The sequence below is a fragment of the Gossypium raimondii genome, chromosome 13 (assembly GCF_025698545.1).
Source record: "Gossypium raimondii isolate GPD5lz chromosome 13, ASM2569854v1, whole genome shotgun sequence".
Taxonomy (NCBI): Eukaryota; Viridiplantae; Streptophyta; class Magnoliopsida; order Malvales; family Malvaceae; genus Gossypium; species Gossypium raimondii.
In genome coordinates this window covers 50,585,755-50,647,154 of record NC_068577.1, presented here as the reverse complement: position 1 = coordinate 50,647,154, position 61,400 = coordinate 50,585,755, and the positions used below count along the sequence as shown (strand labels likewise).

Sequence of the window (61,400 nt, the reverse complement as noted above, 5' to 3'; positions counted from 1 at the left end):
TTATTATATATTATTCGTTTAATTGTAAATATTACATAGATTTATTGCTTTTGGTTGGTTTCGATTTGGTTTCTTCTAATTTGTTTTTACAGGAAGGCTAACAATATAAAAAATTTTCTTTTACAAATCTGCCAAAATTAGTGGCATTTTTCTAAAGGGAAAAGCGTCGCTAAAGGTCTTGGTCTTTAGCGGTGTTTGTGGGAAAAGCGCCGCTAAAGGTCTTGGTCTTTAGCGGCGTTTGTGGGGAAAGCGCCGCTAAAGGTCTTGGTCTTTAGCGGCGTTTGTGGGAAAAGCGCCGCTAAAAGGTCTTGGTCTTTAGCGGTGTTTGTGGGAAAGCGCCACTAAAAGTCTTGGTCTTTAGTGGCGTTTGTGGGAAAAGCGCCGCTAAAGGTCTTGGTCTTTAGCGGTGTTTGTGGGAAAGTGCCGCTAAAGGTCTTGGTCTTTAGCGGCGTTTGCGGGGAAAGCGCCGCTAAAGGTCTTGGTCTTTAGCAGCGTTTTTTTCCATAAACACCGCTAAAGTTAGCGACGCGGTCTTTAGCGGCGTTTTTTTCGACGCTTCTCAAAGCGCCGCAAATACTTTTAGCGGCACTTAAAGGCCTAAAAAAACGCTGCTAAAAGCCTGTTTTGGTGTAGTGAAGGAACAAGGAGAGGGAATATTAACCAATATGAATCACATGTGATAAAATTCTAAGAATTAATCACATGCGATAAAATGCTAAGAATTTCGTAAATTATTAGGTTGTCAATAATAAAATAGCGGTTTTAGGAGTTTAGCTCAATTCAACTTCATTAGTCAATTTGTTATGGGTGAGCGTTCGATTGAATCGAGTGAAAAAATTTCGAGTTCATGAGTCTTATATTATCATCCTAACTCAATTTGAATTTCGAATCGAGTCGAGTGAAATGAAATTCGAGTCGAGTCAAGTTGAATCAAGTGAACAAGCAAATGCCTCTAAATAGTAATAAAATTAACAATAAAACAAGTTTTATACAATATCCAAATAATAATAACAAAATAGTAGCAATATAATTGTGAAATGGTAGCAAAATAGTGAAAAAAAAACAAGAAAATAGCAAAATAATAATAATAATAAAACAACAAAAAAAGAAAAAAATTACAGTTTTTTTATTTTGCATATTCGGAGTAGGTAGGCCTCGGGCAAAAAAAGCCTTACCCAAGGCCCGACCCATTTTCAAAATGGGTTTTTTTTGCACAAACCCATTTTTCTGGCTTATATTTTTACTTAAACCCTCTCACTTTTCGAACGGACCTCAACTCAAACATGAACAAGCCTACACAAAATGCTTAATGCATTCAATAAAAAAAAAATTCTCAAATTTATTCAATGATTAAAAGGGGTGGCCTAAGATAGGCCTAGTTACAAGAAAACCTTCGAATTATGTAAATAAAACTCCTATAAACCAATGATGTATTACAACCAACAAGAATTGAGGATTGCTGTAAATAATGATCGTACTCAGATTCCAGTCAAATGTATTATGAATAGTTCTTACCATGAACCCTCCAAGTGCATATAGCACCAAATTTAGACCGGGTTAAGAAATTTTCAATAATCTTCAATGGAAGGCCAATTCAAGAAACAAATTTCATGATAGAGTTATATATATATATATATATATATATATATATATATATATATATATATATATATATATATAGCTTCTAAACATGAGAATTCAAAGTTTTTAACAGTGAAACCATTGGATTTCCCATCAAGGTACGTTTGGTTCACTGTAATGGAATAAAGCTATAATCAGCAATTCAATTGTTTGGTAGAATGGAATGGAATAGAACTGTAATAGTATTCTTGTGTTTGGTTGAATGGAATGATGCTGTAATAGCATAAGGAAAAAAACTAAAATGACTAGAATACCCTTAGCGAATTTTTGTAGGTAAATAATTATTGTTATTGTTATTAAATTTTAATAGGATTTAAAATAATAACTAATTTAATCATTTTTAAATATAATTATTATTAAAATATGAATTAATACATATTATAACCCTTAAACTAGATAAATATTATTTATTTTATTAATACATATTTTGTATATCCAAATTAATTAGATTTAATAATAAAATAAGAATATTATGATAAAATTAATATCAAGAGATTTTTATAAATTATACTTCAAAGATTAATTTGTTCAAAATTTCTTTTGGATATTTTGTATATATGTACTATATAAAAATGCATGTATTTATATTTTAAAAAATTGTTTTTAAAATTGATTTAACACCCACCTAATTATAGAAAATTTAATATTATTTTTAGTGTTTTTATTTCTCTTCTTTTTTTATCGTGCCTCTCTCTAAACTTCATCATCACTCTTAACCATCCACGTGTGATTTTGAAGCAAGCAAAACAATGCCGGAAATCACCAAAATTATATTGAGCACATCTGTTGAAATGAAAGCCGAAGAAGTTGGGAAGATAACAATACAAGGCATTAAATTAGGAAATTTTAACATCCCCTGCAAGCTTGATGGGCGAGCAATGGCAATAGCTATAGCTGGTTTATCCCCTCAGAGATGTTTCATCAGGGCGTCCCTTGAAGTAGCTTTTGCCGGTCTGTTTCGGTTTGTAGCTCTGCTTTTGCAATGGAACTAGTATGGGATTATAGAAAAAAAAATAAATTCACAGAAAAAAAAAGTAACGGCAAGTTTGGTTCACTGAAATAAAATAGAATTGTTATGTAATAGTAATATAATAGAATATAACTATAATGAAATAAAGTTGTAATCAATAATCAATTGCTTGGTTGAATAGAATAGAATAGTAATCTAAAAAATAATATTTTAGGTATATAATTATTGTTATTTTTATTAAATTTTAATAGAATTATTTTTATATTAAAAAAATATAAAATATATTTTTTAAATTTTATATTAAAATATTTAAAATATTATATTTAAAGATTTAATATATTAAAATATTAATAATTCAATTCTAAAAATTATAATAGATAAATTTTTTTACTTATGATCTCCCATTTATTCCTCCATTATCATTTTCGAATGCTCTCCCCCCGCTCCCCTCATTTAATCCTCCATTATCTTTTTTCAATGCTCTCCTCCCTGACCAATTCCCTTTCATCTTTCTCATCTCTTTGGTTCTTTTTCTCAATCATCAAATTTTATTAATGGAGTAGAGTCATTCAAAGGTTCTAGAAAAGCACGTTCTCACTTGTTCTGATCTTCCATTTTTTTTACATTTCTATTCTCTCTAGCTTGTTCCTATTCTCGTTCCCTCTCCATCTTCCTAATATTTCTATTATTCTTTATTCAAGAACCCAAAAAAGCCAATTTTGAGAACTACAGCATGCACCGCCGATCGTCGCTACATGCACCGGTCATCGCTTCATCAGTTCATCTCTGACTTCATATTATTATTATTATTTTAAAAACTTATGATTTATTCATTTTAGATTTGTAAGCTCAACGTCTACTTCCTATATTCCCTTGAAGCTCAGAGAATTTTTTTTTGTTTGTTTTTTGGTCTAATTTAAAGTAAAAAAGTAAAAATTGTTAATTTGACTTTGATTTGTGATTCACTGATTTGAGATAGAAATAACAGTTTTTGTATAAAAGCAATTTTTTTTATTTTGCACAGTGGGAGTTTGAATATCTATTCAGAGCTCTCACCACTGAATTCCTATTATAAGAGTTGAGGGAATAAAGGTGCAATAGAATTCTACAGAATCACTTAAACAGTGAACAAAATGAGTAAATTACTGTAGCGCACGAAATAGTGACGGAATGGAATAGCAATTCCATCGAACCAAACATGCTTTAAACTTTTTTTTAAAAAAAACTTATAGGATAAGCTTTATCCTATTCAATAGATTACAAATTATATACCAACTTATTTTTAAGGAATATCAAAATTTCTAAGAACAAACTCATAAATATTTTAATAAAGCCTACACCAAAATTTCTAATGCCAACTCTTTAAAAATTTTGGTATAACCATATTTTGATTCTTCTAACCAATTTTCATTATTTAGTTAATTTGTGCAATCGTATAAGGATATTTGATTTCCTTGTATCACAAATATTCATGGCATTAAGATGGATCAAGGACTCTAATAGATAATTTCTTCCAAAAATCTCAGATAATTATAAACTTAAACTATATAACACTTTGACATTATAGATTTATTTATAAGTCGATAATAATGTAGATATAAAGAAGATAGAAATTCTTGAATAAATCACATCATAGAACATTTAAATATATAAACTTTGACATAGAAACAACAAATGTAACCTCTTTGTTAGAGATTATGTGACCCAATTTTTGTCACTTATTGAAGAAATAAATACAGTGGCAAAATAAGGGGTGCAGGGGTGGAGTCCCCGTGGTACAGACCATACAACACAAGTTGAATCCATATAGAACTAATCTTCTTCTATTTGGCTTTAATTAAAATAGGGTTTTTCAACCCTTAAATAGATGTAGTCAAAACTCCTATTATATCATTCGTTTTTCAACATTAGTGAATTTTTTCTCCTCTACCCATGGGTTTTTTCCCGAAAGGGTTTCCACGCAAAATTTGTGTATTCTTATTTTTCTTTTCTTATTGCTTTACGATTGTTCTATCATCATTATCGGCGTTTATTATAATACTTCTCAACCCGACCTAAATGTTAGACCCAAATTTGGGAAATTACATTAGCCACCAAGATGGCCCAGTAAACTATTGAGGTTTATAAAACAGACATTTTAGAGCACTTGTTTATTTTTAGTGAAAAAAAACTTAGTCTATTTTTGAAAAACTTACGAGTTAAAAGAAAACCATTTAAAGTCACAAACTTATGGATAAGTTTACCTTTGAAAATCTCGTCTACTATCAATTTATTTATTACTCAAGATTTTAATTGTAATTTAGCAGAGTAAAAGTGATAATTGACTTTAGTTTTAGTTAAGTGAAATCAGAATAAGTTTAACCTAAATTAATTCTTAACCCATGTTTCATTGTCCTAAGTTCACATTAAATATCATGCATGCTTAACTAAACCCAAAATAAAAGTCTCATGCCACGATTCAAATAAAGCGATACAATTCTCCAAATAATTGAAATTTCAAATAGAAAATCTTAAAATACTTCTTAAAAGAAATTGATTCGAGCCTAGCCCTCCGTATGCCTAATCCTCGTCCTAACCTGTTATCTGTAAAGATGGAAAATAAAAAGGGAGTGAGCTATGAACCTCAGTGTAAGTTCAGTAACAAGAAAACCAGTGCAGTAGATCAATCAAGTAGAATCATCAATTCATAGAATAAATCATAATTAATTAGCAATATATAATATCGGTAATTCACATCAACTAATCAACATAACATCTTATTATTCATAGTCATGTGTATGTCTTATGAATACAATGCAATTTCAATTTATTAGAAAAAGTTCCTACCCCGCCGCTACACACCATAATAGGAGTTCCCTAAAACTTCGCTTCCTTTACACCACAGTGTGGATGAACCACTAAACGTTGTAGATAAACTGCTAATACAATATGGATAAACCACTATTCGGTGCAAATAAAAGTTGTTAATGCATTGTGGATGAACCACTTATAATAAAAGGGTGGCTGAACCACCGAAGTTTTTGATATAGAGTTTTCATAGACAAGTTGCTAGTAGGTTGTGGGTGCACAACACATTTGTAGATTAAAACTGTTATTACGATTTGGATAAACCACTAATCGATGCGAACAAGCCGCTAACACTTCGTCCGTTCATATCGTCCTACCCCATGTAATGCAATATGGCATGCTTAAAGCAGATTATTACAGTAGCATTTTAGTTATGATTTTAATAGAACAATACACTAGCAATCAATATGTTTATGTCAGTTCAATATAGTAGACAATAATATGCTTGTAACAAAGCAAATCAATAGAAAAAGTCATGCTTTAAATCAGTAACATAAGGCATGTTGTATGTACAATCACAAATACATATACAATAGGTATACATTTTGTTCAGATATCATGCATAATTATGTGGTAACAATAATTCAATCAAACAAATCATGGGTTTTAACATTAATTATATTATTAAGGACTCAATTGAATAAAATAAGATACTAAAAACTATTCGAGAACCATTCAGGGGCTAATATGCACAAAAACATAAAATTTTGAGCAAAAACTATAAAATCTGTAAACATAGGACACATGGCCCTATGATCAAACCGTGTGGGAAACCTTGGACCGTGTGAAGGTGTTGCATGTCCGTGTGGTTAGGCCATATAATAGACAAGGTTGTTTGGAAATTGCAAAATCAAGGTGCAAGGGAGACACAACCGTGTGGCAGGCCATGTGAAGGATCCTAGGCCGTGTGAAAATCGAAAAACCTATGGTTTCAAGAGGATATGGCCATGTGAGGGGTCGTGTGGTCCACATGGGTGGTATACACGCTAGTATGGCCCTATCTCAAGGTAGTACTTGTCCCGATTCGCTTGTAAAAAAACACAAACTTTCATCGAGATTTCGAACGATGTCCCTCATGTTCAAATATGGTCCAATGCACCTGTAATGGGTTATTCAAATGATATTTGTACACGGTTTAGGGTTTGTTTTCTAAAATTTATCAAGATTCAATTATATTAACGAAAGATTCGTCAAGAACTGTGAAAGATCGACTAATTGATTTGAAAGATCAATATCAGATAGAAATTTTACAAAATTCTGGGTCCTAAACTTTAGATCTAGATGCACTTACTGAACTTGATGGAATTACGAAGGCTATCAACGATGAATTCAACAATTAGTAGAGAACCGATTTATCGTAGATTGATTTGATATTGAGAGCAGAAATAATTTTAGCAATGGAATGACCAATTTGATGAAAAGAAAAATGGGAGAAAAGAATAAAAGAATTTAAAGGGAAAAGATAGAGAATTCAAGTTGAAATAGGAAAGAAATCAAAATCTTAGGGTAATTTGGAAAACAAGGACTAAAATACTTAGGGTTTTCAAAATTTAAGGGGTTGCATGGTAAATTACCCAATTTTGGTCGAAATTTAAAATGGAAATAGGGAAGTGTGGCATGATTCAAACCTAGTATGTAAAGGGAGAGTGGATGCTTAACCAATTGGGCTATTGCCAATTCTTGTTATATTTTCACTCTAAATATTATTTATTCGAATGTAATTTTCATCCTAGGTTGTTGAAAACAAAAAGAGAAAAAATAGGAGAACTGTGATTTGAATTTAGGACTTCTAAGGGATGTACAAGCTAACTAACTATCAAGCCTAAGGCTTATTTCTTACTTATTCATTGCAACTAACCCCCTATATTTTTAGGTGTGACAAGAACATACACGAAACCTCTAGGTAGCACATTATGGAGGAATATTTGCTAGGGAGAATAAATGTTGCAAACAAGTGGATGGAATGTACTAGGAGAAAGTGGAAGGTAAGACTAGAGTATTCCAGTTAACCTTGATTGTATCAGTAGGTGATGGTTTGTAAGGTGGAGAAAAAGTAAGTGTAACTAAGAATAACGTTGAGCAAAGGAATAAGTTGAGAGAACTTTAAAAAGGGTTTGCAAGACTTGAAATGCCAAAAGTGCCTAAAAGTCCCTTCACAAGTTGTGATAGGGTCCTATTCATATATTTCAAAAATAGAAGTTACAAAGCCAAGTATTTAGTAGGAGTAATAATTTTAACTTTTTCCTGTTACAAAAATATTAAATGTTTTATTAATAAAGAGTTTAAGGTATTGGTGTTGGTGATAGTCATGAACAATATAGTTCACTATGTTTCTAAAAGAAGAAAGGAGAAGCACTCAATGTTACATGAAAGTTTAAGAGGAAATCTTTTAACCATCTCCTTATGTGATCCACTAAGCCAAGTTCTTCAGAACATTCAGTGAAGAAAACCCAAGAACTCTATCATAATCCAGGATTATTTTCACTTCTTTTACGTTGGTGAAGTGGTAGTGAAACATCTTCTATGGAACACTTCTTGAAACACAAGCTATTCTTAAAAAATAATTGTTCTTGAACATTTTTCCTGAATAAAGGTTATTCTGACCTATTTCAAATATCAGTTATTCTCAACATAGTTGTTCCCAACATATTTTCCCTAACAAAAATTATTTTGTGGTGATTTTTTTTTTTGAAAAGAACTTGTTCTAAATAATTACTATTCTTGAAATGCAATTATTCTAACCATAGTATGTTTTAAATGATAGTTGCTTTGAATATAATTATTCTTGTAATGAAAATATTTGAAACAAGAGTTGTTTCTAGACGAAGTTACTTTCAATAGTAGTCCTTCTCAAAAGAAAACTAGACTAGATGGCAATTATTCTAAAATAAAGCTCTATTATGAGCATAGATGTTCCAAACATAGCCATTCTCAAACAATGATTGTTCGAACAAAAATATTCTCATTAGTTGTTCTTTGGGAAGAGATATTAAATGAAGCAACACTAATTATTGTCTTGAGTTAACTTTGTTATTATCTATAGAAATGCAATTTCTTGAAATTTCTTGAAATATAATCTTATTTATATCTAAGAAGAGATGAAATATTGATAGCCAAAATTAAGTATCTACACACATGTTAAGGAAATCACAATTCTTACCTTGATATGATGAAATAAAACGTAAAGGTTTCACTACATCGTCAAAGACTTGATCGTGTTGATAACATGTTGTAAATAAAAGAAAATAATAGAGAAAGATCATATAAATGATATTCTTGGTAATTCTAGTTCCTTACGAATTAGTTGCTATTAGTCTTTTCTTATTCCTTTTCTTGATTGAAACATGTCTTTTATAGGACTTTGGGTTATAAATACATAGAGAATGGTACATTACACAATTTGTGTACCATAATACATACATGAATTACATAAAGGCATAATGACATTTTTAACCCTCAAACTACATTCAAATTCTTTCAATTGAGTCTCTCTTTTTTTTTTTCCTCATTTAGCCCTCATACCTTTAGTTTTTGTTAAATAAATCAGAATTGGAAGGAAACGTTAACATCATTGTTAACTTATTGGTGTGGCATTCAAGCGCTGCTATGGCATCTTGCATGGTAGTCCACATGTGTTTGTTACTAACACGGTACTATTTTTGTCCCATATGCCACGTCGTCAAATAAATAATTTTTTTAAAATCCCTAAAAATCTAAAAATTTCAATATATATAATTAAAATTTTGAAAAAAATTAATATTGAAAAATAAACTAAAAAAATTCTAATGTCATTAAAATTTATTAAAAGAATTCTTTGTTTTCCTTTTATTGTATTTTATCATAAATGAAATAAAAATGATGAGTCTTAGGATCTAATATTTTTTTAAATTATAATATTTATTTTTTAATTTTATATTTATTTTTTAAATTTCCAAAATTTTGTTATTTTTAATAATTTTAAAAAATAAATTTTAGGGATTGTTTGAATTGTTTAATTATTTGTTGACTTGACATATGAGACTAAATGGTGCCACGTCAATAATAAAATGTTAGGGACAGTGGCCCCTACCTGCCCCCTCTTGTATCCGCCAATGATTATAGACATATTAATCTGTGTAATGTTGGGTATAAAACTATTACCAACCTCATGGTTAACAAAATGAATAAGAGTACGAAGAATCTTGTATCTCCATACCAAATAGACTTTGTCAAAAGAAGGCAAATAGGTAAGAATGTGTTGGCAAGGACAAGCTAGATGAGGAGAACCATAAAAAATTCAGTACAATATTGAGGGAGTGAGAGAGAATGATAAAGTTTGAACTTATATTTTCAAAATATTAAATAAATTTTTATTTGAAGTTTGTAGTTGATCCTCATAATAATGTCATCTCCAATGTTTGAATTTACGTCTCTTTTAAATATTATTAATTTTAGTGGAGGTTGATATCATTACAAATATAATATAAAAAAAGGGGAAAAATGATTGGTGAGACGTGGACCTCACGGTGTGGTTACTAATATCATCCATGCCCATTTAATGGTAGAGCAAAGTTAGAATGGGGTACACGGGAAGGGGAAACTGATGAAAAAAAAAGGAAGCCAATGACACAAAGCGGGGCGAGAAGAGAGCATTGAGATGAAAAGGGGGCTTTCAAGAAAGAGAAGAAAGCTACACGATACAAAGAAGAAAGACTAAGAGAGGATGAATATGACATGACTATTGGTTGTTAGCTCATTTACCCGACATTGAAAGGGATAAAATGGTTGCCGCCTCAACCATTATATAAAAAGGATGGTAGCCTTTGCTTTCAATATCATCCCAACATTTGTTCTCTCCCATTTGGATTTTTATTAATTTGTAAACCTTTTAGTATTAGTGAAGTTGTCATTTGGTGTTGTTTAAATTATAGTAGAAGAAATTGCGACAAGTAACTTAATATCTCACATGGATTAGCTGATTGGTTATAAAGAGTTAAAAATGAGCCTTTTTTAAACAAATAAATATATTTTAATTTTTATGATAAATTTTATAAATGTTGAGGATCAAATTTATTAATTTTTTAGAATTAGAACTAAAATGAAAAATTTTGTAAGCATCAAAGGCTAAATTTGTTGAATTTTTATATTTAGGATCAAATTGATAGAATATGTAAACATTAGAGGGCTAATTTTGATATTAAACTAATAAAAAACCCACATCAATTTGAAGTGAATAAAATATTTAATTTTAAAATTTTGTGACTTAATAAACAATAATATTTGGGATATCAAAATAGAACGAAGGCATAGTTTAATAGTAATTTTAATAGTTTACCCATAAAAATAATTTTTAAACATGAATTTTAACCTTCCACGTCATTATTTAATAGATAAAATTTAATAAGAAGACTGATTTATACGTTTTAAAATATATAAAAATTAATTTATCTATTTAAAAAAAAATCGAAATATAATATGCACTAAATACTGGGACTTCCCTAATCCTTCAACCTCACGACGGCTTTGACTTTTAAAAAATGTTGGCTGGTTCCACTGCATCTTTTTCTAGGTGGTTTCCTCATTTGACTTTTTAATTGCCATATTGCGGCAAGTATTTAATTTATATTTTCAATTTATTGATATTTATTCTTAAAATTCTTTTAATAAGATAATCTTGTCTGATTTGCTACAAATTGTAACTAAATGTAAAATATATATAATACGTATTAAATTATAAATCATCTACTATATGAGTGAAAGTTTAAATAATATATTACATATATGATTAATTTTCCATAATTATTCTTTAAATAAATTGGAACTTTTAGTAATTAACTAAAATTTAATGTTTTAATAAATTTTAAATATAAAATTATATTTAAAATTTTAGTAATTTTCATAATTCCTTTAATAATTATTTAAAGAGTCGGTGACTCACATCTAAAATAAATTTAGATATTATCCATGTGCATTTGAAACTGGATACTAACTTGTTCACATTTATTCCGATGTGATTTTATAATAAATTTTAAATACTTTGACTAATTTTTAATACTTTTAATAATTTCTTATAACTATTAATAATTTTCATACTTTCTCTTAAGTTTTTAGTAATTATTTTAACAACCGAGTTTAAGATAAACTTGGACAACTAATTGTCCAAGTTCATTTTAAATATATTGTTTTAAATATTTTAAAATATATATTTAATTTTAAAATATTTATTAAATGTTACCACATGACTTGTCACTATTTATTTGAATCATTAATCACATTAATGATCAAAGGTAACCAATGACCTCGGTGATTATTATTTTTCAGTTACAAGGGTTCAATTTGATACAAAATTTTCATAAAAACTTGATTATTATTATTATTATTATTATTTTTGTTGAGGGCCTCTTTTACTATTAAGCATTATTTTTATTTTAAAAAGTTTAGGGCTTCTTCAACATTTAAATCATAAATAAAATGTCAATTTTTAATAAAGAATAACGATACAGGTTTTCCAAAATTGATATCAACATAATATTTAAACATAATTTTTTTTGTCTAACTAGAATAAAATTGGGTAAAGTACAATAATAATCATCCAATTATTTATTTTTTCTATTTTGATCACCTAACTATTATTTTTTTTCTTTTTAGTCACTCAACTTTTTGAAATTAAATATTTTAGTCACTCTTGTTGTTAAAATAAAGGAAGTCTAACATAGAGGTGCTCATGGGCCGGGCCGGGCTGGGCCCATAAAAAATTTCGGCCCGGGCCCGGCCCGAAATATGGGCCTAGAATTTTGCCCAGGCCCGGCCCAAGAAAAAATTCATAAGCCCGGGCCCGGCCCGGCCCGACCCGTTTTTAAATAAATACCAAAATTTTATTTTAAAAATTAAAACAAAAATTAAAAAAAGTATTTTAAAAAAATTAAAAAAAAAAGTATTTTAAAAAAATTTTAAAATTTAAAAAATTTAAAAAAAGTATTTTAAAATTAAAAAAATTAAAAAATTAAAAATATTTATTATATTCGGGCCGGGCCGGGCCGTGCCCGGGCCAAAAAAGTTGTGCCCGAGGCCCGGCCTGTTTTTTAATCGGGCCTCGTTTTTTTGCCCAAGCCCATATTTCGGGCCTATATTTTTACCCAAACCCTCCCATATTTCGGGCGGGCCGTCGGGCCGGGCCGGGCCGCCCGGCCCATGAACACCTCTAGTCTAACATGAGACTCTTTTTATTGGCCTAATAACAAATTTAGCTCTCTAATATTTTTAAAAATTTTCATTTTAGTTTTAATTCTAAAAAATTATAAAATATATTTAAAAATCTTAAAAATTTTTGTACATTTACTCTTTTTTAAAAATTTATATTTATTTTTTCTTATCAACCATGCTTATTTTCTACTCAACCAAACATACGAAAAACCTATAAATTAAAGCTATTTTTTTATTCAATCTCTTTTGATTTAGTCCCCTTTATTTCTCTTTTACTACCTTGTTCATTTCAAATTCCTAATTAAAAAAAAAAAAGAAGCTCAAAATTAACAAATTTATAAACTTATAAAAATGGTTAAGTTGATGACACCGACTCCGACGACCTTATTATTTGCTATAGATATAGTACTAGTTTTAGGCTCTCTACTCTCGTGTATTTATCTTTCCTAGCTCAAGTATTGGAAAGAGACCGCAAGTCAAGGTCATGACATTTGATATTTCTAACTTTGTTAATTGAAAGAAAGAAATAAAAAAAAAGTGAAAGATACAGTTTAAAGTCATTTTGAGTATAAAAAAAATCTTAAAATATTTTTATATTTACTTTTTAAATTTTAATATTTTTAACATATTTATAATTAGGACTAAAATGACAAAGCTTATAAACATTAAAAGTTACCTTTGTTGAATTTTTAAAATTTAGAGTTAAATTAATAAAATATATAAACAGTTAAATTTATTATTAGATCAATAAAATAAAATCCACTTTAAATTTGTATTAGACAAGTGACTAAAATATATAATTATGAAACATTATAATAATAATTAAGTGGGTAAAATAAAACGAATTTTATTGCCTTTACCAATAAAATATGAAAGGAGAGAGGACGAGTTCTGGAAATATTTCCCTAGGATGTGGAGGCCCAAGCAAGCATATTACAGTAGTGGACCCTAAGACAAAGATCCAAAATTTTAATGTAAAGACATAAAAGGCAGTGCCACGTCCAAGTTTCTATTTATTTCCTTCTCCTTCCAATTTCTCTTTCATTTTGCTTTCTTCCCCTTATAAAAATACACTACTTTTTATCATCCAAAGTCATTTCTTTCTCCCTCTCTTCAAATTCAGCAGTTTTGATCCAAAAGGTAAAAAAATTCAAATACAATCCCAAAATTCTTCATTACCCATTACTCAGAAAAAATCTACTTTCCTTTGTTGTCCTTTAATCAAATTATTATTAATTTTTGTTTTGCAGGTGGTTAATTCCAAGTTCACCTTTCTAGTCTTTAAGGTTTATGTCAATCGGCTTTCTGAAGCATGTAAGTCATATTGCTTCTATTACAATTATGAGCTTGGGTTTTTTTTTTTTTAATTTTCAATTGAAGTTTGTTCGTTTGTTACTTAGCTTCATTATTTATTTATTTTGTTAATTTTCGAATTATGCTATAGAAATAATTGCTCAGGGAACTTGTTAAGGAAGGTATATTTTCAATGGAGATAAGAAAAATAGCAAAAACCGAAGAGGAAAAGCCTTAAGTAATTAAAAATGTATGAATGGTTGTGTAAGTGTCACGTGATTGTCCTGGATCAAGATGCTTTATGTAACTCATTAAGTGTATTGGAATCTTTGTAGAAGCTTCATGCCCAGGTGCGCTGCTGCCGGCTTCTATTGGGACGTAGGCACATTTTTCTTTTGTTGTTGATGAAGCTCATTGTTTGTATCATTTTCTATTGTGTTTCGTGTGTGCTGTGTATTATTTATATACGTCTTTAGGGATATGGTGAACCGTCTAACCCTTATTGCCGGAAACTTTAAACTCCGCTGTTGGTGAGTTTTGTTTGTAAGCAAATGTCAAGACTATAGGGAGCTTGCAAATTGTAAAAGGATTGATTAGGGACTTTGAATGTGTGTCCTCTGATATTTATATAGTTTATCACAACTTTGACAGTTTAATGACCTGCAAATTTTATGGCATCAACCCTTACCAATTTCCCCAAAAAGGCGAGAAAACTGATGGTCTTCATCTTTGTGCACTGTTAGTTTCTTATCTTTTTTCATATTTGCTAGAGTGGTTTTCAAAGTTTTGTTAAGCTTGTTTACTGTTGCATTTCACTTTAGGGAATCTGCTCAAGAAGCTCTTCTTCCTGGATTGCCGGATGATTTGGCTTTGAGATGTCTAGCCAGGTTGTCACATGGTTACCATGGGGTGCTTGAATCTGTCTCAAACAGGTGGAAAGATTTGGTTCGCAGCCCCGAGTATGCAAATTATAAAGCTAACCAAGGATGGTGTGGGGATTGGTTATTTGTTGTGACCGAACGTTCCAATAATCAGTGGATTGCCTATGATCGTGAAGCCGATAGATGGCATCCTTTGCCAAAGATTCCAACTGAACATGATGGCTTACAGCATTTTGGATTTTCATGTGTGTGTGTCCACAATAGGCTCCTTGTGATCGGTGGCTCCCATGCTCCACGTGATACTGCTTATCCGCGTCAAACCCCTGTGATAACAAATGCTGTTATACAGTTTGATCCTTATAAGAAACAGTGGACCAGATTATCGAGTATGCAAACACCAAGATCTCACTTTGCATGCTGTGTTATGTCAGGGAAAGTTTATGTTTCTGGTGGGCGCAACTTATCTTATCCTCGAGGGCTTTCTCTTGCTGAAGTTTATGATCCGCTAGGTGATCGGTAAGCTCCAGTTTTTCAAGGATGATATGTTATTGTTTAATATTAGAAGGTTGATAAAACATCTAACTGTAACTGTAACTCTCTACTACTTGCATCTGGTGCATCGTTGATGACATCCGGTGGATTTTTAATTGTTTGAAAATGTGTCCGAATCATATATTTCTTACCTTTTTAATCTATAACCTATGTATGGTTTTCTTTTATTTGCAAAATTCCTTTGGCTTGGTTTATGACTTCAATGGTAGTTGCAGTTGGGAGGATATGCCAGAAATGCCGAATCCACAAATGGACTGCCTAGGTATATCATATAAAGGCAAATTTCATGTTTTGAGTGACCAGGTAGGCTTGGCAGAGCAGAACCCATCCGAAATTTTCGATCCATCAAATAAAACATGGTGCACAGTCAATGACATATGGCCTTTTTCGAGGGCAATGCAATTTGCAGTTCAAGTGATGGGGGATGATCAAGTTTATACCGTGGTGGATTGGGGGGAGAGCTTAGTTAAAACTAGAGATTCTTTAAGAGGAGAGTGGTACAATGTTGGTGCTGTTCCTCCGGTTCATCTTCCTGATCACTGTCGAGAACTTGAGGCCTTTGGTTATGGTTTTGCTGCACTAAGACATGAATTATATGTTCTTGGAGGAAAGGTTCTCAAGTGGGAAGATTCAGGGGCTGGGAGGTTTGATGTGGTGAGGTTAGCTGGGGTGAGAGTTTGTGATCCGTTACGGAGGCCATTAAACTGGAGGGAAATCCGGCCGATGTGTAGTCCAGCTGGTGGTTCGATCCTAGGCTGTGCCTCCATGGAGGAAAAATACACTCCTTGATTCAGAAAAAAGAAAAAATTATTTTCTCATGTACTCTCCAGAACCAAGCACCCTTAACCATAGAGCAGCAATACTGAAATGCAAATTCACATGCAGCAGCAGCACATATCTCTAGATGGCAAACCTGGAGTCACATGAGTCCCAGAGCGAATTAGAACCCTCGGGTTTATTTCGAGTAACCAATTACCGTCACAGAACATAGCACAGCAGAAGTTTGTCTAGATCTGTTCATGTTATTAGTTGGATATGTTATTTCAAGAGAAATCATGGAAGTTGACTACAATTTACCCCCTTGTACCCTTTGTTCTTCATATATGTAATAATCATCTCTGTAATTCTCAAAATTTTCAAATATGCTGTTGAACAGTGCTTGCAGAACTTGGAAGTAATCCTGTTATTCATAACCCGCAGAACTTGTAAGTAATCCTGTTATCCATAACCCGCAGAACCTATAATGCAGCTAATGCTTGTTCTAATCCGGACTCAGGATGAGTGTTGGATATGGCTTGCAGAACCTGTAATCCTGTTTTTTCATAGCCCCCAAAGCTTGTGTTATGGTTGCCATGAACAACTTGTGGAACTTCTGAAATGTAGGTGCAGTTGCTTGTTCTGAGCTGTCTGGTCAGCTAATGCAGGTAATGTTTGTTCTAATCCACACATGGATTAGTTTGGACAGGTAAGTATTTAAAATTCGTCCTAACTTGTTAATGAACATTACACTTACCACTTGTGACCAAACTATGATTGAACTTCAGTTTTCTGTTGTGTATCTCAGACATGAACTGATCATTAACCATACTGAGAACATGTCTAACAATTGTAAAATATGTCAACATGCTAGCATCAAGTATCACCAATGGTAACTCAAAATCACATTATTATCTTATTCAAATAATATTGGACTGCTACAAATAGTTTTCTGTAAATTTGTAGCTATCTTTTTTTCACATTAATGGACGTATGTTATTGTTTGAAATTGAATACGTCTATAGCATATTGGTTTGTCGGAGCCACTTACTCAGAGTGTGGCTTCGGTGATCTGTTCCTCGATTGCAGCTTTGGCTGCGGCTGCAGCTGCAGCAGCAGCAGCAGCAGCAGCTTCACTGCACTTTTTCTCCTCGGCTTCTTTAATCCGCATTTCGATGTCCGCCTTTCTTGCAATAAGGATTTCTAATCTCTTATTAGTTCTCTCTAGCATTCGATTTAGCTTGCTAAGATCTTTGACTTTGCCTTTTCCCTCACCTTCTTCATGATCTTTATCCTTCTTCTTTTTCTTCTTTTTCTCTTTTGTCTCGTCATCTTTCTTCTCTTTGTGTTCATCTTCTTTCGGCTCTTTATCGTCTTCCTTCTCTTGCTTCTTTTTCTTTTTCTCTTTTCTTTTCTTTTTCTTATCTGAATCTGAATCAGAAGACGACGAAGAAGATGAAGATGATGACGAGGAAGAAGAAGATGACGATGACGACGATGAGGAAGAAGAACCTTTATCCTTCTTCTTCTTTCTCCTCCTCTTCTTTTTTTTCTCTTCGGATTTTCCTTCTTCTAACTCTTTATCCTTTTTCTTCTTTTTCTTTTTCTCTTTCTCTTTCCCATCTTTGTCTTTCTTCTTCTTCTTTTTCTTTTCTTTCTCTTTCTCTTTCTCTTCGTCTCCCTTAACCTCTTTATCCTTATCCTTTTCCTTCTCCTTCTCTTCTTTTTCCTTAACCTCTGTATCCTTCTCCTTCTCCTTCTCCTTCTCCTTCTCCTCTTCTTTTTCCTCGACCTTCTTCTCTTCTGTCTCTACCGATTTCGCCTTCTCTTCATTCTCACCGCTCGGCTCCATATTCTTCGTCTCCACTTAGAAATGCAATTCTTCCTTCTTGACCTTTATGGATTTAGACTCTTGGCCACAACTCCAACTCGCATCCTTTCCCGCTTTACTAAACAAAACAAGACCAAAATGTAAGTAGAAACTTGGGATATAAGACGTATGATTGTTCAAATCTCAATAAAGAGTACTGCAACAATCTCATCTCAAACTCTAGGAATCCCTTATGATGTGCTTTTGAGATCCAAAGCTCATACTTCAACTGCCATTGTAAGAAAAGGAAACATATTGCATATTGTAAGAACAAAGAAGACAAGAAAGGGTTGCTAGGCCAATGCAAAGGAAATATATATATGAAGTGTTCATGAAACATCCAAAACCAAAATAAACATATCAAAACACCAAGAATCAACAAAAATCAAACTTTTGTATTAACAAGCATTAAGAAGAGAGAAATGGGTGCAAAAGAAAAAACTAATCTTGAAACATGCAAAACCAAAATAAACAGCATGGAATCTAAACTCACAGGTACGTGCGCCTTAAGCCAAAAAAAAACCTCTGATTTTGCAGATGGAAATGGTGTCAGAGTGTGTGTAAAAAAATGGAAAGGGTGAGTTAGTTTATATAGCAAAAAGGACGGGCAGTGATTGGGAAGCGAGGAAGATGGAGGGTGAGTCTGAATGTTACACTGCAAAACGCCACGCGGTCCAACCATCTCTGCCTTTCTCCTCTCACTTGTTGCTTAGCTGCTTTGTCGGGTCGCTTTTCCAGCTTATTCTATTCTATTCTTTTCCAATTTATATAATATTTTCCACCTCATTCTATTCCTATTTACATATTGTTAATATTTATTAGACTTGGTCCATCAATTTTGAAGATACATGTTCAAGAAGTGTTAAGAAATCTTAAACTACATAATCTAATAACATTTTTTATTTTATTGTAATTATACGATTAAATTTTTCATTTTATTTGACTCAATTTTAACTCTAAATTTTGAGTGCAACCATAAATTATTATATTTAACAAAATGGTTGAACCCATCCATCATCTCTAACAATATTTTGCCTTCTATCACCATGCAGAAATAATAATCATAAATTTGAAGTTCTTTCTTTTGGAAAGGTTACATGTTGCACCAAGTTGAAATTTGAGAGGGTTATCCTGCTTCATTTTTTTATAAATAAACAAAATACTTATCCAAAAGAAAGAAACAAAGAATTAAAAAAAAATCGAATAAATCACATGATACCAGAATGGTCTATTACAAAACTGTCATTGAAATCCTTTCTCTATGCAAATTTACACATGTAACAGTAAAAAAAAAAATTGCAGAACCTCAGATTTACAGCAGAGTTTCAGTTTCTCTCCCATGAAGACTAATAAGAAGGGCAATTTTAATGCTAAAGGCTGCAATTCTTTCCACTGTTCTTCTAATGTTAGAAAACTTTGACTGTATAAACCATATAAAATAACTCTCTGGTTTTTCTTTGTGCCTGGAGAATTTGATTGAATGAATCTACTCAATGAAGACAAAAGTAATTGACTACTTATTTTATCTCAAAAGCTGTGAAATAAAAGAATGGCTGCTACCCTTGTGACATGAAAAGTTTCATTGCAGAACAACTCACCGGAAACTGAATTCAGTCCTTTGATGATGTAGGGAGGAGTTTGTATCATCTCCTGTGACCAGTTAGTCATTTGGATCCCATTCTTCATCATGATCAATCAGCGATGTTAAGCTACTTGTGGCATCAACTGCATCGGGTTCTAGCTGTTCAACTGTGTCATTATCATCTTCTGCTGATTCCATGTCGTCGTTTCTAGCCCCTTCAGCCCTAGCCAACTCCATCCATTTGGGGCACTCCTCTTCACCTCCAAAAACAATTCTGCCATCTTTGCCTTTTATTTGTTTCGTGGTTTCAACAGAAGGGATTCTGCAAGAGCATTCGGGAAGTGGATGCGACAGAAAAGAGTTAGGCTTCGACAACAGGGATTGCCTGAAGAAACCATCTTCACTCAAACTTCTGTTGAGATGTTCCTTAACCGATAACATCCAATCACGCTTCGGATGGTACATTTCATCACGCGTAATGTTGAAAAGTGCAGCAATAGTTTTCCTGTTTGAAGAAATGAAACAGATGGTGTCAAACATAAATATAAAGATGAACTAATTTTTATTCAAAGAAACTTAGCTAGAATCTGGTGGCAGGCAAACTAACCAACTAGCAGGTAAGGGGGAGAAAAACAAGATTGCCATGAAAGGAAGTTTATCACTTTGTTTAAAGAAGCTAATTAACTACATGATCTCAAGAATAGATAACTAAAATCTTATAGATTCCTCCCAAATATGCGAATATTATGACAATGATCTACAGAATTCCAGAGAAGAATTTGAATAGCATGTAAATATATAAAAAAGAGCAGCATTTTGTGCATATAGACCTATCTGGTCGGTATGTCCTAGAAGAAGCCCTCTCGTATAACCTCTGTCCTATAACCAAGCCTGAGAAATCTGGCCATCCACTGCCATCGTTGTTAAAACCAGGAAAAAGAGCATCTGCTTCCACAGAGACGATATAATCTAGGGCATCCCAAATTAACCTGTGCGCTTGCATCCTATGTTCCATAGGTGAAGGGTCCGGTTCTTTGTCCTTCTCCAGAATCCAAGCATACCAACCTTCTTTTTCATGTTGGTATATGGGCCTATCAGGAGGTGGAGGAAGAGGCCGGGGCCGTGGACCAGCCTTTTTCCACTGGTCTATAAGTTGCTGTTCTCTTTTTGGAAGAGGTAGTCGGAAAATATCAGCAGGCAGAGGTGCTTCAGGACCGACTAAGTCTGACAACTCTGTTTTGCTGCACAATGTAGTGCGATCTACTAGGTTCCCAAACAATGCACGTAGAGGGATCAGAAGACGTTGACCACCAAAAGTTTTAGATCCTGCCAGGTATATAATTGTTTTAGAAGGATAACCCATTGCACGAAGAAGAAGCCCAACCTGAAAAAATCAGGAAATAAATGAATATAAGAGAAGCACAACAATCCATTATGTTGTCATTAAAACATCCTTAATGTCTTCTTGACTGGAGGATTATCTCTAGTACTTATTAGGCTATATGTTTAAAAGGGTTAGAGTGGATTTTGCATTTTCATTAAGGAAATATGAGTCATAATCATAAATACTCTAGTTTGGTAATGTTACAACAGCACTGGATCAGTGGAATACTAAGTTTTCCGTATCCGGTCGTACTTTATTTCTGCCCTTCTGGTTTTCTCACTCTTTTTCCCAACTCTTTCGATCCTGTTTTCTCTCCATTGTATTCCTCATTGTCTCCTGAGTTACTTTTATGATGACCGAACATGTAGGCGTTTCCAAGGCTGTATATATATGCTAATAAAGCTTAAAACTACAATCAATTAGTCTTTCACTTTACAAAAGCCATTTTTCTCATTTTCAACATTGCTAGCTCAGATTGGCTAATACTAATAAAATTTCTTAATGGCTGGCTGAGTGCCTCAATGTTCTTTCCCAAACAAAATAGAATTCAGAACCAATAAAAGCATACTTGAGAATCCAATCCCATAATTAGAGGTCAGAAAGTTGTAAAAGCTTAAACTTCGATAGATAAATTTCAATCAACTGAACTTGCAACAAGGAAATTGCTGGGATTATCAAAGGATCCTACACAAATAACATGTATCAGGCACAACCTCAGTCTGCAACAGTGAATTCTATTTGTAACATACCTCTTCAGGCATGAGAGGACATGAACCATTTTCTCTTCGAGAGTGTGAGTCAACGCTTAGTTCATCATTAATGATTCCTTGCTTGATCAACTGTGCCCTTCGGTATTGTATAAGTTCCGTATGAACATCCTACAAGTAGCACCAAATACTTGGATGAAGTAAAGAAAAATACATAGAACTGGACAAACATGACAATTGAAGTCCTTCGATTATTTTTTTGTTAAATTTGCAATATACTTCAAAAGAACATCAAATGCTGAATTTGACATAGACTTCAGGGCAGTTAATGAAAAGATGGAATGTAGGGTAGACATGGATACGGGAAAGAAAAGACATAAACAGCTGACCTGGAAAAGTTCAGCACAGCCATGATACGCCAAGGTGTCTCTTACTAAACCCGGATGATATGCTAGGAAAGGCTGTCCCGATGCTCGTAGCCTGCAGGAAGATTAGTAAGCTCTGATCCATCCAAAAGTAGGCATATGATACTTGTGCAGGAAGATGCATTACAAAAAGATGATATGTAGCACAAAGAATCGGATAAATCTTGATTGAGCATTGGATTACTTTTATATATTTTACTTGCACTTCAATGACTTAAGACTTCAGGAGAAAGGCAAAAGGAAATTATACCTCTCAACCATCCGGAGGCCAAGGATCTGAATTTCAGGACGAAACTGGAGTGCATGAAAAGCAACCCTGCATCTAAGCCTCTGAAACTCGGACATACTAGGTGGAAGAATTGACTGAAAGACACATGGTTACTACTTTAATATTTAATCTTATAGTTTGACTTTGAGTTAAAAGTATGCTATCACAAGAAACACTAAACTATTTTCAATCAGGCTCAGTTTAATTCACTGCAAATGATTTCTAGAAATTTTTCTAAAAAAATCCTAAAAGATAGATTCATGAAAAAAAATTGTTCTCTGTTGTTTGGAAGGTCTTAGAGAAATCAATTTCTGGCGTTTACTGTTCATTTAAAATGAAAACACCCAACATCTTCCTCTTTCTTCCCTTTCGCAGTTACCTCTCTCTAACCCAAAACACCACCGGATTCTAGCTCCAGTCAAACAAGTTTGTCAAAATCCAACACTAAGTCAAACAATAAATAGAAACAGATGCATAATATTCACCTGTGAGGTGTGGTATATTTCCCTTGCCTAACATAAAAACCATGAAGCACGGTTTACTTGCTTATAAATTGAGGACTTTTTTTGCACTTGAGACAGACATGCAATCACCTCTAACACTCAAGCAGGGAAATTACACAAAGAAACATAAAATTTTACTATCAGTCAAAAACCTATATTGCACCAGCAAACTGCTAGCAAAAATTAACTTCAAATGTTTCTTGAGAAAAGAAAAGTACAATTATAAGACTTTGAACTACCTTCAGGCACCCTCCACCCGTGACAATCAACCCAACAACCTTTGCTTTCCTTAAGTTTGGCAAAACTTCTTTGACATAAAAATTTGGAGAAGCAGAATTTTTGGGCTTGAAAGTAGGGAACTCACTCCTTCGTCTCGCGGCCTTTAAATACTCAGGCAAGCTTTTTACAATATTGACGTCATTTTTAAGCAACATGATAAACTGCTCCTCATCGTAAAGATAGGAAAAACTCTTGAATTTGTAACTGTATAACAATGAATCGGGTAAGAACATATCATACAAGGCCTGAAAATCAATTTATAACAAATACAATAAGCAACTATACCTGACACCTTTTGAGCGGGTACTTTGTTGTATCTCTGGAATTACAAGAGTAGCATTTAGAAGCCTGGATATGGTGACAAGATCACAGATCTAGAAATTTAACAAATATGTTACAAACGGCCAATAAAAATAAAGGAAAAAGATACTTTAGTGCATCTAATAGGTCATACCGAAGATCTTATCTTCTCGAATCCACCAAAAATTTTTGCATAGATGAAACCATTAGTGTTTTCATCTGGAACTGTTAAAGGAGAGATGATTATTTACTAATCAACAGATTAAAAGAATTATTTTGAAGATATTCAATTATCAAGCAACAAGAACAGCCAAACAAGAAGTAGCAGTTTTATTTAATTGGAAAGTCAACAGAATATTGCAATTCTGATCAAACTTATGTAGTAAAAATATTATTAAGAGTTATCATAAACTATGTTACTTGGATTCGATTGTAGATGTTGGATACAGGTATGTTCAAGTTTTTCTAAGTTTTCATGTATTAGGAGGATCATATCTCCACGCTCATGTCCAGGAATGAGAACTTCAAGAAAAATGAGGAATTGCAGTAACATAGATCATGGAAATTACAAAGAAAATTGTACTATCAGCAGCTCATTAAATTACCTGCCACTGCTATATTGCTTTTGTCACAAACTTAGATTTAAAAAACACAAATATAAACCTAATGGACATTTCTCATCATCATCATCAGAGAAAAACTTCTTATACAAGCTGAAGATGTAGATATGTTGGTATAACCTAAGTCCCCACTCTTGAAACAGCAGAGTTCTACACTTCAAACAAGAACATGAATAATTTCATATGCACCTCAGTCATCAAGAACTGTGAAGGAAAAAAAAAAGAGTTCCATTGGCAATAACGAGAAAAAAAAATACAAAAACATTAGTGGTTAGTCCACGTCATGGGAGCATTCAGTGGTCCTCGCAAATCAAATGATGAAATCTATTTCTCAATTGATTTCAAGATAGGAATCAACCAACATGAGCTAGGACATTACAATTTATCAATGCCATTTCAAAATTTAATAGTGCTCTAAACTTTTTGAAATTGCATAGATAATCATTGGTCCAGCTTCTTCTACTGATCATGGCTTATCATTAAGATGTCAAATCAGGGGTATATCATAACTAAGAAAGCTAAAAATATTATCCAAATTAAAAAACGGTGCAAGATCTAGTTAGCCTGTTATCATCACCTAGACAACAAAGATAAATCTATCATTACTTCATTATAAAAAACATATAAATTTGACAACCTCTTGAATACATGGGCACATTATGTCTATGTTGCCAGTGTCCAACAACTGTGTCTAACACATTTTCAGACATGGTAGGCGATATGACCCTTCAAAAACATGTACCCCTATCCGACATTCAGCATTATGGTTTTTTGGCAGTATAAAAGCATAACTACATAATTAAGTAGTTTGAGCAAAACCCTTTACCAGGATAGCTGCTTCTGGGGTTTGCATGTGGTTGCAAAGACTCCAGAGACCTCACAGCACCCCATAGCCTCTTATTTCTTCTAGTCTTCAACTTAGGAACAAATAAACAGCATCAAACCAACAAATTATACAACCAAACAGATGAAGAAAAAGCATTTGTTCTTCAAATCCGAAAATATATATAACTTACTGGTGATCCACTATTAGGAAAATCATGGCTTAAAGCCTCTTTTGCACTATACTGGACTAAATTCATACTTGAAAACTTTGTCATTGAAAGATGAGCAACCAAAGATGCCAAAGATAGAGTCAATACAAATAATGCAACCCATTTTATCTTAGATTTGAACGCCATCTTAACTCAAAAAGTTACTTTCTTGGATGTTGAATTTAACACCCAATTCTCCCTACAATCCAAAAATCCAAATATATACATTAAAATTCCAAAAAACCACATTAAAACAAATCAAAGTAAAATAAAACATAATGAAAAAATACTTTTTTTTTCTTTTTTTACCTGGAAAGTTGCAGCAAGCCCCCAGTGAAGAGAACCCAGTTCTAGAAAACCACCAAACAACATGAAGAACCCAGATTTGAATCAAAGATTTAGAACCTTCTTTTTCATTTTCCCCCTTGATTTATTAGGCTGGAAAACAGGGAATTGGGAAGTGGGTAGAGTTCAAATCTGGATTGGAAGCAATGGACTTAACACAAAACTTTAAACACCCTCCGATGCAATCACAAGGGAAAAAATCCCACAACAAGACAAACAGAGAAATATGGAAGGAACTTTAACAGAGAATTGATAAGAGAGAATGCATGAAGAAGAATGAAGAGAGGTTAAGAGAAAACAAAGTGTTTCAAAGAGGATGGAGAATTCTCATTGTAAATTCGTTAATGCGTGTATGACTGAAACTAAGTTATATTACACTTACCCACTTAGCTAACACTTAATTCACGTTTAGACAGCTAATACTATAATTAACTTTTACTTTGGGTCAAGTAGATACTCTAAGTTAAAGCATGGTGCCTACTTCAATACATTTACCAAATTTCGATCACTTCACATTTTATTCAAATTTACTGGTTGAATTTTAGTTAGATTGGTATTAGCATTAGAAGAATGTAAGTTTAAGCGCACTGAGTATGTTTATCCTCTTATTTTAAGGTTAAAAGAGATTATATATAATTTTAGACATTGTATTAAAATAAATAAATTCTATTGAGATTTAATCTATGTTTAAATGGATATTTCATTTTAGTGTTTTTGGATGGATATCATTGAACGAGATAAAAAAGAAACAAAGAATGATAATAGTGATATTAATTATTTTTGGAGAGATATTCACTTATATATTGATATAAAGTTATTTTAGTTTTACACTATTTAGCATAGTTTTATATAATTAATATATTAACAATTTAATCATGATATTTTATATTCCATTCGGTAGATTATGCATGTTGCATTTGATGTATTTGTTTCATGTAAAAAGACTTTTCATTATTTAATCAATATTAATATAAAAATATTTTAGATCGATACCACGAGATATCGAATTGATTAAAAAATTGCATGCATGACAAGTATAATCATACTGAAAAATATAATAATTAAATCGTTAAAATATTATCCATACAAAATTACATCAGTATTGTGTTACTTTAAATGACTATATTACATCGATAGCATTTTACAGTGGGTTTCTATTACTGTTTATTAAGGAGAAATCAATTTATGAGAAATTTATAAAAGCTTAATTGAGATATAGTAGTGAATAATTATGTAAGGTTATAACATACTTGGTATAAAGTTTTAATATTACCGAAATCAATCATAAAAGATGAAAGTGATTTATAAATAGTAAAACAAAATGCTTAGCTAAAAAGACAATGGTGATTAATATAACATTAGGAACAGATTTATTTATAATTATATATAGTATTATTAGGAATCATGTAAGCACCATTGATTTTAGAGGAAAACTTAGCACCTGGATTTGTTTAGTTTTATGCGTAGGTTGTAATAAGGAAATGAGAGGTGGATGTCGATAAAGCTTATAGATGATGTTTTAAACTATCATTTCGATATTGGATTTTACAGGAAAACTCTGGTAAAATTTCTATAAATTTAGTAAAAATCAACTAAACAAATTTGTTAAGAGAATTTATTATAGATCGAAAAGAGAATGATGATCATAGGTGACCCCTTGACATTGAACGTAGCACTCATTACGTGGAATACTGTTTATACTGGGTACTGGGTATTACAAAGAGAGTAAATACTCTTCTAAGATAAAATGCAAAGCAGGAGGAAATACAATGGCTTGTTAAAAGGAAATTGAGTCAATGAAGCACCAGTTAATTACTCGAGGAATGATGAGTGGTTGAAACTAATGTAACTGTTAGAGTTATGACCCAAATTCCTGTTAAAGAAATAATACAATGGTAAAATTAGGGGATCTATGGTGGGCTTAACGCCAACCACAAGTAAAATCCGTATAGAATTACTTTTCTTTTATTTGACATTTGTTGACACCATGTTTTTGAAAAAACGGGGTCGACTTGGGTTTTGACGAAAACAAAAAAAAAAAGGAGTCGCCACCAATCCTTTTTAATGAGGTGTGATTGGATCACCTCGAAAACTGGTTGTTTTTAATAAACGATTTGATTTTATTAAAACAAGAAGTTAGGTCTACGAAATTCAGAAAAACGGGTTCGGGAGTCAGTTACGCACGAGGAAGGATTAGCACCCTCGATACGCCCAAAATTGGTACCTAGTTGATTTCTTAATGTCTTAGTGTCGAAAAACTGAAAACTTTAAAGAGATTTAAAATACGATCCTTAAAAAAAAACTCGAATGGCATGGATTAAAATTCAAGAGGATATTTGGCCATTTGGTTAAACGAGAAATCAATACCCAGCACCTTAGGGCATGTTCCTCGAATTTCCAAACGCAAAACATTGCCTTATTTTGTAATTTTTTTGGAAAGGATATTAAGCCATTTGGTTGAACGAGAAAAATCGACACCCAGCACCTTAGGGCATGTTTTCTCGAATTTCCAAACGCAAAACATTGCCTTATTTTAAAATTTTAAAAGGATATTAAGCCATTTGGTTAAACGAGAAAAATCGACACCCAAAGACCTTAGGGCACGTTTTCTCAATTTCCAAACGCAAAACATTGTCTCAATTAGAAACATTTTCCTTTTGAAATATGGTATTTATATGCATAATGGAATAATGAATAAAATGATGTGACTAAAATAATATGAGCAAAAACAAATAATAAATAAATAAATAAACCTAATTCATCATGTATATACAATAACAAATAAATAAATAAATAAACTAAAACATAAAATGGGCATATAAATAAATAAATAAGTGAACAATAAATAAAACAAACAATAATAATAAAGTACATATATATATATATATAAGTTATAAAAATATGTACACGTATCTCCATAGATATATATATATTATAAAATGTATATAACGTATATATATAAATTATAAAGTACATAAAGTATAGAAGTATGCATGTATATAAATCAAAAATATGTATGTATATATATAATTAAATCTAAATTAAAATGTATAAATGAGCAAATAATAAATACGTAAACAATAATAATACAATAATAATAGCAATATGAAAAAATAATAATAATAGTGAAAGTAAAGGCAATATTATTAAAATTAATTAGTTTAATAGCAACAATAACAAAAAAGACTAATTTAAACTTAACACAGAAATTTGGTGGCAAATTCGCAAATAAATAAAAGAAAAGGACCCCATCGAGTACACGAATAACATGGAGGGACTAAATGAGGAAATATCCCCACCCTCTCCAAAACGCGCAGCTTCGTTAAGGACCAAATCGTAAGAAAGGTAAAATCTTGTGGCAAAAATAAAGAAGAAAGACCCGATTGCAAAAAGCCTCAAACGCGGAAGGACTGAAGGCATAAATAGCCCATTTTATCCAAAAACGCGCGGATCCTGGGCTTACAGGTCGGGTCGGACTCGGGTCATGCTGAATCAGCGCCATTTTGGCTCGAAGGCTTGCCCCAAAACGACGCCGTTTTGAGGGCCTATAAAAGCCTAGTTTTCCAAAAAAAAATCATTTGGCCCTCTTGTTTAAAAAAAAAGGTTTGAGAATTCTCTTCCCCTCCCCTCTTTCAGCCTAGGCTCCGGCCAATCGCCGCCGTGCCAGTCGCCGCTCACCAACGCCGGCGCCACCGTAGGCGGCGGTCAGTAAGGCGAAAAGTCGGGGTTTTTTTATCCCGTTTCAAAGGCCATTCGAAGATCAGGCTTTCACGGCCCTAAGGCTGAGAGAAGAAGCCCCAAACGTCACCTTCCTCGTCCATTTTCGATGACCCGAAGGACTCCGGCGACGTTACAAACACGGCGACTCCGGTATGTTTTCTCCTCTTTTTCTTATTTATTTATGTAAAAAAGTAAAAGAAAAGAAAATAAACAGAGAAGAAAAGAAAATCCATCGAAATGCTAAAAGAATCACCTTTTAAACTGTTTTTTATTTCTTGAAAGTGTTTTTTGTGTTCTTTTCCACCCCCAAAAACGTTACATTTTGTTTGGCTTTTATAGCCGAATGTATCACTATTCTCTCTCTTTGTTGTTGTTGTCCCTTTTTGATTGCTTGTAGGTGTTTGATGGCGGGCTACAAAGGCAGAGGGCATGGGCGTATGGGACGCGACGAATGATGGAGGCAAAAGGGTCTAGGATGTGGGGTACAGTGCCGGTGATGAAGGCCGAGGGTCTAAAGACCATAGATGCGGTGCTTAGGGTTTCGATTTCTGAAACCCTAGGCTGCCTTTGGTTTCAGAATTGGGCCTCGTTTTGGGATTAGGCAGGTTGGGCCTCGTTTTGGGCTCCGGGCTTGGGTTTAAGAGGGTTTTGGGTTAATTTTAGTTTGGGTTTGGGTTGTAATTGGGCCTGGGCAAAATGGCCTACAACAGCTGCCCCTCTTTGCTCGTTGTCGTGTAACGAGGACAGAGCAAAGACCAAGAAAAGCCAATTTTGCCCAGTCTCGCCTGTTATGGACTTGTTCTAGTGCTTCTCTTCGAGTAGCTTTATTTCAGTCCACTGTGGTTTGTTGCTTCGCTCTACTCAACTGCACTTCGGAGAGCTCTGACTTGTATCTTCAATCTTCTTCGCAGCAACTTCAGGGGGCGAGATTTGTGGTTTTAGTCTGCTCCACTGCAATGTCAAGGAGATAAGACTGGATGTGATCCACTCCACTGTAACCTCAGGGAGATAAGATCTCTGGCTTCAATCTGCTCCACTGTAACCTCAGGGAGATAAGATCTGAAATTCTTCGGTCTACTCCACTGTAACCTCAGGGAGATAAGACCTGATGCGATCTACTCTGCTGTAACTTCAGAGAGATAAGATCCCTCGTTTTAATCCGCTCCACTGTAACTTCAGGGAGATAGGATAGTGTCTTCGATTTGCTCCGCTGTAACCTCAGGGAGATAAGATCTGCAATTCTTCACTGATCTGTTCTCTGGGGAACTGGACCTATATAATGAACCTAATTATGCCTAATGATTAGGATGACATGAATTAAATGCTCCTAACTAGACATGTGTGAATGGTGTTTGCATGAATGCAAATTTTTTTTTTTAAGAATGATCACGCCTAGGCTGTCATTACTCGAAGTTTATTAAGGTCTTGTTACTGACGTGTTACAACACCTTCTTACTTGACTAACTTTTCTGAAGAAACATTTAGCCCGGTTGCCCCCACTGTAGATTTCAAAGTTTTAATCCATCGGGGCGTAAAATTTGTACCATCATATGGCTTTTCCTCAATCCTTTCCTATCACAATTCAAGGATACAAGATCTAAATCCTTCTAGTCCCTTACACCATTCCCAAGGTGTCGTACCAAAAACTTATGCGCAAATGAAGGTCCACTTCTCCGAGGTAATCTCTTCCTATTACCTGATGATCATCACCTGCTCGTTTATTTAAGCATTATCGCCAACCAGGCATCTTGTCAATCAACGCATTTGACAACAAAAAATCCACGGAGAAAGTCTAAATTTAGACTACTCCTTCCCAAATCTCCAACCTTTAAATTTTGTTGGTCCCATACAATAGTCCTGCTTCAGGCTCCTATATTATTTAGAAACTTTTCAGAGTAATATGCAAAACTTCTTTCGTGAAAGTTTTATTAGCCCATTAATCATTATTTCAATGCAACATGTTTTGCAAAAAGATCATAACAATGGATAATAATGAAGCTGGTTCTGATCATAACTCAAAAGAAATAAAACATCGCAGATAGCGAAAGAAAGATAACAAAGAAGTGGATTGAGAATGTGTATCTTCACAAAAAAATGTATTTGCAAGAATACACATATAAATAGAATAATAACCAGGTACTCCAGTTATCGCAGCTTGAATTTCTCTGTACAAACTTTCTGAATACCATTCTGAGCTTGACATGTGTTTAGGAGATCTGCAATACTTTGTCAATGCTCCAGGATGCCGCCTATCTTTTCTTGTTGGTTCAGGTAAAGCAAAATCATCATAAGCCCCCCGATCAAAATTTGATCCGCTCAAATCACCTCATGCCCCAATCCGATCAATACTTGAGCCGCCTTTTCCAGGTTTTCAACTCAAGCCCCCTTTGGTCTCAAGGTGCCCTTTGCGGGTTTTCACCCTGGCCTCTCCAAAGTTTTTTTATTTATTTTATTTATTTTTTATTTTTTTATTTTTTAGGAAGCAAAGTGCCATTTGCAGGTTTTCACTTTGGTTCCATTTTTTCAAGTGAAGTATTTCTTGACGGAGTCTGCGTTTGCAGGGTTTGGCAAACTTTTGCCATCCATCTCACATAGGATCAAAGCCCCACCGGAAAAGGCCTTCTTTACAACATAAGGACCTTCCCAATTTGGCACCCACTTTCCTCTCGAATCTTTTTGCATGGGGAGAATCTTTTTTAGCACTAAGTCTCCTTCACGAAACTCTCTAGGGCGGACCTTTTTATTATAGGCTCGCATCATTCGTTTCTGGTACATTTGCCCATGGCGAATAGCTCTTAGCCTCTTTTCTTCTATTAAGTTCAACTGATCGTACCGAGATTGGACCCAATCAGCTTCGTCCAACTGCAGTTCAGATAGCACCCGTAGAGAAGGGATTTCAACTTCAATGGGTAATACCGCCTCCATTCCATATACCAGAGAAAAGGGTGTTGCCCCGGTAGAAGTTCTAACAGATGTTCGATAGGCAAGGAGAGCAAATGATAATTTCTTATGCCAATCCTTGTAAGTTTCAGTCATTTTCCCCATAATCCTTTTTATATTCTTATTGGCCGCCTCCACTGCACCATTCATTTTTGGACGATACGGCGATGAGTTATGATGTTTGATCTTAAATTGGCTGCAAACCTCAGCTATTGTGCTATTATTCAAATTTAACGCATTGTCGGATATGATTTTCTCAGGCATTTCATATCGACAAATAATCTCCTTTTTCAAGAATTTGCTGACTGATGACTTCGTGACATTTGCGTATGAAGCAGCTACCACCCACTTGGTAAAGTAATCAATGACCACGAAGATGAAGCGATGCCCATTAGAAGCCTTTGGTGATATTGGCCCAATAACATCCATACCCCACATGGAAAATGGCCAAGGAGAAGTCATGACGTGAAGAGGTGAAGGAGGCGCATGTATTTTGTCTCCGTAAATTTGGCATTTGTGGCACTTCTTGGCATAATCAATGCAATCTCTTTCCATGGTGGGCCAATAGTACCCAAATCTCATGATCTGTCTGGCCATCGTAAAACCATTGGCATGCGTCCCACAAATACCCTCATGTACTTCCTCCAAAATTTTCTTGGCTTCCACAGTATCCACACATCTTAACAGTACTTGATCCTTCCTTCTTTTGTATAATACTTCCCCATCTAAGACATATTCGATGGCTAATCTCCTCAGAGCTCTTTTGTCATTCTCTGTTACTTGATTAGGGTACTCTCGATTCTTTACATACTGTAGGATACTCTGATACCAAGGACAATCATCTTTTCCCTCCTCCTCAATGTTACAGCAATGAGCTGGGGTCTCATAGATACTCATCTGAATAGGCCTCATTGCCTCAACTTTATTCACCTGAATCATCGAAGCTAGAGTAGCTAAGGCGTCAGCCATTTGGTTTTCCTCCCGTGAGAGGTAACAGAAGGTGATATCGTCAAACTTATTGGCCAATTCGAGAACCAGTTTTCTATAACCAATTAGCTTAGGATCTCTAGTCTCCCACTCCCCTTTGAGTTAGTATATCACTAATGTCGAATCCCCGTATACTCTCAGCGCTTTGATGTTCCGTTCAATGGCTGCACGAATGCCCATAATACATGCTTCATATTCTGCCATATTATTCGTACAATCGAAGTCCAACTTGCTAGCAACAGGATAATGATCTTCACTTGGGGATACCAAGACTGCCCCAACCCCATTACCCGTAGCATTTGAAGCTCCATCAAAATTTAACTTCCATACGTGATCCATTTGAGGATTTTCTTCAATGTTCGCCACATACATCAAGTCCTCGTTTGGAAAATCGAAATTCAAAGATTCATAGTCCTCCAAGGCTCTACTAGCTAGGAAATCGGCTATTGCACTTCCTTTTATGGCCTTCTGACTGACATATACTATATCAAATTCTGAGAGCAAGATCTGCCATCTAGCCATTCTCCCGTTCAAAGCAGTCGATTCCATCATATACTTTAAAGGATCTAACTTTGAAATCAGCCAAGTCGTGTGATACAACATATACTGCATTAGTCTTCGGGTTGCCCAGATTAGAGCACAACACAACTTCTCAATTGATGAGTACCTCATTTCGCAATCGGTAAATTTCTTACTGAGATAGTATATTGCCCTTTCTTTCTTTCCCGTCTCATCATGTTGGCCCAATACGCATCCCATGGAATTCTCCAACACTGTTAGATACAATATCAATGGCCTATCTGGACTTGGCGGTGATAGGACTGGAGTATTAGCCAAGTACTGCTTTATCTTATCAAAAGCCCTCTAACACTCTTCATCCCATTCACCCGGATTATGTTTCTTTAAGAGCCGAAACACTGGATCACATTTCTCCGTCAGTTGTGAGATGAACCTAGCGATGTAATTCAACCTCCCTAGGAAACCTCGTACCTCCTTCTGAGTGCGCGGGGGAGGTAAATCTCGTATTGCTTTTACTTTGTCTGGGTCAACCTCGATCCCCTTTTTGCTAACTATGAAGCCTAATAACTTCCCTGATCTGGCTCCAAACGTGCATTTTACCGGGTTAAGCTTGAGCTGAAATTTCTTTAATCTCAAAAATAACCTTTTCAAGACCTGAACATGCTCTTCTTCCGTTCTAGACTTCACAATCATATCATCAACATAGACTTCGATCTCTTGGTGCATCATGTCGTGAAACAAAGTCACCATAGCTCTTTGATACGTTGCTCCCGCATTCTTCAATCCGAAGGGCATTACTTTGTAACAAAATGTTCCCCATAATGTAATGAATGTGGTTTTCCTCATGTCTCCAGGATGCATCTTTATTTGATTGTATCCCGAGAAACCATCCATGAAAGAAAACAATGAATAGCCCGCCGTGTTATCTACCAAAGTATCAATGTGAGGTAGTGGAAAATTGTCCTTCGGACTAGCCTTGTTCAAATCCCTATAATCCACACACATTCGTACCTTTCCATCTTTTTTGGGAACAGAGACGATGTTGGCTACCCAATCCAATACTTGACCTCTTGTAAGAATCCAAATATCGAATTGTCTTTTGACTTCTTCTCTTATTTTTAACACAATGTCAGGTCTCATTCTCCTGAGCTTCTGCTGAACGGGTTTACAATCCTCCTTTATGGGCAGACGATGCACCACAATGTTAGTACTTAGCCCAGGCATATCTTGGTACGACCACGCGAAAACATCTTTGAACTCTCGGAGTAAATTAATGAGGTCTTGCCTTGTCTTTGCAGTGATTTCAGTTCCAATTTTCACCTCTTTTCCATCCTCTAGGCTCACTATTTCTAATGATTCCCTATGAGGTAGGATCTGTTTATCCTCTTGTTCCATCATTCTTAACAAGTCCGGGGACGCACCATAATCTTCGTCATCTTCAAAGTCGTGAGATCCCTCCAAACACATTTCTTGCTCAAAAATGGGCTCCGTGTTTGAAGCAGCGTCACTCATGTCATTGATATCTGGAGACCTATGAGGGCATATCAAAGAATATACCAAGAATATATAAATGTATAAATAAATATTTGTGCAAAAGAGTTACAAATGAAAGAATTATTTGTAAGTCAATCAATCAAATGGAAAGAAAAAAATGACTGATCGAGATGAATGTAGATATGTATTTCATTAAAATAATGATATTTAGGCACAAGGCCTATTTCACAAAAGATTTCATATCGTTCCTAGGCCAAAAACAACAGGAATGTTTTGAGTATTAATCTGAATAAGCCCTAAAGACTACGGGGATTTCTTCAGCAGTCCAATTGTTTAGCTCGCTCCCCGGCTCATAAGGGCAGATCTCCAACAAGGCCGTTTTTTCCACTGCATCTATAGCGTTGATATAAACATTTTCCAACATTCCTTCAATGCCTTTGCTACCGGACACTCCACACTCAGAATGAATAAATCCTCCCGATACAAAAGATGCAGATATGTGGGGAAAGGTTAAAGGCTCCCACTTAGCTTCATATCCGTTCAAACGTGCCCTTCTTTTTTCTTGTCTCTTCTCTACTTCTTTCTTCTTCTGCTTCATGTCTGGCTTGTATCCTAAGCCAAAACTATCGAACTTTTCCTTCAGCATTGGTGCTTCAATCCTTCCCTGAAGATGTTTTCCCAATCCTTTCCCTGGTGAGGCTCCACTTCCTACCATCAATCGCAACCCCATTTTGGTGGTCCTGGATATTTTCGGTACTGGAATTCTACTTTCTTTCGCAATAAACATCGCATTCACAAATTCTAACGACCGAAAAGAACATTCCAGTGCCTCATCGTTGATGTCCACATAAGGTGCATCACTAGTCATCATTGCGATAATATCCTCCTCTGCATCAATTGTTACCAACCGGTCCTCCGATACCAACTTCACCTTCTGATGTAATGATGAAGGTACTGCCCCGGCTGAGTGTATCCACGGTCTTCCCAATAGACAGTTGTAGGAAGGCTTAATATCCATTACCAAGAAGTCCACCTCATAAGTGATTGGGCCAATCCTTAATGGTACCTCAATTCTCCCCATAACCTTATTTTCTGTTCCATCAAATGCCCTTACTATGCTCTGGCATGCTTTCATGTGCGAACTGTCTATTGGTAATCGACTAAGAGTGGACAAAGGCAATACATTTAGTGCAGATCCATTATCAACCAAGGCCCCCGGGAGTGTGTACCCTTTGCATCGGACAGTAACATGCAGGGCTTTAGTCGAACCTCTTCCTCCGGATGGTATTTCATCATCATTGAAGAAGATAAAATTGTCAGCGCCAATATTGTTGATCAACCGATCCAGCTTGTTTACCGAAATATCGTCAGCTACATATGTTTCGTTTAGCACCTTCAAAAGTGCATTCCGGTGTACTTCTGAGCTTAGGAGCAAAGCTAATACAGAAATACGGGCTGGCTGTTTGTGCAGTTGCTCCACAACACTGTATTCACTATGTTTCAGAAACTTCAAAAACTCCTTTGCCTCCTCTTCTTTTATTGGTTCATTAACCAATAGCTCAACTTCTACTGCTTTCCCTTTCCTCTGTTCTTTCTTCCAATCCTCTTCCCTGGACGACTCTGCTGGAGCATCATATCTTTTTCCATTGCGCGTGTAAGAACCTATTTCCTGATTTCTCTCTGCCTCTCTTCCCAAAATGGTCACATTACACCCGTAATTCCACGGCACCATTTTGTTATCCCTATAAGAGAAATTTGATGGTTTATGGATTACAATTTTCGGTGTTACCTGAGCCCTAGCCTCATTACCCTTAGGGCGTGAGATAATGACCACAGGATGATTTATTTTTGGAGCCTTTATTCCTAACTCTGTTGCGCATATGTTCCTTCTTTCCTCCGTATCTTCATAAAACCTCATCTCCTTGTTATCCATCATGCTTTGAACCAAGGCCCTGAATCCTTCACATTCTTGGATTTCGTGCCCCGTTTTATGGTGGAATTCACAATAATTTCCGGTCTCGTACCCCTTCTCAAAATCTGAAGTAACTAACCCTCTCTTTGCCATCTCTTTCCAGACCAATTTCAATGGATTTTTTACTTCAGCAATGTCAGTCTTGACTTCTTCTCCCGTACCTTCGCTCACCATATTCACCCCCTTATCAGCGTGATTAGGTAACGAATTTTCTGTGTTAGGTGAGTCGTCGAGTTTGACAACACCTAATTTGATAAGTCCTTCTACTACCTTCTTGAAAGCAGTACAATTTTCTATTGAGTGCCCAGAAATTCCCGCATGATAATCACATTGCGCGTTCGTATCATACCATTTTGGATACGGGGGTTGTAGAGGGCTCAAGTAACGAGGAGCAACAACATGTGCATTGAATAAAGTCTGATACAACTCCTTGTATGACATCGGGATTGGCGTGAATTAAGGCTTTTCAGTAGTTTGCCTAACTCCCGACTCTTGTCTTGATGATCTCTGTTGATTGGCAACCACTTTCTTTGGTTGATTCACGGTAATTGACCTACCATAGGTATTCACATTATTCACTTCATTTTCTCTTTTCCTCGGGGCTACCCTCTTATTATTCTCTCCTCCATCTATTTTTCCACTTTTAATGGCATGCTCAATCATTTCACCATTCATGATTATAACCGAGAAATCTTTTGAAGCGCTTCCCAACATGTGAGTGATGAACGGAGCTTTCAATGTATTAATAAAAAGCGTCGTCATCTCTTTTTCCAAAAGCGGTGGTTGCACCTGAACCGCCACCTCTCGCCACCTCTGCGCATACTGTCTAAAGCTTTCATTCGATTTCTTCTCTAAATTCTGCAGAGTTATCCTGTCAGGCATCATTTCTGAAACGTGATTGTATTGTCTCAAGAAAGCCTGTGCTAAATCCCTCCAAGCAGCAATTTTGTCTCGGCTCAGCTGATTGTACCACTTTGACGCCGCTCCCGTAAGACTTTCCTGAAAGCAATGTATTAATAATGGATCATTATTAATATACCCCGTCATTCTTCTGCAAAACATAGTAATATGGGATCCTGGGCAACTGGTCCCGTTGTATTTCTCGAATTCCGGCATCTTAAATTTGTAAGGGAGTACCAAGTCCGGAACCAAGCTCAGATCTTTTGCATCTATTCCATGATAGCTTTCAATGCTTTCTATTGCCCTAAACTTCTCTTCTATCCATTTCCATTTCTCCTCAAATTGTTTTGGAAATTCCTCCTTCGCCTTGTCCTTTTCAACCACCTCATCAAGATCTGGGACAACAATATTATTCGGGCTATCACCGGGATTAGAACCCGCTCCGGGTTGAAAATTCATTGGGATTGAAGCATCGCCTTGGAACTGTTGGGGCCTAACCGACACAGAAGGTCTCCGCGGATGCGGCTCAGGGTGAACTTGCGCGTGCGGAGGCGTGAAACCTGGAGGATAAAATGGTTCACCATTGTTTTCTTCTTCATTAATAATCACAGGCCCTTTCCCCTTATCTACTCCCTTCAATAATTGTGTCATTTTAATTATCAGATCATTTTGAGAGTCCTCCATCTTTTGCACCATGTCACGCTGAATCTTTTCTATTTGCTCTTTCATTTGCGCCTGCAACTGGTCTTGCATTTCCTTTTGAAGTCGCTCTAGCTTCTCCAACTTTTGATCCATAATTTTTGATTGAGCACGGGTACCGTAACAATGTTCAGTTGGTAAGTTTTTGTTGGATTCCAGGATAACTGCCATAATTTTAATTAATTAGGGCTCCCTTTTTTTAAAAAAAATTTCAATGCATATGATAAAATGTAATGAGGATGAATGAATGCAAAAGAGGCATCGATTCTAATTCAATTTCATTAGAAAAAACTCAACTAGAAAACGAATTTCTTTTACATAAAGTGGATTACATATACGACTTTGCCTTTATGCTCAAAGCCTTAACTTTTCTAAGGAGCCAAGCTAACTCCTGACCTCGACTTGATTCCGATTCATATTTTAAACTCAATACATCAGCCTGAACTGCTAAAGCTTGCAAATGATCAGCTACTTCCCGAATTTGAGTTATGGCTGCACCCATCACGTAATCTCTATCTCTAATCTGATTTTGAGAATGATGGAGCTGCTCTTGGCATTGTTCGTTACACCTCTTAAGAAGCTCCACCCGTAGTTCAGAATTTTGCAATGCGTCTTCAAATTCTTCTATTCTTTTCTTCAACTCTTCCATCTTACTCAAACTTGCTTTTAGCTCGATCACAGAGTTGCGACTACGGCACAAGTGAAGCGACCTTTCTAACTCTGCTACCCGACCTTTTAACATTGCTTCTTCATTTTGGCATTCTAATAAACTTTTATCCAAGGCACTCTCTCGAGCTCGGGCATCTTGAAATTTCTCTTCCTACTGACCAGCTTTGGTCTTTTCTTCATTGATTTCCTGTTTCCATTGTTCCGACGTTTTTCCCAAACCTGCAGTTCGCATTGACAAACGCAGCCTCTTATAATTCATTTTTAAACTGTCTAAATCCTCTTCCGCCTTATTCTTCCCTTTTCTTAACTTTTCCGCTTCCAACCTGTGGATATCAACATCTAGTCCCAAACGCATCTTTTCCTCTTCTAGCTGTTCTATCCTCTTTCCAAACTCTGAACTTCTTTTTTCAAAGTCTTGTTTGATGATCTCTAATTCTGAAGGGACTACTCGTAAATGCTCTTCTATAGAATAACCACATTTTTCTCTGGGCCTTGAGATGTTATCATTGATCCTATTACTCCGCCACCCGTGATACTCAGGAGTTGTTGTTGCTCCTACGGTAATTCTTCTTATCCGGTGAATTTGTTTCCAAGCATTCCACATTTCTCGAATTTTCCCCCTGTAGTTGTTACCTTTATAAGAAAACTCACACTCGGCTAGCCCTTGTGTTGTTGGTACGAACTGTCTTGACATATATTGTCTTAACACGAGCAGAGGGGCATATCCGACAACTCCCCAAATTCCAAGCAGAGGGACCCAGTCAAAGTCCCCACATCGGTACAAAATCTCATCGGGCACCATCCAAGAAGCTCTCCATTCGACATCTTCATCTCGTAGATTTTGCAGGATCGTCATCCACTTTTCCTCTGTGATGTCATCGCGTCTTGGTGTCGCTGCTAATTCCTTCAAAGGCGAATAATTTTCTGAGAAAATTTGATAAGAAAATTTATCCACCTTCCAGAAATGGCTATGAAACCAAACTAACAGGAGTTGTGCACAACCAATGAATCTTCCCTCCCCCGTTCTTCGACAGGCACTCAAAGATCTGAACGTTTCGGCTAAAATTGCTGGAACGGGTGTGACCCTCCTATCAAGTTGATCAAACAAATCAGTAACGGCTTCATCTATATGCCCCAACGTTTTAGGAAAAATAACCAGCCCGTACATACTCAAAGCAAAAACATCGACTTTCTTCTTCGTATCAGGGTGTGCCAAAATCTGATCTCGCAAACTTCTCCAAGTGATACATCTGTTTTCCCCCTTTTGCTTGATTCGTGCGGTGACCCATTGCTCACTCATTCCGGTAATTCTTGTTAACTTCTTTGTAAAAGTCAAAACATTAGCAGCTCTACAGTAAATTTTATCCACTTGGACTCTTGGACAACGAAGCAAAGTTGTATACTCCTCCACAGTAGGCATCAAGTCCACCTCCCCAAATGTGAAGCAGCTATAAGCGGAATTCCAAAATTGGGCCAGAGCTCGAAATAGATGTTCATCTACACTGATATCAAGCAAGAAGGGTAAATCACCATAATTATAGTAAAACAATTGTTTGACTTCATCATCCCACTGAGCCCAAATTTCTCTCAACTCCTGAAGGTTGTTCTGAGTCACATTGATGCTAGTGTAATCCCATAACTCTGATGCATACCCCATTGTCAGACTGTCACCTTTCTCGAGTTGTGACCTTTCTGACCATATTCGGATAACCGCATTGTTTTCCACCTTGTTAAGAAATTCACTTTCCATGATTGGCTTTTCTACCTAGCAACCGAATATGAATCAACGCCTTCTATAATGAAATGCCATGTAGACAAAAATACCATGCAGTCAAAACAAAATAATAAGTCAGCACCAAAATTAAAATCTGATACAAGCAAGGAATAATAGAGCACCTGTTTGGATATCTACCAGGGGTTCGAAGTAGTTCTATCTAGGGTGGGGTTCCTAGGGTTCACTACATGTGTTTTGGTTCTAAAGTAAGGGTACCCGAACCAGCAGATTCCTCGATCTTCACCCATTATAGGCTCATATAGACCGAGTTCAATTCAGGGGAATACATTTCCCTATGGCTGCGCGGAGATGAAAATCTCACGAAGACATAGGTACGGATGTATCCCGAAAGCGATCCACTATCCTGCACGGAGGTGAAAACCTCACGAAGGACTAGCTTCTCACTCCCACTTAAAAGGTGTGACCAACGGTCATGCAATGCAATGCAAAAAGATACTAAAATTTTAACAAACAGAGCAGTTATAAACCACAATGACGCAAATTATAATGAAGAATGAAATGCCATGAAAGGATCGTAAATTTAAACCAAAATTTCAATTTTCGACAAAAAGACAAAAAGTAATCAACTCGTGGCTCGACTCACTCATTTTGAGAAGTCCCCAGCGGAGTCGCCAAGCTGTTGACACCATGTTTTTGAAAAAACGGGGTCGACTTGGATTTTGACGAAAAAAAAAAAAAGGAGTCGCCACCAATCCTTTTTAATGAGGTGTGATTGGATCACCTCGAAAACTGGTTGTTTTTAATAAACGATTTGATTTTATTAAAACAAGAAGTTAGGTCTACTGAAATTCGTAAAAACGGGTTCGGAGTCGATTCATACGAGGAAGGATTAGCACCCTCGATACGCCCAAAATTGGTACCTAGTTGATTTCTTAATGTCTTAGTGTCGAAAAACTGAAAACTTTAAAGAGATTTAAAATACGATCCTTAAAAAAAAACTTGAATGGCATGGATTAAAATTCAAGAGGATATTTGGCCATTTGGTTAAACGAGAAATCGATACCCAGCACCTTAGGGCATGTTCCTCGAATTTTCAAACGCAAAACATTGCCTTATTTTGTAATTTTTTTGGAAAGGATATTAAGCCATTTGGTTGAACGAGAAAAATCGACACCCAGCACCTTAGGGCATGTTTTCTCGAATTTCCAAACGCAAAACATTGCCTTATTTTAAAAATTTAAAAGGATATTAAGCCATTTGGTTAAACGAGAAAAATCGACACCCAGCACCTTAGGGCACGTTTTCTCAATTTCCAAACGCAAAACATTGCCTCAATTAGAAACATTTTCCTTTTGAAATATGGTATTTATATGCATAATGGAATAATGAATAAAATGATGTGACTAAAATAATATGAGCAAAAACAAATAATAAATAAATAAATAAACCTAATTCATCATGTATATACAATAACAAATAAATAAATAAATAAACTAAAACATAAAATGGGCATATAAATAAATAAATAAGTGAACAATAAATAAAACAAACAATAATAATAAAGTACATATATATATATATATATATATATAAGTTATAAAAATATGTACACGTATCTCCATAGATATATATATATATATTATAAAATGTATATAACGTATATATATAAATTATAAAGTACATAAAGTATAGAAGTATGCATGTATATAAATCAAAAATATGTATGTATATATATAATTAAATCTAAATTAAAAATGTATAAATGAGCAAATAATAAATACGTAAACAATAATAATACAATAATAATAGCAATATGAAAAAATAATAATAATAGTGAAAGTAAAGGCAATATTATTAAAATTAATTAGTTTAATAGCAACAATAACAAAAAAGACTAATTTAAACTTAACACAGAAATCTGGTGGCAAATTAAATAAAAGAAAAGGACCCCATCGAGTACACGAATAACATGGAGGGACTAAATGAGGAAATATCCCCACCCTCTCCACAACGCGCAGCTTCGTTAAGGACCAAATCGTAAGAAAGGTAAAATCTTGTGGCAAAAATAAAGAAGAAAGACCCGATTGCAAAAAGCCTCAAACGCGAAAGGACTGAAGGCGTAAATAGCCCATTTTATCCAAAAACGGGCGGATCCTGGGCTTACAGGTCGGGTCGGACTCGGGTCATGCAGAACGGCGCCGTTTTGGCCTGAAAGGCTTGCCCCAAAACGACGCCGTTTTGAGGGCCTATAAAAGCCTAGTTTTCCAAAAAAAAATCATTTGGCCCTCTTGTTTAAAAAAAAGGTTTGAGAATTCTCTTCCCCTCCCCTCTTTCAGCCCAGGCTCCGGCCAATCGCCGCCAGTGCAGTCGCCGCCACCACGGCCACGCACACTCATCGGCTACCATGCTGCTGCCAGAGGTAAGCGCGGTCAAGAAGGTGAAAAGTCGGGGTTTTTTTTATCTCGTTTCAAATGCCATTCGAAGATCGGGCTTTCACGACCCTAAGGCTGAGAGAAGAAGCCCCAAACGTCACCTTCCTCGTCCATTTTCGATGACTCGAAGGACTCCGGCGACGTTACAAACACGGCGACTCCGGTATGTTTTCTCATCTTTTATCTTATTTATTTATGTAAAAAAGTAAAAGAAAAAGAAAAATAAACAGAGAAGAAAAAGAAAATCCATCGGAAATGCTAAAAGAATCACCTTTTAAACTGTTTTTTTATTTCTTGAAACTGTTTTTTTGTGTTCTTTTTCCAGCCGAAAAAACGTTACATTTTGCTTCGGCTTTTATAGCCGAATGTATCACTATTCTCTCCTGCTGTTGTTGTTGTCCCTTTTTTTGATTGCTTGTAGGTGTTTGATGGCGGGCTACAAAGGCAGAGGGCATGGGCAGATGGGACGCGACGAATGATGGAGGCAGAAGGGGTCTAGGATGTGGGGGTATGGCGCCGGTGACAGAAGGCCGAGGGTCTAAAGACCATAGATGCGGCGCTTAGGGTTTCGATTTTTGAAACCTTAGGCTGCCTTTGGTTTCAGAATTGGGCCTCGTTTTGGGATTAGGCCGGTTGGGCCTCGTTTTGGGCTCCGGGCTTGGGTTTAATAGGGTTTTGGGTTAATTTTAGTTTGGGTTTGGGTTGTAATTGGGCCTGGGCAAAGTTTTTAGTTTGGGTTTGGGTTGTAATTGGGCCTGGGCAAAATGGCCTACAACAACATTGATTGCACAAGTAGAATCAATATAGAACTACTCTTCTTCTATTTGACATTGATTATAATAAGGTTTTTCAGCCTTTAAATAGATGTAGTCAGAACTCCTCTTGTATCGTTTGATTTTTAACACTAGTGAATTTTCTTCTCCTCTACTTACGGTTTTTTCTCGAAAGGGTTTCCACGTAAAATCAGTGTATTTTATTTTTCTTTCTTGCGGTCGTTCTATATTGCCATTATCGACGTTCAATTTTACAGGAACTTCCCACACTTAGACAAGGAATCCATAATGGAGGGGGATGAGGAGGCTTGGAACTCGTCAACAATGGAATCAAACTAAACCTAATAGCTTCTTTCAAGGTGAGGAGACCTTGTATGAAGTTGAGATCTTTAGGCTTATTCAATTGGTGGGTTGGTGGTCCATCAGGTAGGTTAGTGAAGATGATCCAAGGTTCAAAGTATGGGGATAGTACCTATTCACACTACTTTGGTTTCGCCTTAACATGCTCCATGTCCAAGGGATAGGGATAGTACTAGCAATGTTTGCACATTCAGTTCTATATCGTTCCTAGGATCATCCCTTTTTTGTGCTAAGCATTATTGTAGTGGTTATACTTGATGTTTTATCTTACTATTAAACAATTTTTGGCATTCTCAACACACCTATAAGAGAAACTACGAAATTATTTCAGAAAATCTTTAGAGATATTCTTATTATTTATAACTTGATTCTAGAAGTTTAGAGAAATTACGAAATTACCCTACTAATAATTTTGAGAAAATTTTTTTGATTTGAAACGAGCCCACACACGATAGACGTGAGCTTAAGAATAATGGAGAAGACTACTTGGTGAAAGTGTTCATCATAGATGAATCATAAAGGTACGATTTTGATTAAGTGTTTATTACTTTAGATAACATAACCAAGTTCTTATTTTTGAAAAAATTAAAACTATGATTTTCCTTTAAACCTATTTTTTGATGTGTTTTCTAAACCCGATTTTCCAACAGGGCCACCTTAAATGTACTAGATTTCGAGATTTATTTGGCATTAGAAGACCCCCAATCAACCTCAGTATGAACGTTCGCGCGAGTTTTTTTCTTTCAACCGTACTAGAATAGTTGTTGAAATGTGAGAAATCATCTTCTAACCATTTCATATCTATCCGGTTACTACTAAACTTGTCTGGCATCTTGCCTAATAGTTAGTGGCAAATTGCACTTCAATCACCAACGTGCACTACCTCGTAACAAGTAGTCCATTAACTGGTAGATTGAGTTGTAATGCCACCTCCTCAAGTGTAATAGTATATTCACCACCCGAAAGATAGAATGTGTGTCTCGGGTCTCCACTTTTCTAGCAAAGCACTAATAAGTGCAGGTTCCAATTTAGTCCCGCCGAGCATACGGACACGTGCAAGAATCTCGTCTCTTCTAAGTGTACACTTAGATTGTGTATATATGTTTTGATAATCTAATCTTTGTCTTAATTATATAAACATAAAAGAGATGAGATGAGAGAATATATGAATGGGATTGAATGAAAAAGTTTAAAAATGTATAGAAAAAAAAAAGGGATCATTGAGTTGGTTTTAACAGTGGTTCCCAATGTATCTCTGCCTCTCCCAAAATCGAGTTATTTCCATAATTTTAAAAGAATTAATTTCTTTAATCTAAATCCCAAATTAATTTTAAAAAACTACGTATTTACCAAATAAAATTTTGTTTTCATTCATGATATTTCATTTATTGGTTAAAATGATTTAAAAAGAAAAAAAAATACAATTCCAAACTGAGAACACTTTGAAAAAGAAAACCCTACATAAACTCCATGGAAGGGGTTAACCTAACCCTCACAACACCTCGACGTTTCCATAACTCATACATGGACATATGAAACGCATCGAAATCAATGGGGGGAGTATGCCATTGGAAATGTTTACGAACTCTCAGCGCATTGCTTTGTAGCATCGCGAACTCTTCGTTGCTTATTCCTTGAAGTATTTTCTTCAAAACCGGGATATCGATATGGTGAACCACGACCGAGAAGCTTTTCCAGTTCAATATATCGGTGAACGGTAGGTCGTAATGGTTGGCTAAAATTATAGGGACGCAACCATAGAATAGAGCGTCGGCCACGCGCGCCGTGTTTACCTCAAAGCCTTTGACATGGATGCAAAACTTGCTTCCGAGGAATTGCTCGTAGTATGGGGTGTTGAGGCGGCCGAAGTGGGCGAAAATTTCAGTGTCATTTTCCCACACTTTGAGAAGAGCTATTCGTACCGGAGAGTTCACTGCTCCGGCGAAAAATGCAAGCCTCTTCCTATAAATATAGTTTTCATTTATGTTAATACCAAATAATGAATTTAACTAATTACGGGAGTACAGTGCGCCTTACCTCTGCGATGTAAGAAGGTTGGGAGGGTCGCCTCCTCGAGGCCAAACTTGAGGCAGAGAAGCATCCTTGTGAGGAAGATACGATGAGGGAAAATAAGTTGAAGAGCAAACGAGTTGAATAACATTGAGTCTTGCTACGAACGCCTTCTTAAATGCAATCTTTCCTATAGAATGGCAAGCAACATAGAAATGATCGGCTCCACCGGTCCGATTCCAGTAAGGATATTTAAGGGTAATATTGGAGATATAATTCTGAACGAAATCGGGGATGCCGTGAACATCGATCCTGGGATCGCTCCTCATAGAAGAGATGGAGAAAGGCATGTAGAAAAGATGGGCTTCATTGGGATCTTTGGTGACGAAATGGGATTCCATCAAAGCTTTCTTGAACATCAGCTCGCTTGCGTAGTTGCCTTTGCAGTCAGTATCCGGAGGCAATAACACATTTGCAAAAGGATCATCTTTGCTGTGAGGATAAACATAGATCTTCAAGCTTTTGTTCATTTGTTTGTAGTCTTGTAAGAAGATATCACCATCATGGTAGGCTTCTTTATTATTTGTATCATTTCCTGAATTTTTTTTAAAAACAAAACATAATTGAATGAGTATAATAATTTTTCGATATATTTAATTAATTTATACAAGAAATCACATCTAAAAAATTCATATTCATACCATCAATTAGGCCGAAAATATTTCCAAGAAGCCATTGACTCGCCCTAGACAGACGAGCAGTTCTGGAAGGATCAGCAAACAAATTATCATTATCATCTTCATTATCTTCAAATGGAACGATGGGGAGATTACTGGTTTGATCAATATTATTAATCAAAGAAGGCAAAGTTTGAAGGTAAAGAGTGGTTTGGGAATGGGTTTTAGTGACATTTGCAGTTGTGGAAATGTAAATGAAAATGAGAAGAAGTGTAGTTAGCGCTAAACTTATTGGTAAAAAATAGAAAAACCCTTTGAATGTTGCTGGGAATCGATGCTGAAATATTTGGTAAACCAAGGAAGATGATTGCTTCCCCATTAAGAACCCAGATTTTTCCTAATGAATATTTTTCTGAATGAATGAGTTTAATATAGTTTATTTGATGATTTAATTTACAGGTTAATTGATAGTTCCATTCATTCAAAGGGAAAAAAAACGTGGTTTATGAGGATGCTTTCAACCATTGTTTTTCACTGATTTATGCAAAGGGTTTTTTCTTCTTCAAATTATTTTTAGAACGTATCTTTTATTATATCCTGCATAAAATCATTTTCAATAATAAAATATATATTTTTGGAATAATAAAATCGACAACTAGTATTTAAATTATACGTATTTAAATGTAAACTATTCTTTTTTGCTTCTTTCTTTCTTTTGTTTTGAGCTTTTAGAAAAAAAGTTAAATGTCATCAATTTTCAGAAAAGGAAATAATTTAATTTCAACATGGATTAATCAAATCCATTTCAATACCTTTTTTTTTTGTTTGTTTAATTTGTTTCTTTGTCCAACTTCAATTCTCAGTCCATTCATGAGAAACCATTATTAAAATATGCCGAAGAAAATATGCTTAACTATGTCGGAAGTAGACCTATGGGTCGGGTCAGGCCTTACTAAAATTTTAATTTCATTTGTTAGGCTCGACTCGGCCCGACCCGAAATTAGACTTAAAATAATGTCTAAATTTGGTCCGAATAGAAATGTTAAAATTCGGATTCAACTCGGTCCGATCGAATTAATTCTTTTTATATAAATTTTTTTTAAATATATAATACATTAAAAATAAAAAAATTATTAAAATAAATATTTCTCAACAAATTAAAAATAAATTAAAAAAATATTTATACTCAAATAGCACTAATACAATCAGTGTAACTTAACAAGCAAATGTCTCTAAAATAGTAACAAAATTAGCAATAAAATAATAGTTATACAATAACCAAATTAATAATAACAACAAAATGATAGAAACATAATAGTGAAATGGTAGCAAAATAGTAAAAAAAACAACAAGAAAATAGCAGCAAAATAGCAAGAAAACAGTAAAAAAATTATCTTTTTGCTAATTCAGGTCGAGCCGGGCCTTGGCCAAAAAAGCCTTACTTGAGGCTTGACCTGTTTTTTTAAACCGGCCTTATTTTTTGCCCAAGCTCATTTTTCAGGCCTAAATTTTTGCCCAAACCCTCCCACTTTTCGGCCAGGTCTTTGGCGACAGGTCTACTCGAAAGTAATAATTTCTAGGGTAAATTACACCCATGGTCATTAAACTATTAGTAGTTTACGCTTTGATCATCAAGTTTCAAAAAGCTACGCTTTGGTCCAAGCAAAGTTCAAAGATTGGTATGGTGAATCAGTCCCCATCGACGAGTAAAAAAACATACATTGGATCCAAGTCAATTTGGTGGTCAATGTCGATGATCAGAGAAGAAAACCGTTTAGATTTTGGTTCATAAATTCATGACATATAAAGTTGTTTTATGAAAAAAAAAACAAATTGTAGAAGAGTAGGGGAAGAAGAGTTTTCAATTGGTGCAAATAGTGCAAACCATAGGACATATGACAACGATTTTAACAACCCAATAACTCAAATGAAAGCTTTCAATCAGTTTAATTATCATTTTGTAACTTTTTGAAGTTGAGTAACCAAACCATAACTTACTAATAATTTAGTGATATCGGGTATAGTTTACCCTAATTTTAATAAATACAATACAAAAATTAAGGTTTAAAAGTTAAAGAAGCCTCTAAACTTTTAAAAAATCAAACAAGTCCTCAAATGTTAAAAACACATCAATTAAGTTCTTTGATTTACAATGTTCATGGTCATTAAAACTATTAAGTTAGTTGTCATTGCAAAAAATTAAAAAAACTAAAAATAAGCTCAAAATGAATATGGACTAATGGAAGTCTAAATTCATTTAAACTTAGACATTCATTTCTCCTAATACATTGTAGACATAATTTCTTAAATTATAAAAATATAAAAAAATTAAAATTGTAAAACATTATAAAAATTATAAAAGAAAAACAAGAAATGGTGATTCTTGCTATCTCTTATTAAGTAAATCTTATTTATTGTTTTAAGTTTTTGAAGTTCTTTCACCAGTTTTTCTTTTCCTTTCTAATTTGTTCATCGTGACATTGGTGTTTAATATATTTTTGTAACCTAAAATATATGGTTTAATATAGTTTTGGCTGAATTTTTTACTTTTCCTCTCAAAAACACTTTTAGTGTTTAATTATTTTTACCCTCTAACAACATAGTACTTTTCTATTCTTTTTTATTGGTGCTTAATTAAAATATATTAAAATTATTAATTAAAATAAAAAATATTTTTAAAATAATACAAATGTGTTAATATCTAATTAAAAATATTTAATGATTATATTTAAATATTTAAATATAGTTTATATACTCTAATTAAATTTTATAAATAATTAATATTTATTGCTTAAAATATTTAAAATTTATATTTCATATATTAAAATATTAACAAGTTATAATAAATTATTTTTATATTCTTACTAAAATATAATAATATTAACTAATTTGAACATGATTTAAGTGCATATTTGTTACTTGATAATATCATGTCTAAAATGAACATTTTATTTCTCAAAAATATTTTTGACAACAATGCTAAACACTCAAATCTTAAACCAAACTTTTCAAAAGCATTTTTTTCACAACACTTTTCGAAAGTATTGTTAAACTATTGTTAAACTACCCCTAAGAGAGAACAGTAGAGACAAAAGTGGAAGGATAATTCTACTTTTTCTTGAGATACCTAAAAAACCTATATATGCCCTCTATTTATAGGGCCTCAACCACCATAGGTTACAAAACTCTAATAATTATAATTTAGGTACGTTATAAAATTTTAAGGGTTACAAGAGTTACAAGGAAATGAATTCTTGGATGTTATGAAAGCTATATGGATATTCATTTCACGACACTTCCCATTAGATGTCCATTAAAGAAAAATGTGCCTTGTTAAAACTTTATTAGGAAAAGCCTAGTGGGATAAAAACCTAATTAAAGAAAAAAATACACAATCTCCTATTACAAGTTGTCTCGTTAAAAATATTTACCAAAAAAATTTGGTGGGACAAAACCTTGGTTAAAGGAAGAGAGTGCAACATGTTTTTGACACCTCCTAGTGACAACATCACATTACATCTTTAAGCCAACGCATTCCAATCTTGTGTAGTGGTATATCAAATGTTGAAGTTGGCAATGCCTTGATAATAAGATCTGCTAAATTATCACTAAAACGAATTTATTGAACTTTTCTATTACCTTTCTTGTCAAGATCATGGGTGAAGAATAATTTTTCGTTCTGTCACATTTGATGTAATCATCTTTCAATTGAGTTATACATGCTGCATTATCTTCGTATAAGATAGCCGATATTTTTTTCATTAAAGACGGATGATACATAACATATTTAATATTAATGTAAGATTTTTCTTTATTAAAAGAATATTGTATTTTAAAATTAATAAAATATTTGGTTTAAAAATATATATCTATATTTAATATTTAATTAAAAATATATATTTTAAAACATATATAATTTGCTAAACAAATTGACCAAATTATCATTTATAAGGAAAGATATAGGTTTGTATTAGTATCTTGTTATGTCGCATTATTTGTTACCTAATTTGGAAGATACATATAAAATTCTTCTTAATATTATTGTACAAGCCCAATTTTGACTCGGGGCCCAAAACCCAAATAGACCAAAACCAAACCTAGCCTAGACCTAACCCAATTACAACCAAACAACAACCCAAACCCAATTAATAACTCTAAACCCAAATACAAACATAACCCCAACCCAAAATTAACCCCATCCAGCAGCAGCAAACCCTAGCCCCTAAGCCTCTAGCGCTGCATGCCTTGCTGCTGCCACCCTTAGCCCTTAGGCCTCTACCCTGCTAGCCTACCGCTACTGTCACCGTAGCCTCCTCCACGCACACTGTTGCCTGCAAGAGAAATAAAGAGCAAGAGGACAACAGCAAGAAACAATCACAAATGACAAAAAATAGAAGTTTAAGGATTTTAAAATCGGTTATATAAGCCGAATACTAGCACTGTAACACTTCTTCCTTTCTTTACGAATCTTGAGAAAGAAAAACAAAAAACAAAGTTTTAAGGTGATTCTCTTTTTATTTCAATCTTTCTATTCTTTTATCTTTATTTTTATTATTGTTTTTTATTTTTATAAACAAAAATAATATAAAAAAGAAGGGGACTTATCGGAGGAACGCCGTGATCGTGCCCGCGGAAGGTTCCCCTCCGTTGTGGCCACCGATTCCAAAGGGCGCTGAGGGTCTTCTTTTTTTTTCTTTTTCGGGGTTGAGGGGTTTGGCCCTCAAGGATGCTCCAAGGTCGAGGTTAAAAGTTTTTTCTCCATCGCCGGCCACCGGTCTTTGTGGCCACGGCGGTGGCGGGCCGGTGGCCAAAAAACCCAAGGATCGGGTGTTTAAAAGGAAAGGGGAAAGGTTTTGAAACTTAAAAAAAAAAAAAAAAAAGAGGCTGGAATGAAAATTTTTTGCTTAAGTACACTAAGTAAAACGACGCCGTTTTGCAACTAGGGTTCAGGTGCCAAAACGACGTCGTTTTGGCCCTGACCCGCAAACCGACCTGTCCATCCTCAGGATCCGCGCGTTTCTGTGGTAAAGGGTATATTTGCGCGCGGGGTCCCTCCGCTTTCGCTCTGTGCTCCAATCTGATCCCTGTTGTCTTTTTATTTGGGCCGCGTGATTTTCCATTCGTTCCAATCTGGCCCACGTTGAACGTTGCGCATGAGGGAATGGATTATTTTCCCAATTAGTCCCTCACTGTTAAAGCGCGTTCTACCTTGGCCCTTAATGCCTCTTATTTATTTACAGTTTCAACCCCCAGATTCTGGTCTGTTTCCAATTTCATCCTTGGTTCTTTAAATTTTTATTATTTTTCTTTTAAATTGCTTTTGTTTATTATTATTAGTTTTCTTGTTTGTTTTGATTTCATTTTTTTTTGCTTTTTTAACTGTGTAGTTTTTCTTTATATATATTATTTCATTTAAACAGTTTTGTTATTTTTTACATATTATTTATATTAAACCATTTTTGTTTATATATATTATTTTAAATTTCCTTTTCTATATGACATTCCAAATTTTTTATATGGTATATTGATTTGCTTTTATTATTATTTATTTTATTTTATTGTTAAGATGTATTATACATGTTAACTATTATAAATTGTTTTATACTGTTTTCTTTAAATTACCATTTTTTTATTTTGAACTCATTTTATGTATTATTTAGTTAAAATTGTTTTATTACTTTAAAATTGCTTTATATACCTTTTTTAAACGAAACTTACTTATTTTAAAATGCTTCATTTGTTTTTATTTTCAAAGATTTTTCTTTTCTTAAATTACTTATCTTATACTTATATATATATATATATGTACATCATTTATTTTATTTATATATATATATCATCCATTTTAAAATTGTTTTGTATATTATTAACCTTAAATTTCTTGTTTTGCATTATCTATTTTAACCTCATCACTATCATTTTAGAATTATTTTTTACATTTTATTTGATTTTAATTTGTTTTATACTTTTTTAAATTATTGTTTAATTCATTAGTCTTTGTTTATCGATGTTTGTATTTGAATGATGAATGTTGTGAGATTATTGCCATGTGTGTACTTTAATTCGTTTATTCGCTTTCATATCATTGGTATTCACTTGTATAATATGATATTCATGTATTAATGTCCCGTGTGAGCTATTATATTTTATTTCATGTCATTGCATCGTGGATATTTCAACGTAGTTGTTCAATATAATCCATTTCATTTACTCCCAAACAAAATAAATGTATGCCTTTAAGTGTTGTACTCGCGACTATTCAAAAAGATTTTTTAAATAAGGCAATATTTTGCGTTTGGAAATTCGAGAAAACGTGCCCTAACGTGCTGGGTTTCGATTTCTCGTTAGACCAAATAGCCAAATATCCTCTTAAAATTTCAAAGTATGGGTTTTGGAAATCATAAGGTGATCTTGGTTTCGAGGGTTTAAAGTATCGTATCCTAACGCGCTGGATGTGATATTCTTTCAGAACGAGAGAATCCTAAATTCCAACCCAGGTTATTCGAGTTTTTTTAAAGGGTCGCATTTTTAAAACTCTTCAAAGTTTTCAATCTTCGACACTAAGACACTAGTTAATCAACTAGGTACCAATTTTGGGCGTTGCGAGGGTGCTAATCCTTTCTCGTACGTAACCGACTCCCGAACCGATTTTTCTAAATTTCGTGGACCAAAAATTGTTGTTTTAATAAAATCAAATCGTTTATTAAAAACAACCATTTTTCGAGGTGATCCGATCACACCTCATCAAAAAGGATTGGTGGCGACTCCCGTTTTTGTTTTCATTTTCAAAATCCAAGTCGATCCCGTTTTATCAAAAAAATGGCGTCGACAATTATGCATTAAATTGTATTGTTTATGTAATATAAAAATAGCAAATCTATAGTATGAAAATGGGTGGAATTTTTTATTGTTCACAGTGTAGTGTATTTTTAAATGTTAGCTTATTTGTTACGTAATATATTAAAATTGCAAATTTATAATATGAAAATCGATGGAATTTTTTACTGTTCACTGTGTATTGTATTTTTTAATGTTATTCAGCATTAAATGTATGGAATCTAAAAACTGCAAATTAATAGCCTGAAAATCGGTGGAATTTTGACTGCACTAACACTTGGTACTGTAATATGCCGTCGCATGACCAACTATGCCTTGTGTCATCTAACTGAGATTTCCTAATTTGTTAAATACCTAGCTATATATTTCGCAAAAGAAGCAGGTAACCGCTGCATGGTACAATTCCCGTATACATTATAAGAAACTATCAGCCCAATAACGGAACCATCCTGATACTTTTACCACAGACTATCTCCTTTTATTTTCCCTGTCATGTATTTGCTCAGAAACTTGCGACTTGCGACCCTCCATGCTGCTTTCCATGTAAACATATGCATTCCAAGCAATCCCCAAAACAATAGAATTCAATGTCCTCCCTTTCAGCTTGCCAACCAACTCATGAAACAACACACCATCTGTATTCCTTTCCATACTATTGAGTCATCGCACTTGAAAAATATGATCCCACCTATTTTTGAATTACCATCGTCCATGGCTCCATGACGCCAAACAAGCTTGCCCCATTCAACCTTCTTCTGCTCTAACCCTGAATTTTCTTATAGTATTTATTTATTTATTTGATATTGGTAAGTTTTGACCCCTGGTCACTACAATTAAGAGTCGAGCACTCTATCAACACATCGCATGCCTGTAGGCTATTTTCTTGTTGAAAATTCTATTGATGCTATTTTGTTTAAAAAAAGCATTCATTGAAAATTTGACAAATTGTCATTAGTCATTACTCATTCGAATACAACTTCTTCTGAGCCATAATTCATACATCACCATGAAAAATGCATCAAAATCTATAGGAGGAACATGCCACTGGAAATGTTTACGTACCTTCAACACATTGCCTCGTAACGATGAATATTCGTCGGAAGTTATCCCTCGAAGAATTTTCTTGAGCAACGGGATATCCACAGTTACGACAGCAATCGAGAAGCTCTTCCAGTTCAGTATATCAGCAAACGGAAGATCATAGTAGTTAGCTAAGATTATCGGGACACAACCATAATATAACGAATCCGCTATTCGAGCTGTGTTAACTTCGAAGCCTTTTACATGGAGGCAGAACTTGCTACCAAGGAGCTCGTCAGCATATGGTGTTTTAAGCCGACCGAAATGAGCATAGATCTCAGAATCATTTCTCCAAAACTTTACAAGCTTTTCACGTACCGGGGAGTTGATCGCTCCGGCAAAAAACGCAAGTTTCTTCCTGTAGAAAACATGGTTACGTACCATTAACAACTATACCGAGAACTTCAGCAACTATGAAATGACCTCAATTCAAGCTTTGATCATTTCAGAGAAACTAAAAAACAGAACACAGAAATCATTTTTAACCAAAGCAGATCAAACACATCAAGGAAGTGAGTGTTTTCACCTTTCGGATGTAGTAGTAGGAGGATCGTCGGTTCTCGGCCATACTTGAGGCAAAGATGCGTCCTTGTGAGCAACGTACCCCGGAAGGAAATAGCTCGAAGAACACACAATCTGTATGGCATTAAGTTTTACATCCTCGGCTTTAGCCATGGCCGATCGTCCGATAGAGTGACAAGCAACGTAAAAATGATCTGCTCCACCAGTACGATTCCAGTAAGGGTACTTTGTACTAATGTTGGAGATGTAGTCTCGGATAAAGCTTTGGATACCGCCTCCACCAACTCTACGATCATGCCTCAACCTTGCGATCGAGAAAGGCAGAAAGAAAAGATCCGCCTTCCTCGGATCTTCGGTTATGAAATGGCTATTCATAAGAGCCTTCTTAAAGTAACTTTCACTAGCATAATTGCCCCCAGGTTCGAAATCCACAGGCAAGAATACATGTGCAAAGGGATCATCTCGCCGGTGAGGATAAACATATATCTTGAAGCTCCGGTTCATCTGTTGATAATCCTCCAGAAAGATATCTCCGTCACGGAACACATCGATGTCGTTCATGGAGTTTCCTGAACCGTTAAAAAAAAAAAAAGGCATTTGAATACTTGTAATTTCCTCTCTCTCTTTTTTTCCCCTCTAATTTACACCCATGAATGTTCAAACCTTGTAAACATCGAAAGCCAAACAAATATAAACAGAGCCCATAACTATAAATAATTCAGTTTCTTAGAAGTTCATCGATGCACCGACAGCATATCCACAAAAACTAGGTGAACATTCGAATAAAACTCAAAACTCATACAAAGATCAAAGCTCAAGTGAATAATCAGAAAAACAAGAAATGGCAGAAGAAACGTAAGAACTAACAAATACCCATTATTAAACATAAAAATTTAAACGTACCCTTTGACCCAAAATGAGATCTTGAGGACACTGGACTCACAGTCCCATCTTCACCACCAAAAACATCATTGAATGGAAACTTTGCTGACAAATGAAAGCTCCCATTTGAGGGAAGAATTGGGGTCAATGGGGAAGACTGAGAGGGCCCAAGTGGGTATTTTAAGTTGTGTTTATGTTGATGGGAAATGAAGAGAGATGGAGTTGTGAAGATGTAAAAGAGGATGAAAAGTGTAGTAAAGAGAGCTAAAGTTGCAGGAAGGAAGAAGAAGGCGCTGGAAGGGAGGGAGGCAAGAGGCCTATGGAGGAGCATTGAAGGATGTGCCATTTGCTTTGGGTGATTGAGAGGAAGATATTGACCTTTTTCAAAGTTTGAAAACAGGGCTACTAAAACAGAGGCAACATAAACTGAACTGGATGTTTCAGTTGCCTCCTTCGGAAGAAAGTGTAAATAAACAAGAATGAGTAAATAATAATGATTATTGTTTTTGAAAAAAATAGTAAATGTAACGTATGTTTAGGAATGAATTAAATATTAAACACAAATTTCTTGAACTGACTAATTAAACAGTGACGAGGAACCAACAAATATTAATTTAAGATTATCAATACAATAAACATGAAAAGTATTTTATTTCTAGAAAATATAAAATAGTAAGGTAATCTCTTAAGAGTCAAGTCTTCTAGAAGAATTAAAAATCATAAATACTCGTATTTTAATTTAGTTTTTTATGCTAATTTATCCAGATTGGAACTATGATCTGGTTTGTTTCAGAAAACACCCCTTCTTCTCTTCAATGATTAGAGTTAAATATGTATGTGAGGATGAGCATGGAACGCAGACCAGGCATGATATCATGCATTCAACTACTCAGTACGCAATTAAGACTGGAAAGACGGATAAACACAACACACTTAGCACCCAAAATAAGGAAACAGAAGATTATGATGGTCAACAGGACTCGCAATCCAACCCTTGAATCTTGATTCTCTTACCAAACAAATCACTAAAAATGGGAACCGAGGAACAAACACACAGGGTTCGGAATTAGCAGCGGAAAAAGTAGGATTGCTCTTAGTAATTTTCTAAATTTTGTTAATTCTAAAATATCTCAAACATAATATAATATACCAACACAATATCATATCTAATTTCTTTATTTCATTCTATGAAATATCAATCATATAAATAAATAATAATAACTTTTGAATGTTAATAAAATTTTAAGCATTTATCATGCTAATATTTTTTAGGTTTAAGTTCAAAAAACTCCTTACAAAAAAATTAAAAATCAATTAAGTTATTAAAAAATTTGAAACTTAGAGTTTTCAATGATGAAAAAATCAACTAAGCACTTTTGTTAATGAAACTGGTAAAATATTTAAAAATTAAAAATTATTTAAAATTAATATATATATATATATATATATATATTTAAAATGAACAGGACAACTTGGGCAACCATTTATCTAGATTCATTTTAGATGAGTGTAAATTTATAAAAAGAATTTAAAAAATTAAAAATTATTAAAATTACTAAAAGTTATAAAAATATAAAAATTTGAAAATGTAAAAGAAATTCAAGAACACAAAATATAAATAATATATTAAATTATAAAATGAATAAAAATGCACCTATAAAATAATCTAAATAAATAATTGTCCAAATTTAAATGAATTAGAATATAAAAAATGAATCAATATATAAATAATTTATATGGAGGAAGAGGATGTTGCCACATACAGGATCAACGCAAGAGAAGATCCCAGAACATTGAAGAAAACATTGTACATAAGGCCTCCACATAACATCCTCACACAATCAGGGCTAATCCAAAAATGGGAAGAAACTAGACTAAATCAGTAAATCTGCAGATGATTTCTTAGCCTCCATGAAAGGTATGGAATGTATGCATGAGAGACACAATAGTATAAAGGATAAATATGAAACAACAAAAGGGAGTTTAATTTTTACAATTTATAATTTTTTTTATAATTTTGCACTAATCTGAAATGAATCTAGATATCTATATGTTAGAGGTGATCATGGGCCGGGCCCAAAAAAATTTTTAGGCTCGAAATGAATCTGGATAAATGATTGTTCAAATTCAAATGAATTAGGACATATCAGTCCTGATGAAACTGAGTTGATGCCTGCTTACATTTTTCCTACTATTCCCCTTGAAGAGGCAACGCAAATTTTTTTCCTGATTCTTGTAAAGCTATTATTTGAGGCCTTGTAAATTCTAGTGTGTGTTCCAAGTGATTGATTCGCTTTGTAGGTGATTGGTCCTGTGGATTTTGTTTTACTAATGGTCTTGCTACTTTTTCTTTTGATTTTACTGTGTAGGGTATGTTTTCTTTTTCTGTTGTTGTTGCTCATCTATGCACCCAACATTTTAATCTGAACAGAAGCATGATCCCTCGAGGTGATCAGCTGATTAATGGCTGAACATTTTCTGGGGATGTAGAGATCCCTGTTTTGACCCTCTTCGTTCCGCATCTCTATGAATTGCTTATCCCAATAACAAACATGAGAAAGAGAGGCGACTACTACTGCAAACGAGACTATGTTTACCTTGTTTGATTATTCAATTGAGTTGTTTTTGTTGTTGAACATGGACTGCAATGCAACAATAGGCCAAGAAGCAGACTAGCAGCTGCAGTAGACAAGAATTCGAGCAGGACCAGAAGCAACTTGGTTCTTTTGTTTACTTTTGATTATTTTGTAATGCTATCAAAGCTTGAATGTAACTAGACCTTAGAGTTGTTAGGATTTGAATTTGATAGATGTAATGGCTGAATTATTCAGCTCTTTAATTTGTGTTATTTTGTATTGCAACTTGCTAAAACTGATGGGAGCAGTTACATATGTTAGGTAACTGTCATACTATTTTTGTAGCATCTTATATTTCAAAGTTTCAATGAAAAAATTTGAATCACTTCATCGGTTACTTGCTGTTCTTAGTCTTTCATTTTTCTTTTCATTGTTTTTGCTTGCTGTTTTCTGAGCTTATGCTTGGTGAAGCTTCATTTTGTTTTATTTGCTGCTGCCATTGATCCAACAAATGGTAATCAGAGCCTCCTATCTTTGAGGACCTCTGTTGTTTAAGTTTTAATTTTCAAAACCAATTTAGAATCGTGTTTGCAAAGTCAGTTTCAGCAGCATGAGTTTTGCACCTCCTCCACCACCAATTTTTGTTAGAGACAACTACCACATTTGGGTAGTCAAGATGAAGACATATCACCAAGCACTTGACCTCTAGAGTGCAGTTGAAAGTGATTTCGAGCCACCACTATTAAGAGCAAATCCTACCATTGCTCAAATCAGACAATATGGTGAGGAACGAGCCAAGAAGCACAAAGCTATGGCCTGTCTGCAGAATGGTGTGTCTGATGTTATCTTCACTCGCATTATGGCCTGTGACTCTCCTAAGCAGGCATAGGACAGGCTGAAAGAGGAGTTTATGGGATTAGATAAGACCAGGCAGCAACAAGTCATCAACCTGAGAAGGGAGTTTCAAAACTTAAAGATGAAGGAGTCAGAAACTTTTAAACAGTATTCTGATAGAATTATGGCAACTGTTAATAACATATGACTCCTAGGAGAGGATTTTAATGACAGTAGAGTGGTTAAGAATGTGATTACCACTCTTCTAGAGAGGTTTGAATCAAAAATCTCCTTACTAGATGACTCGAGGGACCTTACAACCATTTCTTTGTCTGAATTGGTTAATTCTCTCTATGCACTCGAGCAGAGGAGGGCTAGCAGACAGGAGGAGAACCTTGAAGGAGCTTTTCAAGCAATAGCCAAAGAAGGTTCTAGCTCAAATCAGAAAGCTAAGAAGCCTTGGTTTAAAAGAAGGGACAAAGTAAATAAAGAAGCTAACAGAGAAGCAGGCTGAAGGAGGTTTCCACCATGCATTCACTACAAGAAGACCAATCACATAGAGAAATTTTGCTGGACCAGACCAGACATACAGTGCAAAAGCTGTAAGCAGTATGGCCATCATGAGAAGATTTGTAGAAATCATGAGAAGGCTCAAGCTAGTACAAGCCAAGACTACTGAGGATATGTAAGCTCAGGAGGAGCATGTGTTCACTGCTTCATGGTTTGCAGTCAACAGCAAATGTAGTTGGCTTGTGGATAGTGGTTGCTCACACCACATGGCTGCTGATGAGAGCCTGTTCAAGGATCTTGACAAGGGCTATGTCTCAAAAGTCAGGATAGGAAATGGCAACTTGATTGAAGCAAAGGGCAGAGGTAATGTTGTGATCAACACTGGATCAGGTAACAAAGTTATCTCAGATGTGCTTTATGTGCCTGAAATTGATCAGAACCTGCTTAGTATAGGCCAGTTAGTCAAGAAAGGTTATTCTCTAGTTTTCAAGAATGATTCTTGTGTTATAAGTGATGCTCATGGTAGGGAGATAGTCTCTGCACCTATGGCAGACAAATGCTTCATGCTGGATGTGAGTCAGCTTCAGAAAAGTGCCTATACAAGCTCAGTTGACAATACTGATCTTTGGCACAAAAGGTTTGGCCATGTTAATCTCAAGTCACTCGATTTGCTGCACAAAATGAGCATGACAAAGGACATGGTGAAGGTTAATGCAAGTGAATCAATTTGTGAGGTGTGTCAGCTTGGTAAACAGGCTAGGTTACCCTTTTCAGCTAACCAGGCATGGAGGGCTCGAGACAGACTTGAGCTGGTGCACTCAGATGTCCGTGGA

The 61,400-nt window shown here is 34.7% G+C and overlaps 6 protein-coding genes across 10 annotated transcripts; 1 reads left to right on the top strand and 5 right to left on the bottom strand.

Moving 5' to 3' along the window:
* The first annotated feature begins 13,646 nt into the window (after positions 1-13,646).
* On the top strand, positions 13,647-16,559 carry LOC105782522 (F-box/kelch-repeat protein At1g16250). 4 transcript variants are annotated; one of them, XM_052625916.1, is made up of 6 exons: positions 13,647-13,780; positions 13,891-13,954; positions 14,272-14,463; positions 14,585-14,671; positions 14,755-15,330; positions 15,582-16,559. In XM_052625916.1, the coding sequence occupies exons 3-6, from the start codon at positions 14,414-14,416 to the stop codon at positions 16,153-16,155; spliced, it is 1,287 nt and encodes a 428-aa protein (XP_052481876.1). In that variant the 5' UTR covers positions 13,647-13,780; positions 13,891-13,954; positions 14,272-14,413; the 3' UTR covers positions 16,156-16,559. The 4 variants fall into 4 exon arrangements, with proteins under 4 accessions (XP_052481876.1, XP_052481875.1, XP_012462761.1 ...); XM_052625915.1 differs by having other exon boundaries at positions 14,269-14,463; XM_012607307.2 differs by lacking the exon at positions 14,272-14,463.
* A 456-nt stretch (positions 16,560-17,015) lies between these two features.
* LOC105782523 (uncharacterized) lies at positions 17,016-19,084 on the bottom strand. Its single transcript, XM_052625917.1, has 2 exons — positions 18,486-19,084; positions 17,016-18,071 (listed from the first exon to the last, which is right to left on the bottom strand). The coding sequence occupies exon 2, from the start codon at positions 17,972-17,974 to the stop codon at positions 17,174-17,176; it is 801 nt and encodes a 266-aa protein (XP_052481877.1). The 5' UTR covers positions 17,975-18,071; positions 18,486-19,084; the 3' UTR covers positions 17,016-17,173.
* Positions 19,085-19,177: 93 nt separating this feature from the next.
* On the bottom strand, positions 19,178-25,790 carry LOC105782521 (protein EMBRYO SAC DEVELOPMENT ARREST 30). 2 transcript variants are annotated; one of them, XM_012607304.2, is made up of 11 exons: positions 25,404-25,790; positions 25,077-25,293; positions 24,887-24,977; positions 23,595-23,665; positions 23,426-23,514; positions 23,101-23,344; positions 22,341-22,453; positions 22,055-22,145; positions 21,708-21,836; positions 20,405-20,958; positions 19,178-20,079 (listed from the first exon to the last, which is right to left on the bottom strand). In XM_012607304.2, exons 2-11 carry the CDS (start codon positions 25,239-25,241, stop codon positions 19,653-19,655), a joined length of 1,974 nt encoding a protein of 657 aa, XP_012462758.1. In that variant the 5' UTR covers positions 25,242-25,293; positions 25,404-25,790; the 3' UTR covers positions 19,178-19,652. The 2 variants fall into 2 exon arrangements, with proteins under 2 accessions (XP_012462758.1, XP_012462759.1); XM_012607305.2 differs by having other exon boundaries at positions 24,887-24,971.
* A 13,700-nt stretch (positions 25,791-39,490) lies between these two features.
* LOC128036217 (uncharacterized) lies at positions 39,491-41,089 on the bottom strand. Its single transcript, XM_052627138.1, has one exon. It carries the CDS (start codon positions 41,087-41,089, stop codon positions 39,491-39,493), a length of 1,599 nt encoding a protein of 532 aa, XP_052483098.1.
* Positions 41,090-46,096: 5,007 nt separating this feature from the next.
* On the bottom strand, positions 46,097-47,705 carry LOC105781881 (probable glycosyltransferase At5g03795). Its single transcript, XM_012606407.2, has 3 exons — positions 47,351-47,705; positions 46,677-47,244; positions 46,097-46,601 (listed from the first exon to the last, which is right to left on the bottom strand). The coding sequence occupies exons 1-3, from the start codon at positions 47,703-47,705 to the stop codon at positions 46,097-46,099; spliced, it is 1,428 nt and encodes a 475-aa protein (XP_012461861.1).
* Positions 47,706-55,070: 7,365 nt separating this feature from the next.
* LOC105784173 (probable glycosyltransferase At5g03795) lies at positions 55,071-57,142 on the bottom strand. Its single transcript, XM_012609974.2, has 3 exons — positions 56,669-57,142; positions 55,770-56,334; positions 55,071-55,601 (listed from the first exon to the last, which is right to left on the bottom strand). The coding sequence occupies exons 1-3, from the start codon at positions 56,991-56,993 to the stop codon at positions 55,115-55,117; spliced, it is 1,377 nt and encodes a 458-aa protein (XP_012465428.1). The 5' UTR covers positions 56,994-57,142; the 3' UTR covers positions 55,071-55,114.
* Positions 57,143-61,400: the final 4,258 nt, after the last annotated feature.

Bases quoted from the DNA above. Each gene is read 5' to 3' on its own strand.
- LOC105782522 (XM_052625916.1), top strand. From the start codon at position 14,414: ATGGTGAACCGTCTAACCCTTATTGCCGGAAACTTTAAACTCCGCTGT. The intron at 14,464-14,584 runs GTGAGTTTTGTT...CAACTTTGACAG, and splicing joins AACTTTAAACTCCGCTGTTG to TTTAATGACCTGCAAATTTT. The intron at 15,331-15,581 runs GTAAGCTCCAGT...TGGTAGTTGCAG, and splicing joins TATGATCCGCTAGGTGATCG to TTGGGAGGATATGCCAGAAA.
- LOC105782523 (XM_052625917.1), bottom strand. From the start codon at position 17,974: ATGGAGCCGAGCGGTGAGAATGAAGAGAAGGCGAAATCGGTAGAGACA.
- LOC105782521 (XM_012607304.2), bottom strand. From the start codon at position 25,241: ATGGCGTTCAAATCTAAGATAAAATGGGTTGCATTATTTGTATTGACT. The intron at 22,454-23,100 runs GTAGTTCAAAGT...TGTGTCTTTCAG, and splicing joins CGGGTGGAGGGTGCCTGAAG to TCAATTCTTCCACCTAGTAT. The intron at 22,146-22,340 runs GTATAATTTCCT...ATCTTCCTGCAG, and splicing joins GGCCTCCGGATGGTTGAGAG to GCTACGAGCATCGGGACAGC.
- LOC128036217 (XM_052627138.1), bottom strand. From the start codon at position 41,089: ATGGAAAGTGAATTTCTTAACAAGGTGGAAAACAATGCGGTTATCCGA.
- LOC105781881 (XM_012606407.2), bottom strand. From the start codon at position 47,705: ATGGGGAAGCAATCATCTTCCTTGGTTTACCAAATATTTCAGCATCGA. The intron at 47,245-47,350 runs GTATGAATATGA...AAAAAAATTCAG, and splicing joins TATTTTCGGCCTAATTGATG to GAAATGATACAAATAATAAA. The intron at 46,602-46,676 runs GTAAGGCGCACT...CTATATTTATAG, and splicing joins AACCTTCTTACATCGCAGAG to GAAGAGGCTTGCATTTTTCG.
- LOC105784173 (XM_012609974.2), bottom strand. From the start codon at position 56,993: ATGGCACATCCTTCAATGCTCCTCCATAGGCCTCTTGCCTCCCTCCCT. The intron at 56,335-56,668 runs GTACGTTTAAAT...TTAACGGTTCAG, and splicing joins ATCTCATTTTGGGTCAAAGG to GAAACTCCATGAACGACATC. The intron at 55,602-55,769 runs GTGAAAACACTC...TGTTTTCTACAG, and splicing joins CCTACTACTACATCCGAAAG to GAAGAAACTTGCGTTTTTTG.